This window comes from Rhinolophus sinicus, chromosome 18, assembly GCF_057876585.1.
Source record: "Rhinolophus sinicus isolate RSI-liver-muscle chromosome 18, RSI-T2T, whole genome shotgun sequence".
Taxonomy (NCBI): domain Eukaryota; kingdom Metazoa; phylum Chordata; class Mammalia; order Chiroptera; family Rhinolophidae; genus Rhinolophus; species Rhinolophus sinicus.
The window spans coordinates 16,456,244-16,528,332 of record NC_142518.1 but is presented as its reverse complement, the minus strand read 5'-3'; the positions used below and the strand labels follow the sequence as shown (position 1 = coordinate 16,528,332).

The window sequence follows — 72,089 nt, the reverse complement described above, 5'->3', positions numbered from 1 at the left end:
CTAGAAACTGATAATCAATGTCTCTCATGATAAGAAATACCAAGCTCACACAGTTTTACTAAAAAGTTTCATCAAACCTTCAAAGAAAAGATAATCTCTCTTTATTAAACAATACAGTTCAGAAAATAGAAGTGGAAAAGTTACTTAGCCCATTTTATGGGCCAATATAAACTTGATATCAAACACAAAACAATAAAAGAAAATGACATTTTAGATCAATCTCACTTATTAATATACACACAAATCTTTTAAATAAAATAATAACAAACCAAATTTAAGCAGTGCATTAAAAAAAGTAATGTGAAGACAAACAAACAAACAAAAACTCATAGACACAGTCAACAGTTTAGTGATTATCAGAGGGTAAGGGGGGAGGGAGGAGGTAGAAGAGGGAAAAAGGATCAAATATATGGTGATGGAAGGAGAACTGACGCTGGATGATGAATACACAATGTGATATATAGATGGTATATTATAGAATTGTACACTTGAAACCTATGTAATTTTACTAACCAATGTCACCCCAATAGATTTAATAAATTTTTTTTAAAAAGTAATGTGCTACAAGTAGAACTCTTTGAAGAATGCACTAAGAATTCAACATCAAAAAATCAAGTAATATAATATTTCATAGATTAAAGGAAAAATATAATCATCCCATGGGATACAGAAGAGACAATGAACATTTATTCATTATTTAAAACAAAACAAAATAAAAACCCCTAAGAGAATTAGAATTAAAAGAAAACTTCCTTAACCTGGAAAAAAAAAAAAAAAAAAAAAAACTATAGTAGAGGTGAGACTTTCAGGGAAGGTAGAAAGCAAATCCTTTCCCAGAAAAGTAACTGTAAAGTTGGATAAAATTGACAAAAACAACCATTTCAGTGTTGTAAAAATCAACTAAAGGGGGGAGAGGGAAAGAAGGAGAGAGACAACACAAACTACCAATATCAGGAATGAAACAGGGGATATCACTACAGACCCTGTAGCCATAGAAAGGATAATAATAGACTACTACAAAGAAATCTAAACATGAAAACTTGACAACTAAGATAAAACGCACCAATTCCTTGAAAAACACAAACTACCACAATGCACCCAATATTAAATATATAATTTGGATAGTCCTATAACTCTTAAGTAAACTGAATTTTTAATCTTAAAAATCCCCAAAAGAATCAAATATATGGTGATGGAAGAAGAACTGACTCTGGGTGGTGAACACACAATGGGATTTATAGATGATGTGATACAGAATTGTACACCTGAAATCTATGTAATTTTACTAACAATTGTCACCCCAATAAATTTAAAAAATAAATTTAAAAAAAATCCCCAAAAGAGAGATCTCCAGGTCCAAGTGGCTTCCACTGGAGAATTATAACAAACTTTTAAAGAATTAACATCACTTATATACAATCTCTTCTGGGAAATAGAAGAGAGAACACTTCCCAATTCATTTTATGATGCTAGTATTTCCCCGACTAAAACCAGAGAGACAATACAAAAAATGAAAACTACAGCCAATATTTCTCATGAGTATAGATGTAAAATCATTAACAATATTTGGCAAATAAAATTCAGAAACATATAAAAAGAATTATATGGGTTCTAGTATCCAGAATACATAAAAACTCAACAACAAAAAGACAAGCAACCTACTTTAAAAATGAGCAAAGGACTTGAATAGATATTTCTCCAAAGAAGATATACACATGGGTAACAAGCACATGAAAAGATGGCCAACATCATTAATCATTAGGGAAATGCAAATCTAAACGACAATGAGATACGACCTCACACCGACTATGATGGCCATAACAACAACAAAACATAAAATAAAAAGTATTGAGGGTGGCCAGATGGCTCAGTTGATTGGAGCGCGAGCTCTGAACAACAGGGTTGCCGGTTCGATTCCCACATAGGTCAGTGAGCTGCGCCCTCTGCAACTAGATTGAAGGACGGCAACTTGGAGCTTATGGCCCCTGGAGAAAAACACTGTTCCCCAATAAAAAAAAGGTTTTTAAAATAAATAAATAAAATAAAAAATAGATAAATAAATAAAAAGTATTGATGAGGATGTTAAGAAAATGGAACCCTCATACATTCCTGGTGGGAATGTAAAATGGTGTAGCCACTTTGGAAAAGAGTTTGGCTGTTCCTCAAAAAGCTAAAACATTGAATTACCGTATGACCCAGTAATATACCCAAAAGAATTGAAAACAGGTGTTCAAACAAAAACTTGTACATGAATGTTTATAGCACCACTATTCACAACAGCCAAAAGATGGAAACAACCCAAATGTTCATCAACAGATGAATGGATAAACAAAATATGGCATATTATTCAGTCATAAAAGGAATGAAGTACTGACACATGCTATGACATGGATGAACCTTGAGAACATCACGCTAAGTGAAAGAAACCAGACACAAAAGGCCACACACTGTGTAATTCCATTTATATGAAATATGCAGAGTTGGCAAATCCATAGAAACAAAAAGCAGATTAGTGGTTGCCAGGGACTCGGGGGAATGGGAATGAGGAATGATTGCTTAATGAGTATGAGGTTTCCTTTTAGGGTGATGAAAATGTTCTGGAAGTAGATGGTGGTGATGGTTGCACAACACCATGAATGTACATAGTGACAATTAATTGTACATCTTTCAAATGGTGAAAATGGTAAATTTAAGTTATGTGTATTTTATCACAATAAAAATATATTTTTTTAAACAGTTATATACCACGACCAAGTGAGGTTTATTCCCTGGATGCAAATCTAGTTCAATATTCAAAAATCCCATCGACAAGCTAAAGAAGAAAAATCACACAATCATATTAATTGATTCAGAAAAGGCATCTGACAAAATTCAACACTCATTCCTGATAAAAATTCTCAGAAAACTAGTGATAGAAGGTAACTTCAACTTGATAAAGAAAATCTATGAAAAAATTACAGCTAATGTTATATTTATTGTTGAAAGACTGACTGCTTTCCCCCTGAGAACTGGAACAAAGCAAGGATATCTGCTCTCATCACCTTATTCATCAACTGGAAGTCCTAGCCAGGGCAACAAGGCAAAAACTAATTATAATAATAAATAATAATAATAATAAAAGGTATCTTGATTGAAAAGAAAGAAATGACTGTTCCTATTTGCAGATGGCATGAATGTCTATGTAAAAAAATCTATGAAAGAACGCCTAGAACTAATAAGTAAGTTCAGGAAGGTCACAGGATACAAGATAAACATAGAAAATCAACTGTATTTCTATATATTAACAATGAACACACGGACACGAAAATTTTAAATATAATACCATTTATAATTGGTAAAAAAATAAAATATTTAGCTATAAATCTAAAAAAGAAACATATAGGATTTGAATGCTGAAAACTATAAAACACTGATGAATGAAATACAAGAAGATCTAAACAAACGGAGAGACTTTCTGTGTTCATGAATTGGAAGACTCAACATAAAAAAGATGTCAAATTTCTACACTCGCTTAATGTAAATTCTATCAAATTATCAGCAGTATTTTTATAGAGACAGATCAACCTGTCCTAAAATTTACATAGAAAGAAAAAGGAACTAGAATAGCTAAATTCATTTTGAAAAAAAGAGGAAAGTGGAAGAAATCAGTCTATTTAATTTCATGATTTATTGTATAGCTACAGTAATCCAGATTGTGTGATATTTGCAGAGGTACAGACAGATCAATGAACAGAATAGAGAGAGAATCCAGAAACAGGCCCACACAAACATGCCCAACTGATTTTTTTTTAAAGATTTTTATTGGGGAAGGGGAACAGGACTTTATTGGGGAACAGTGTGTACTTCCAGGACTTTTTTTTTTTTTTAAGTCAAGTTGTTGTCCTTTCAATCTTAGTTGTGGAGGGTGCTGTTCAGCTTCAAGTTGTTATCCGTTCAGTCTTAGTTGTGGAGGGCGCAGCTCAGCTCCAGGTCCAGTTGCCGTTGCTAGTTGCAGGGGGCACAGACCACCATCCCTTGCGGGAGTCCAACCGGCAACCTTGTGGTTGAGAGGACACGCTCCCAACAAACTGAGGGATCTGGGAGCTCAGTGGCAGCTCAGTTTGAGGTGCCGTGTTCAATCTTAGTTGCAGGGGGCGCTGCCCACCATCCCTTGCGGGACTCAAGGAATTGAACTGGCAACCTTGTGGTTGAGAGCCCACTGGGCCATGTGGGAATCGAACCGGCAGCCTTCGGAGTTAGGAGCACGGAGCTCTAACCGCCTGAGCCACCAGGCCGGCCCTGCCCCACTGATTTTTAACAAAGGTGCAAAAAGTAATTCAATGGAGGAAGGAAAGCCTTTTCATCAAATGGTGCTGTATCAATTGAACATCCATAAGGCAAAAAAAATGAACCTCAACCTAAACCTCATCATCTTATACAAAAATTAACCCCAAATGGATCATGAACTTAAATGTAAAACATGAAGCTACAAAACTTTTAGAAAGAAAACCTTCAGGACCTAGGGCCAGGCAAAGTGTTCTTGGACTTAGCACCAAAAGCACCATAAAAGGAAAAATGGATAAGTTGAACTTCATCAAAATGTAAAATTTTGCTCTGTGAAAGACCTTATTTAGAGGATGAAAAGTCAAGCTACAGACTGGGAGAAAATATTTGCAAACCATGTATCTGACAAAGGATTAGTATCTCAAAACTTAACTGTAAAAAAGCAAATAATCCAATGACAAATTGAGGAAAAGACATGAACAGACATTTCACCAAAGAAGATATACAGATGGCAAAAAGCCCATGAATATCATTAGCCATTAGAGATGCAAATTAAAACTACAATGAGATACCACTAGACATCTATCACAATGGCTAAAATAAAAAAAACAGTGACAACATCAAATGCTGCCGAGGATATAGAAAAACTGATAAATTGCTAGTGGTAATACAGCCATTCTGGAAAACAGTTTGGCAGTTTCTTGAAAAACTGAACATGCAACTACTACACAACTCAGCAACTGCACTCCTAGGCATTTATTTTGGTGAACTGAAAACAAGTTCACACAAAGACCTGTACATAAATGTTTATAACAGCTTTAATTATAATAGGCAATAAACTAGAAACAACCAAGATGTCCTTCAATGGGTAAACGGTTAAACTATGGTACATCCATATCAAGGAATACTATTCAGTAATAACAGGAATGAACTATTGAACTACTGCTACACACAACTTGGATGAATCCCCAGAGAATTATGTTGAGTGCAAAAGTCAATCCCAAAAGGTATGATCCAATAATATTCTTGAAATGACAAAATTATGGAAATGAGAGCATATTAGTGGTTGCCAAGGGTTAACGACTGAGGGGAGAGGGGAAACAGGAGGGCAACATGAGGGATCCTTGGTGATGGAAAAGTTCCGTATCTTGACTGTATCAATGTCAGTATCTTGGTTGTGATGTGGTATTACAGTTTTGTGAGATGTTACCATTGGGTGATACTTCATAAAGGGTACATGGGATTTCTTTGTAGGATTTCTTAGAACAGCATGTGAATTCACAATTATCGCATAATAAAAAGTTTACTTTAAAAAATAGGATGGATTGGGCCAGCCCGGTGGCTCAGGTGGTTGGAGCTCTGTGCTCCTAACGCTGAAGGCTGCCGGTTCGATTCCCACATGGGCCAGTGGGCTCTCAACCACAAGGGTGCCGTTTTGACTCCCACAAGGGATGGTGTGCTGTGCCCCCTGCAACTAACAATGGCAACTGGACCTGGAGCTGAACTGCGCCCTCCACAACTACAATTGAAAGGACAACAACTTGACTTGGAAAAAATCCTGGAAGTACACACTGTTCCCCAATAAAGTCCTGTTCCCCTTACCCAATAAAATCTTGAAAAATAAAAACAGGATGGATTCCTTTTTCTCCCCAGGAGAAAAAGGAACCCTCATACACTTCCGGTGGGAATGAAATTGGTATAGCCACTATGCAAAACAGTATGGAGGTTCCTCAAAAAATTAAGAATAGAATTACCATATGACCCAGCAATCCCTCTTCTGAGTATCTGCCAAAAAAAATCTGAAAACGTTTATCTGTAAAGATATATGTACTCCTATGTTCATTGCAGCTTTATTTATGGTGGCCAAGACAGGGAAACAACCAAAGTGTCCTTTGATAGGTGATTGGATAAAGAAGATGTGGTACATACACACAATGGAATATTATTTGGTCATAAGAAAAGATGAAATATTGCCATTTGCAACAATGGATTTTGAGATTATCATGCTAAGCAAAATAAGTCTGACAGAAAAAGTCAAGAACCATATGACTTCACTCATATGTGGGATATAAAACTGAAAGCAACAAAGGAACAAGATAAACAAATAAAGAAAAAATATCATAGACATAGACAACAGTTTAGTGGTTACCAGAGGGTAAGGGGGGAGGGGGGAGGTAGAAGAAGCAAAAGGGGGTCAAATATATGTGATGAAAAGAGAACTGACTCTGGGTGGTGAACACACAATGCAATATATAGATGATGCATTATAGAAATGTACACTTGAAACTTATGTAATTTTATTAACCAATGTCACCCCAATAAATTTAATAAATAAAAAATAGGATGAAATACAGAGAAATGGTGCTTAGAGGGGAATTTATAGCTTTAAATTCCTATATGAGAAAAGAAAATATCAAATCAATAACCTATGGTTCTACCTTAGGAAACTAGGGAAAGAAGAGCAAAGTACACTTAAAGCAAGCTTAAGAAATAGTAAAGATTAGAACTGAAATCAGTGAAGCGGAAAAACAACAGAGAAAAAAATTTTAAAACCCTAAAAGTTGGTTCTTTGAAAAGGTCAATAAAATTGACAAACCTTTAGCTAGACAGACCATGAATAAAAGAGAAAATACAAATTACCAAAATCAGGAATGAAAGAGGAGACATCACTACCCACATTACAGAAATTAAAAAGATTAAAAAGGGATTATATGAACAATTTAATGCCCATATATTAGACAACTTAGATGAAATGGACAAATTCCTAAAGAGACAAATTATCAAAATTAACCCAATAAGCAATAGAAAATCTGAATACACCTATAACCAGAAATCAAATTACTAATTTTAAATCTTCCCCAAAAGAACAACTAAAGTCCAGCCGGCTTTATTGGTAGACTGATAAATTCTATCAAATATTTAAAGAATAAATATCACCAATCCTTCACAAACTCTTTTAGAAAATAGAAAAGGACAGAACACTGCCCAATGAATTCTGTGAGGCTAGCATTACCTCATACCAATACCAGACAAAGCCATTATAAGAAAAGTAAACAAAATCAATATTCCCCATTAACGTAAATGCAAGAATCCTTAACAGAATTAAAAACCAAATGAATTAAGCAACATATAAAAAGGATCATGCACCATGACCACGTGGGATTTACCCTGGGAATACAAGGTTGATGTAACATCTAAAAATTAATTAATGTAGTACACTGTGTTTAAAAAGAATAAATGACAAAAATACATATTCATCTCAATAGATGCAGAAAAAAACATTTCACAAAATCCATCACCCATCCATGAGAAAAAACTCTTAACAAACAAGGAATTGAAGAAATCTTCCTCAACCTAAAAAACCCACAGCTAACACAATACTTAATTGGTGATAGACAAAATGCTTTCTTCCTCAAGATCAGGAACAAAACAAAGATGTCTGCTATTGCCACTTCTGTTCAACATTGTTCTGGAGGTTCTATCCAGTGTAATAAAAAAAAGGAAAAAGTTAAAGGCAGTCAAATTGGAAAGGAAGGTGTAAAACTGTCTTTATTTGCAGATGATATGATCCTATTTGTAGAAACTCCCAAGGAATTCACAAAAAAAGACTAGAACCAATAAACGAGTTTATCAAGGTCACAGGATATAAAATTTATATCTGAAAATCAACTATATTTTTACATACAAGCAACAAACAATCCAAAAATGAAATTAAGAGAACAATTCTATTCATAATAGCATCAAAAATAACTAAATAGGAATAAATTTAACAAAAGAAGTGCAAGACCCGTACAGTGAAAACTAACAAAACATTACTGAGAGAAATGAAAGAAAATCTAAATGAAGAGACATTCCATAGTTATGAATTGGAAGAATCAATATTGTCAAGGTAGTAATTCTCTCCAAACTGGATCCATAAATTTAATGCAATCCCTAACAAAATTCCAGCAGGCTTTTTTTGGAGAAACTGACAAGCTGAACCTAAAATTTATATGGAAATTCGAAGGACTTAGAAGAGTCAAAACAATTTTGAAAAAAAGAACATAGTTGGAGGATTTATACTACCCAACTTAAAATCTCACTTTAAAGTCACAGTAATCAAGACAATGTGGCTAACAGATCAATAGAAAAGAATTCAAGAAATCAACCTTTACACCTATGTAAACTGATGTTCGATAAAGGTGCCAAGACTATCCATTGGAGAAAGGATAGTCTTTTCAACAAATAGCTTGGGACAACTGGATATCCACACAGGAAAAAAATCCTTAGCTTAACCCGTAAGAAAATTAACTCAAAATAGATCATAGACCTAAATGTAGAAGCTAAAATTATAAAGCTTCTAGAAGGAAATATAGGAGAAAATCTTTATGACCTTTGGGTAGGCAAAGAGTTCTTAGATACAATACAAAAGCATAATACATAAAAGAAAAAAAGATAAATTGGACTTCATCAAAATTAAAAACGGTACTTTAAAATATACCATTGAGAAAATGAAAAGCCAAGCCACAGGAGAAAATATTTGCAAATCATGTATCTGATAAGGGACTTGTATTGAGAATACATAAAGAACTCTTACAACTCAATAAAACAAACAACCCAGTTTAAAAATGGGCAAAAGATCTGAATACATATTTCACCAAAGAAATATGAATGGTTAACAAGCACATGAAAAGATGCTCAACATCATTAGTCACTAGGAAAATGCAAATTAAAACCACAATGAGATACTACTACATATCCACTAAAATTGCTATAATAAAAATGACAGACAACAATAGTATCAAGTGTTGGAAAGGATGTGGAGAAACTAGAACCCTCGTATATTACTGATGGGCATATAAAATGGCACAGCCACTTTGGAAAATAGGTTATCAGTTTCTTAAAAAGTAGAACATAGACTTACCATACATCCTAACATTCCACTCCTACCATGTTTCCCTGAAAATAAGACCTAGCTGGATTATCAACTCTAATGCGTCTTTTGGAGCAAAAATTAATATAAGATCTGGTATTACATTATTTATATCATATCATATCATATCATATCATATCATATCATATCATATCATATCATATCATATTGAGACCCGGTCTTATATTATAGTAAAATAAGACCGGGTCTTATATAAATTTTTGCTCCAAAAATGCATTAGAGCGGATGGTCCGGCTAGCTCTTATTTTCAGGGAAACATGGTAGGAATCTACTTAAGATAAATGAAAACGTATGCCTACACAGACTTGAACACCAATGTTCATAACAGCACTATTCTTAATAGCCAAAAAGTGGAAACAATCTAAATGTCTATCAACTGGTGAATGGATTAACAGACTATGGTATGTCTTTACAGTGGAATACTATTCAGCAATGAAAACCAACAAACTATCGATACATGCTACAACATGGATGAATCTCAAAAACTTCTTATGTGGAAGAATTCAGATACCAGAAAACTACATATTATAGGAGCATAAGGGAATTTTCTGGGGTGATGGAAATGTTCTAGATCTTGTTTGAGATGACGGATACATGGGTATATAAAATAATCAAAACTTGTGAAACTGAACACTCGAGATTTGGGCATTTTATTAAATATAGATTATACCTAAATAAACAAACAAACAAACAAATAAATAAATAAAACCATGTTTGATTCTACTATAAAAATCCGAAGTGGGAAATGCTTGGCCTTCAATGTTTATATTAGAAAGAAGAAAGGCTAAAAGAAAATTAATGAGTTAAGTACTTAGTAAAAATTAACACAATAAACCCAAAGAAAGTAGAAGAAAGGGAATAGTAAAGGTAAGAAAAAAAATCAATGAAATAAACAATAGAGACACAACAAAGCCCAGAATTTGTCTTTTGAAAAGACTAATATTTTGGAAAAAATAGGCCATGAGTCATAACAGTAGTTGATGAGAAACTTTGAGACAAACCAAAGATTGATGAATTAGTGCTTTGGAGGATGCAAACCACTCTACTAACCAGTTTTGTTGCATTTTTACAACCCTTTTGAGAAGGTTGAGGATGATTTACAGATCATAAGGTCCCTAGGACTTAATTTGCAAAGGATAAAGTTCTTAGATTAACTCTTTTGAAGTATAATACCTAAAGTTGTGATTCATGCTAACTCTTTATGTTTCTTGTTCGAAATGTATTTCTCACTGTATGTTTGTGATAGGAAATTGTATTTGATAGAAAGTATTTATTGTAGAAATATAGATTGTAATGGATATACCAGCCCAATAGTGATACACTTTAATGTATAATTTCACTGCGTTGTAAATGGCATGAATTCACTTGTTGGTCTTGGCTTTCTCCCTATAAACATGTTTGAGAAAATAAACTTGTGATTCCAACAGATTCCATGCTAGTAACGCTGACATGGAGTTAGTTCCTTTGACACTCCTCTATTCTTTTTGAGGTGAGAAACAACCAATACTGTATTATTAATTCTCAAGGCACTTTAAATCAAATAAATTAGTTCCTCTCAGGGATTTTCATAAAATATTTTCAGGATCAATATTTTCACCTTTAATTTAACCAGGGCTGAATCAAAGATGGCTTATAGTTTTATTTCATGATAGAATGTACCACAAAATGTACTTAATCATTCTCTTTTGACTAACATTTAGGTATCTTACAATTGTTGCTATAATAAGCAATGCTGGAATAAACATCCTTCTACGTAGATTTTTGTGAACATGAACAAATATTTCTTTATGATACATTCCCAGATATGGAATTCTGGGTTAAAAGGTGATAGACATAATCAAACTGTCCTCTTTAAAGAATGACCAGTTTAGGCCGGCCTGGTGGCTCAAGTGGTTGGAGCTCCGAGCTCCTAACTCCGAAGGCGCCGGTTCGATTCCCACATGGGTCAGTGGGCTCTCAACCACAAGGTTGCCAGTTCAATTCATCGACTGATGGGCTACGCCCCCTGCAACTAGCAATGGGCAACTGGACCTGGAGCTGAGCTGCGCCCTCCACAACTAAGACTGAAAGGACAAAAACTTGAAGCTGAATGGCACCCTCCACAACTAAGATTGAAGGGACAACTTGACTTGGAAAAAAAAGTTCTGGAAGTACACACTGTTCCCCAATAAAGTCCTGTTCCCCCTCCCCAATAAAATCTTAAAAAAAAAAAAAAAAAAGAATGACCAGTTTAACTATTTGCAATAACATGGACGGATCTAGAGAGTATTGTTAAGTGAAATAAGTCTGATAAAGACAAATACCATATGATCTCACTTATATGTGGAATCTGAAAAACAAAATAAATGAACAAACAAAAGAGAAACAGACTCAGAGATACAGAGAACAAACTAATGGTTGCCAGATGGGAGGGTGATTGATGGATAGGTGAGTAAGGTGAAGGGATTAAGAAGTATAAATTGGTAGTTACAAAGTAGTCATGGGGGTGTAAAGTACAGCACAGGAGATACAGTAGATAATACTGTAATAGCTATGCATGGTGTCGGGGGGGGGGGTACTAGACTTATTGGAGGATCACTTCTTAAGATATGTCTAACCACTATGCTGTACACCTGAAACTAATATAATATTGAATGTCAACTTTAATGAAAAATAAAAAAAATTAAAGAATGTACCAGTTTATACTTCTCACCAACAATATATCCTCACCAACACTGACTGCTATAAATTATTTTAATTTTTGCCAATTTTAATGAGTGAAAATGAATCACATTGCTAGTTTTCACTTTCCTTATTACTAGATAGGCTGAGCACTTTACAAATATGTATTGGGTGTTTGTATTTCTTCTACAAATACACTATATATACTTGTGAGATGGATTTTCCCTGTTGCCCAGAAGCTGAAGTCAGACATTGTTCAATAATGGTGTCTTATCCTGCAGAATACAGAATGATTACTCTGATGTCAAATGTTTGTAAACATTCCCTTAAGTTCAACCATTAAAAGGAGTATTTGTGTAAATTCTTCCTGAACGGTGATATAATCCAAGTATAAAAGTACAATGGCCCAGCACAAAACCAGTTTCCTTGATCCAGTAAGACTCTACCTGTTGTAGAGTCTGAGACAAAGAAAACTCCACGGAGATGAGATGCCGCACCTACTCCTGGCTGTAGGACTTCATGGCCAGTAACTTGTCTTTGCCCAAATCAAATCACTGGCATTTGGTGTGCTCTTCCTGCCAGTCTTTAGCCACCTAAAGTGATGCAATATATACTTTGCCCCATTTCTATTTCTTTTCTCTTACTGATTTGTACTAGAAATATTAATTTTTCATGTCATGCAAGTTTTGTGTATTTTTTTCACAATCTATCATCTTTTAAATCTGTAATATCTTTGGATGTGTTGAACTTTTATGTGTTAGATGTGCCAACTTTTCCTTCATGGCTTTTGGGTTTGTTTTGCCTTCCTCATCTGAATTATTAAAATAATCCCCTATATATTTTTAGCTCATAATTTTGTCTCAATGAAATCTTAAGATTTTAAATAAGAGATCTTTTATCCCCAAATGGCTAGCCATTTGGACTAAAAATAGTCATTTTCTTCACTGACATAAAATACTACAGATAGCATGTATTATTAAAATTTTATATCTGGTTGTAGTTTCTTCCAATTATTGATCTATTTCTGCATTAATACCATACTTCTTATATTGTGGCTTTTTATGTTCTAAAACGTAGTATGTCAACTCTCCCATCATAATTTTTAAGTTTACTCTTGTGAATTTTCTTTTCCAAATCTTTAATATCAACTGGACAAATTCTTTAAAGTCTTATTGAAATTTTTATTCAGATTGCACTGACTATAGAAAAAAATGGCAGTCACATGTGTAATATTGAGTATTCCAAGAATATTGCTTAGTTTCTCATTCCCCTTTTTTCTTTCAGCAAATGTTAGTTTTATTCATATATACCTTGCAGTCTTGTTCAGTTTATACCTGGATACTTTACACGCATTTCATTTTTTGATTTGTGTATTTGTGTGTTGTAAACTGATTAGTAAATCAGTTAACTAGTAATTTTGCATGCTTATCTTGAACTCTGTCACTTCACTGAACTCTCCTAGCAGTTCAAGTTTTATAGTTTCTGGGTTTTCAGCAGACAATCTTATACCTTGTAAATAACGTTCTGTTGCTTCCATTCCCAATATTTCTCTCTCATGTGCTAAGCCCCAGAAAACCATGTTGTAGAACTGAAGTGGAAGCTGACATTCTTGACTCATTCCAGACCTTAATGAGAATACAGAAACCAAACAATATGAATTCTGGTGTAATGCAATTGATAACTGTTTTGCACCCTCTGAATTTCATCCTTTTTATTAACCTCACAACCACCCATTTTACCCAACTGAAACTTTTTACCCCACCTATGGCGGTGTGGACGTTACTGTGCTCCGATGTTTCATTAAAAACGATTCTGATAGTTTTCTAAGTACACTACTAATAGTTTCCTTCTCTACATTACCTGTTCTTAAAATTTTGAATTGCATCAAATACACCTTCAAGGTATGCTTTTTTCTCTCAATCTATAAAACATCCATGTGTACACAAGAATGCATTATTCCTTTAATGTATTGCTGAACTTAATTTACTTTTAGTATGGATTTTGTAACTTTGTGAGAATTGTCTCTAGCGGGTTTTTTTTGGTAGTCTTCTCTCCAGGTTTGGGCAATATATGCTTTTGAACAATTAGTATGTCTCTTTTTCCGTCCCTTTGCATTTCCTAATTTTCTGGAACAATTTAAGTAACAGAATCACCTATTTCTTGAAATTTAGAAGAATGTGTATTGTGAGTTTGTGAAAACGTACACAGAGTAATTGTTTAACCTGTTTTTAATTATCAGTAAAGGTATCTGCTTAGTTTTTGGTAAAATTTTTTAATGTATTTCCAGAAAAGCATCCATTTCACTGGAAGCTTCACCATATTGTTTTTTCTGGAAATGGGATTTCATAAGTTTTATGAATACAGCTATTTGCACTCTTATTAGAAAAGTTTCTTCCTCTGCAAAAACCACACACACACACATCATCTTTGGAGTTTACATACAGTGAGATAGTGAACTTTCTAGGTCAGCCCGGAAATCATTTGGATGATGTCACAGCTAAACTGTCCTTATGCTCCCCATTTCTGTGAGACTAACTTAACAATTTATTATCAGAGTTGTACACAGCATTGCCTTACAAAAAGGATAATTCTGGCTATGTTGACAACAGACTGCAGTGGTTCAAGTATGGAAGCAGGGAGTTACAGGGTTATTGCCACTGGTGGCTTTGACTAGGATGGTAGGAGTGGAGATTGTAAGAACTGGCCCGATTCTGAAAATATCTTAATAGGAGAGCCAATAGGATTTACATATGCACTGTACTTTCATCAGCAACATTACATTCTAGGCAGATTCTGAACCAGATACATCTCTGGCTGACAATCACTGCACTGACTTCAAGTTCTATGAAAATAAGGCCCATTGTTTTATTTGTGTATTCCCATTTACACTAAGCAGTGCTCTGCAAATTTGTTGAAATTCATGTGGATGTTTGAAATAGACAAGAGACTTGTGGTTTCAGTTTTGACATGAGATTAATTGCAATAAATTAATCAACTATTACAAAACTCTGGGTCTTATGTTATTCCAGAATTTCTGCTAGAAGGTGCTTATAAAACACATGGGGACATGTTAAATATAAAATTGTTTGGATTAGAACCTAGCTTTATTTAAATGTGTTCCGCATGCTGTAACACAACCCTTCAAAGTCAATCAAGTATGTAACATTAATGTTTCCTCAAAATTTACATACTTATAACTCATAGCTACAGCTTCTAAATTTTTACAAGGCAGCAGCTTTAATCCCCAAAAGAGCACACTATTATGACTATGGCATCAAGTTCCACATTAAATGCAAATTTAAGAAAAGCAAACTAGAGAGTGTTAGCCGACTACCAAAGCTCAGTAAGATTCTGTTATCTGATATACCTACTTTTCAACTCTAAACTTGTTTCTCAACCCTGGGGAGTTTTTAAAAATATCAAGGGCTGGGCTCCACCCCAAGCCAATTAAATCATAATCTCTGTGGGGCATCTACTTTTTTTTTTAAAGCTTCTCCAGCAATTCTAATGTCAGTGAGTTGAGAACCACTGCTCCCACAGAATCTTATGAAATAAGTAAAAATAAAAAAGCACAGGAAAAGTGTAGGAACACGGAGAATAAGTAAAAAATCAAAGGGCTCATCCTTTGCTTTCTCTTTTACCTCTTTAAAGGTCCAAAGATTACTAATATTAGAATTTACATATGCTTGTCAATTAAACAGTTAAGGAAAAAAAACATAAAGCCTGGACAGGTCTGTTACTTATCTAGGATCATCTGGTGTAACAGTATTTTCCAACAGGGGAAGGCTGTTGGATTTCAGGTGTAAACCAACGCAGAAACAACTGCAGGGCATCACAGGGAGAGGATGAGAACTTCTGGCTCTCGTTTCCCATGTTCCAGAACAGGAAAAGAGGGGCAGAAAAAGGTATGTTAATGGGAACAAGCACTCATGCTCTTAAGTAGGGGTGTCCAAACTTTTTTCAACGTTTTTTACCAAGGGCCATATGCGGTAAAATACACAAACAGCCAGGCGACTCACTCAGGTGAAGTACGTATTGCCTCTGGTTTATTTAAGTAAACTATTTTTGGAATTTGCTGCGAGCCAATTAAAAATGGATTGCGGGCCGCAGTTTGGACACCCCTGCTCTAAAGGATAATTTTATTTGAACCTATTCATTTCTTTTCACTCAAATTGCAAAGATAAAGCAACACAAGATAGGCAAAAAGAAGCTGGTCTTCAAGTATTTGTTTTCTGACCGATCACTGCACTGTACACCTGAAGCTGAACAATAATGAATGTCAACTATAATTTTATATATATATATATATATATATATATATATATATATATATATATATTTACAAGAAGTGGAGTACAGCATTAGGAATAGAGACAGTGGAAATGAAATGCTTGTATGTGATGTCAGAGGCATAGTGGATGGGGGAGGGGGGTTGTCACTGTGTGAGGGACATAAATGATAAATGTCTAGCTATTACATTGTTTTGTGCACCTGAAACTAATAAAAAGTTAAAAAAAAAGAATTTGTTTTCAAGTTTTTACTGGTATAACAATCCTTTCAAGCCTAGAGCTACTGAAAGATGAAGCATGAAAATAAGAAAAACTTTATTTCAAATAGGTTTGGTAGTATGTGTGCTATAGCAAAGGCTGGCTGTGGCGAAGAGTTTCATTTCAAACCTACATTAATACATAAATTAGACATTACTTGGGAATGGTTAATTTCTGGTAAAATGTAGACTCCATCCAACATTATGCCAATTTTTAATTTTATTGTAGACTCTATTTTAGTACCAGAGGTTAAATTTTCATCACCAAAAAATGAGAATAACAGCTACTACTAAGGTAATGAGCTGTGAAATTCATTCTCCAGTATTGCTTTGAAAATACACCCCTAGGTGGTTAAGAGAAAAATCTGACTTTATCCAAATGCATTATTTAACTGGAATTCTTCAGTCATCATCTACTGTTGGCTTGATTGTCACACCTCTTCTTATTTGACCCCAACCAATTAAACTGCAAAATGAAAACAAAAGAAACTGTGAATTTCATGTCCATTTTATTATCATTACTACATAATCATTTGACATAACTAGTTTTACTTACCTATCTGCTGTATCTGAATTTGTTTCCAAAACCTGCTCCTGCACAAAGAAAGCTCACACTATCTTCTTAGATTCTCAGGCCCAGAGAGATGGGCTCCAGCCAAAATGAATGACAGGAAAGCAAAACAATGTTGCTACTATAAAATGCTCATCTTCACTCTGTTAAAATATACCTACCCCTTCAGAACTGCCAAATAGCCTTCCCATCCACCTAAGGAACCATGCGATACAAAACCATCTCAGTCTGATTTGTTTCAAAAATCTCATTCTCTATCCTTTTCTCCTTGACAAAGTGCTTCTTTTTAAACCTTTTACAGCACCTACACACATCACAATGACCTCAGCTGGTAAAGGAAACTAAATACGAAAGGACTAGTCTACAGGCAGTTTACTCTCAACAGCAGAGGCACCTCTGCTCATACTTCCAATGTCTGCTCTAATCAGTGAACACCAGGCTGGAATGCTATCCCAACTGTAGCTTCTAGAACAAAACCTACCTAAACATGGATTAAAACCACAATTGTAAAGAATGTAAGGATCTTTCAGATGCTCTCATTTCTTTTAACAATTTTAACATACTTGCTAATTTTTAAGCAAAGTCCTCTCTTATTAGTGGAAAGACAAAACAAACCAACCAACTCTGTTTTAAAATCTGTTCTAATCTAGGAAATGTACCATTCTAAGTGAGAATAATATATTCCATGTTGAGTTTTTGAAAGTGTATTACTTAAGCCTATTTTAAAATACACTGCAAATCAGTATGTCTATAAATGGCAAATAGCATAATTATACAAAAGAGTAAAATCAAGTGGACATAAATCACCACAAAGCAGGATTACTTACTTAAAAGACAACAAAAAATTTAATTCTGTCTAAAGTAGAGTAATAATTCAGATCTTCTGAACAATAAGTGATGACAGACCATCATGGGGCAGAGTATCAGAGAAGGCTTAATAAGGGAGGTTAGGTAGTGAGGAAAAAAACAAAGAGCTAAGGGCGATTTGAATAATTATAGGGACAATCAGGACACGGAATCATTAGAGGGTTTATGTGAGACAAAGCAAGAGGAAACGTAAAATGTATTGAAGCAAGCTTCCAGAAAGGTCCTAAATATCAGAAAGTAGTGAGAAGCTACTAAAAATTATTGAGCAGGGCATAATAAAAATGGTTGACTCAGCTGTTACGTATCAAAGAGGCAAACTAGGAACCTTCTGCAATACCTTTTAAGTGTGGAGTGATGGTAGTACGGGCTATGAAGTCATCACACCGAATAGAAAAGAAAGGGTAGATCCAGTAACTAACCAGGGAAAGAGCAAAGTCAGGAGCCAAAAACTGTAGGTTTCCTAGCTCTAGCCACTAAAAGGGCCCAGAAGTAACAACATCTTAAATGATGAGCACACCTAGTGCCCAGATCTTCATTTCTAAATAACATTTCCCTCTAAAAGGAACCAGGGTTCCTCAGAGAAATGGCCAATTCTAAATTGGAGCAAGGGAGGTACAAGATGACTCTGGAACATCTTATGCCAGAAAGTAAGGAACTCTCCAAAAGAACTGATGGGGACATGTCAAAAGGACACACAGGAGCCAGCTTGAAGGGTGTCTGTTGGATAAATCCTGGACAATTTGGGCATTAAAATAATAAAAACAGTAAAGAATCATAACCTATTGAATAAAATAGGACTCCATGAGTCCATATAATAACTAGATAAGTAAATAATGGGGAAGAAAGAATGTCCACTGATAAATAAGGAGTGGTGGAGTTGGGGGTGGGGTGATCACCATTTTACAATCACTAGAGTCAGGCTCAATTTAGACAAGAATCATCCATGGATGCTAAATTCAGCGGGGTGGGATATATTGAGGAGCAAGTTATCTGCATAGTCTGAGTCTCCCCACAGAATGCTTAGTAGTTGCAAAGGTTAAAAGGAGTTAACTATAGAGTGGGGAAACTGGACAACACCTTGAATGCATGATCAAAATTAACCTCATGTGCCTCTGGCTGTGATTCCCTGAGGAGACATCCCCACCTATGTAAATATTCCAGCCAAGAATATAAAACCAGAATCTAAACTTGGGAAACATTAGATAAGCCCAAATTGAGGAACAATCTATAAAGAAACTAGCTTATGTTCTTCAAAGCTGTCAATCTCAAGACAAAGAAAGGCTGAGAAAGTTCCAGATTAGAGAGCAAAGAGACATGAAAACTAAATTCAATACATGACCCTAGACTGGAGGGATAAAGAGGACATTATGGGATGAGGGATAAAACTAGAATACAGACTGTAGATTTCAGTAGTTTTATCCATGTTAAACTTCTTTAAGTGGTTATGTAAGAGAACACCCTTGTTTTTAGGAAATATACACTGAAGTATTAAAAGATCAAAGGGCATGATATATATAACCTACACTTCAAATGGTTCAAAAAAATTTATTACATATAAAAAAGTATATATACACACACAAATAAATTGTGTATCTGGGAAAAGGGAATACAGGTGTGTGTGTAATTCTTGTAATTTTCCTGTTAAGCTTGAAATTATTTCCAAATAAAAAGTTTAATAAAGCCAAAAACAAGGGAAATACTGAACCAAATACATTGGTTTTTGCAGAGGTGTGTCTATCACAAATCAGGGCTAGAAACAGATTTCAAAGTCATCCAAGGAAAAGTGTGTATGTGTGTGTGTGTGTGTACACCACCAAGAACTTAAGGAAACTGACTGTGTCTTCTTTATCAGACCGTGACAAAGGCTAATAAACTTACCGCCAGTGTTTTTCAACTCTTCGGCTAAGGGCAATTTTTTCTCCTACTTCTGTGCACACAGGATTAGTCAAAACGATTTTGCCCAAATCGGCCTTGACTGCACTAACTCTTCCTCCTGTAGACAGGGATCCTATGTTCACCATGAGCACTTCATTCTTAGACAACTTTTGCACCTAGGGAAATAAATTGGGGAAAAAGAAACCTCCAAATTAAGAAAATGCTTTCCACAAAATGGCTGCTTATCTTCCTACATCCTTGCCAACAGATGTCAGCAATTTTCCATCTCTGCCAACCCGATCTTACTGAGACGTTTTTTAAAAAATCATATAAATAATAGGAATATCATGTCATTGTCACATGTGATATTTTTCCCTGTTTCGTTTCACTTTAAACTGATTGCCACATGGAAGTTCTCAATTTTCAGAAAGTCAAATGTATTCACCTTTTCTTTTTTCTTAATCCCATGTTCACTATAAAAGAATGAACCTCAAAATTAGTCTTAACATCACTGTCACTGTTTCTGAAACAGGAGTTACAGAAAGCACTTACCTTTGCTGCTTTCTTGTCTCCTTCAGTGCGTACACCTAGCAGCCGTCTAAGCAGGAAATAGGAGATTTCCAATTCTGTGAAGATCTCAGGTAAAGCTCCAACTGCACCGAGTACCTGCCCCACCATTCTGTCAGCCCGGCACAAAGTGGGGTCAATTTTGGTTCCAACTCCTAATGTAAAATAAGACATACATATATAGAGAGTCCAACTTTTTCCCCCCATAAAGCTGTTTACCCCAAAATTTAGTCAAACAAGGACAGCATATACCTATACATTTTAATACATACTTAAATTTTCAGAGTCATGCAACAGCTACATAGGTGTGACAAGATACCTGTTTTATCTGAAGAAAAAGAATCGTAAACTCATGGGTTAGTTGGGTATTTGACAACAGAAAGACTCTCTTGATTTAAATTCTAAACAAAGGGCAAACAGAGATAATATCCTAATTCAAAACTAAGTCTGAATATCCTTAATGAAGATTGAAGAGATACAAAATTCATGAGTAGTTTGCAGAATATTTGCCTGCCATTTCTCTCATGAAGGCTGATCAAAATGATAGCTTAAAGATTCCATATATGATTCCTGGGATCCACTTCAAAATATTTTAGCAGTGTGTCTTTTGAGGAGGACAGGGAAGAAGATATAAAGATGAAGACTGGGAAAGTATTGATAATTGTTGAAGCTGGGTGGTGGCTACACAAGAGTTATTACATCATTCTCTCTACTTTTATGTGTGAAAAGTTCCATAGGCTAAATTGTAAAAAACTTGTTTATATATAAAAAAATCACACACAGTAAATTCCTAATTACAGGAAAAAGTAAAAAAATGAATTACATAGCCAAACACCAGAGAAGGGAACGACAAAATCCTTCACCAAACATTTTCTTCTTTAATCCAAAGGCACAACACCTCTAATTCTGAATTTTGACTTCTTATGGATATCTGGTAATATACTAAATTGTAAGGGACCAGAAAATCCATAAATTATCTCAGTAATTACTACACAATTATCTTTTTTTATTTCCACCTCAGTAAATATGATCTGACATGATTCAACTGACATTTGTGGGTAACTTTCCATTTGTAAAACATACATAAAAATCAACTCTCTACCCCTCAAATCTGTGTAGAACAACAAAAAGTATAGCAAGGTATTTTAAACACTAGGTCATAAAATTTTTTTTGTTATTGCTAAAAAGGAGCTACTTTATATACTAAAGTGTATTTTTCTTTACGTTTAAAAATAATTTTTACAAACACATGAAACCATCTCATGACCTAAAATCAACAGCTTAACCACATGTATATTGCCCTACCCCATTCAATTATTAAAATATCCAATTAAAAATCTCTATCTTTTTAGATAATCCATCTCCCATGAAAAGCACTATAATATACACAAATGAAAAGACAGGGATAAGAGGAAAATCCTTACCAATAAGACCTCCTGGAGCAGCATACTGAAGATCATTATGTTCAGCAAACAGTGATACAATTTTGGAAAAGATTGGTTTACACATGAGTTTTCCTTCACTATCTTTGGAAACAATACCAGGTCTGACTTCTATCTCTTGGCCCACCTGTAAAAATATAAATTAGTAATTAGAATTACTACGGCACAACACAATTTCCATTTACATATAAAAATACTAACAGGAAAACCACAAAACTGAAAAGGCAATCCTTTCTCTAGTTCAAAGATCACTATTTTAAAAAAAAAGAGAGATGTGAAAGAAAGCTTCAACACCAGAACCATCCAACTGTTTCTAACCACCTACCACACAGGTCTATCCCCATATAAAATGTGCTCCAGACGCATGAGGAGTGTATAAAGTTAGAGGTCAGACACATAAAAGTATACAAAGACATCCATACTGAGTACTAGACACCATGAAAACAAATTTATTTTTCAATTTGGAGTATCCGTACTATTTTCCTGATTAAGACAATGGAAAAACAAAACAAAAACACAACCACTACTAGACTTTGGGTGGTGAGCACACAATGAGAATACAGATGTTGCATTATAAAGTTGTACATCTGAAATTTACATGTTATTAACCAATGTTAACCCCAATTAGGGTTTCCGGGTGGGAATTCCCACCTGTTCTCAGGAATTTTTTCCGCTTTCCCATTCCCGAATCCTGAGATATAAACTGTTTTCTGTTCTCTATGATGAGTTGTTTCCACAAAGTGACGGCCGATACTACCAACCACCTGGGTTCAAGGAGCCAATTTTCCTGATTTCCCGACCAACTTTTCTTGGGATTCAGGAATGGGAAAGCGAAAAATATTCACGAGAACAGGTGGGAATTCCCACCTGGAAACCCTAACCCCAATTAAAACAAGAAAACCACAATAACCAAAACCCAGTTTACCTTTAACACTCCTTTCAGAATACTACCACCAGCTACACCCCCCTTAAGGTCATCAACTTCACAGCCAGGTTTGTTGACATCAAAGGACCTAATAACTAAAAGAAAGCAAAACCAATTAAAGGCCATTCTGTTCATTTTTACTTTCAAAGAAATATTATTTTCTAAGTTAACTTTCCTAAAATAGTAGACACAAGATTTACACCATAGGGATGACTTTGTGCCAAAAACCTAATTTGCTTACGATAGAAAAGTGGAAATAAAAATAGTAGATACAAGATTTATACCACACAGGTGACTTTGTGACAAAAATCTAATTTACTTATGATAGAAAAGTAGAAAAAACTTAAAACTTCATTGATAGGAGGCATATTATGGTACATCAATACTACGGAATATTAGTCAGCTATTAAAAAAGAAATGTTAGAGCCATATGTAATGATCTGGAAGGATAACCCTCACATACTGTTAAGGAAAAAAAAGGTACCAAAATAACATGCATAGTATGATCCCACTTCCAGAAGAAAAACTAAAACAAAAACATGTATATGTTTATACATGATGATATGAAAAAAGAGAGGCATGAGGATAATACATAACAATTGCGAACTTTGGTTACTTCAGGGCTAAAGGGCTAAACGTGGGAGGTACCTCTTTATATACCTCTGTATTATGTGACTTCTGAAATAAAAATTTAGTTTTAAAACTACAAGACAACTCTAGGACTACGTGACCTGCACTTAGGTTCTGAGAACAGGGACCCTTAACAAGGGGTACCCATCACAATCACCCAAGAGAACACTTCCCACAACACACAGGGGGACGCCGGGTGAGGGCCCCGAGGGGCTCACATTTCTGTTCTGAAAAGGCACCTACATCTCTGTGTAGGAACCACAAGCTCAGATGATCAAATTATACCAATATTGGTACTCTGAACTTAAAGTGAAAAGGATATGAAAATCATCATTAATGGTACAAGGAAATCATTGGTATGGAAGTTCTAATATCCTGTTCCTGACTAAACCATTATCATTCCTTAGAGAATACTGTATTAACTCCATCTTGATCACATAACGTACCATATACTAAGCACAAAAAGGCTAAAAGTTCCTTCTGTATTCAGGACTCTGTCCCTTACCAAGTAATGCAATTTAGCATTGCCAATACAATCTCAGAATTCACTGATCTCAAAAAAAATTTTATGGAGCTTATAATTTATTCACACCTCTGCAGAAAGTGGAAATAGTAATAAACCCCCTTAAGGGGGAATCACCAATGTGGAAAAGATCTAATTAAGACTTAAAGAAAAATCCTATCACTTACCAATAAGTCGGGGTTCTGAAGTAAAGTCTCTTGGGGGTACTGGAATTTTCTTTACTATGTACTCACAGACAACCTCAATATTATATTTCAGCTGAGCAGAAATTGGAATAATAGGAGCTCCTTCTGCTACTGTACCTATGACAAAATTCAGAAAAATCAAAATTCTTCCGTTTTACAAACTTGTTCTACACATTACTAGTTAAGATTACTGAAACAGATGCCTAAACATTCCCACACAAATGTCAGCAACCGGTAGAAAGTGATGATTTTGTTTAGAAAGGTGGCAGTATTCTATGTTTGCTTTTACTCCTGAAAATGAACACTATTCCCTTTAAGGAAAAAATGTTAAAATATATTAATAGATATATTTAATACACTAAAATGATAAAACTGTTTAAAGGAATAAAATACTAATACTCCTGGGAAAGAGCGTTTTACTAGTTGAAAGATTTCTAATAACATGTAATTAACCTCCCAATAAATGTCAAGATAAAATTACAGACTCTGCTAATCAAAGACTGCTGCACATATAATATTTGCTTCTTATTAATTATATGTCAAACAGACTGGTCAAAGAAGTAAAACAAAATAATTAGATTTTAATCAATATAACTTATTCTTTTTCGTTATGATAGAACTGGGTTCATGAGAAGTCAGCCTAACGAGAAAAACAAGGCTGAGAGAGAATCAAATGCAACAATAAGATGCATCACGTTTTCCCTGAGAGTGAAAACACTACGCTGTTAGAGGAAAAGACTATAAAAATTAAATAAATGATTGTCAGTTCCAATTCTCAAAGTAGCTACTCAGTGAGAATAAATAGTATAAGACTTGTTTTTTTTTTTTTAAATTCTTTTGCTCATTTTACTATTACTGAGGTGTTTTGTTTTTTTTAAAATCTGATAGTTTCCAGAATACAACTTCAGTTCTAACTTTCAGTCAGCAAAAAAGTCTATACAATTCAGAAACACAGATTTCACTAGTTCTAGCAGGTAACTAACAAGTACATAGGTAGAGAAAAATAAGGCCTAAGATCTGTACGTTTACTCTGTTTTAATCTATAGTTATTCTAACATCTGGTATCTGGATTAAATGCCTCTCAAAGTGATTCATATATGTATCAGATATTACGGCTTCTTACCTTGTACAAATGCAAGGATCTGTTCATACTGTTCTTTAGCCTGGCTTTCTTTTACCAAATCAATTTTATTTTGTAGAATCAAAATATGCTTCAGTTTCATGATTTCTATAGCAGCCAGGTGTTCAGAAGTCTGAGGCTGAGGACAAGACTCATTACCAGCTAGATGATGAAGATGGAAAAAGATGCATGAGAATCAGCTAGAAATATCTGCCAAAGGAGGCAAATCCGTCATAGACAGAAAGCAGATTAAGGTTGCCAAGGGCATGGAAAGGGGGAATAGAGTGACTGCTTAATAGAGTGAAAGGATTTCCTTTTGGGGTAATAAAGATGGTCTGGAACTAGAATGGTGATGCTTGTCCAACACTGTCAATGTACTTAATGTCACTGAATGGTACACTTTAAATGGGTCAAGTGGCAAAATTTGTTATGTGTATTTTACTACCAAAAAAAAATTAGCTGGCATCCAATAAAAGAAATGTTTGAATGCCCTAGCCCTATTCAAGGCAAAAGTCCTGGACAGCACCGCCAAGTGTCCACCATTTGCCCCTGCTTTCCCTCTGTGCGTGCATTCCCTGAGGCCTCCCGATCATTTGGCTCCCATTGCCGATCCTGCTAAGCAAGAAGCTTGGAATCAACAAGTGTGGCATCTTGGGGTCTGCCCTCAGCTTTTGCTCAGGCATAAGGCTCTATCCAGTATTAGAGATTTGCAAGGCCATCAAGCTCCTGAGAGGCAGCTGAGCAAGAGGGGAAGACACTTAATACAGTTTATGAATTTCAACTACTATCCGAGCCTACACCCTAACAAAGGGAAGGAACACTAAACGTGAAGATAACCAACAGTGTATTATAAAGAAATAGGAAAGGTATGTTGGGTACTCCCCAAGCAGTGAGGTTCAGGTATCCTATACCTGGCATACTTAAAAAATTATATCCCATAGCAACGAAATCTCTTGACAGCTCACAGGAAGGCAGCACAACGCTAGCTTTGAAAACCGCAATTCAGGTCTAGATTTCAGCACTGATTATGAATGAGATTTGCATCTAAATAAAAACATTAGGTTGGTGCAAAAATTGCAGTTTTTGCAATTTTTAACTTTTTAAACCGCAATTACTTTTGCACCAACTTAATATATGTGTTGCAGTGGACAGGTCAGAGACCAAAAAAAACAACAACAAAAAAACGTATTTTTACAAATAAATTTAAAATTAAATCAAATCACTTCATGTCATCTAAGCAGGAAAAAGGCTATATTTACTTTTTAAAATATATACTACAATAAGAATTCTCACAAGACATCTCCTCAAGGTCTATCTTGTTTAGTATTTTCTGATAGCTGGTAGGCAGGGATGTCATCCTGGATGACATGTTAGTTTCCATTCATGTCACCCCTAGGTAATGGATATGGCCCTTAAAGGCCTTAGTTCCTCTTTAAATATTCCATCTTGGATTTGTTGCACGCTGATTTGTCCAAACCAATTCTAATGTATTTACCTATCAACAGAAGAGCTGCATCCATCACTGCTGCACCGTTCAGCATAGTAGCCATCAAAATATCGTGGCCAGGACAGTCAACAAAGGAAACATGTCTAACAATGGAGAAATAACAATCGGTCCTAAGATCAATCAATACTTTAAGATACAACTTACAGATTTCCTAAAATTAAATCACTTTAGATGTGGGATATGTTACATATGAATATGGAATAAAAATATGAAAATAATTCTTATTGCTAGAAAGTCAAGTGGTTACAGGACTTGGTGTTTCTAGACCTTGGAAATAAGATTACCTACTGGCTGAGAGTCCAAACACTGCATAGTATTATACAGCAAATGAAATTAGCTATGTATAGAAATAAATGAAGAGCCAGACACTCCCAGATTCAATGAAACTGAATAAGGTACAGAGTGTATATTGGGAACATCATCGATTTGAGAGCTAAAAGTGTTGACAAAATGGGCAACGCCATCTGAAAAAAATAATTCGCCAAAAATTTCTCTAGCACCTTGAAAAGCTGAAATTAGCTATCTGAAATGTAGAAGGCAGCACTATTTTAACAAAACCATGCTACTCATTGATAATCATTATGTTTAAAAGTGTATGCTCACACTGTCATGATCTAAAACGGGTCAGCAAACTATAGCCCTTAGGTCAAATGTGGCCCACTGCCATACCCACTCATGCACATACTGTCTATAGACATACAAGATGCCTTTCAGCATACAAGAGCAGAGTAGCTAGAAGAGGGAATCCGTGGCCTGCAAAGCCAAAAATATTTACTATCTGGCTCTTTATAGAAAGTTTGCTGATCTCTGATCAGGGCCACAACTAAGGTGAGGCAAATGAAGCACTTGCTTTGGGTGCAAAATATAAGGAGGCACCAAGAAACTCAGTAATAAAGATAAATAATATTTAGATTTAATATTTTAAAAAGCCAAAATTAATGCAAAAAAAATCAAGGATAAACATCAACATTTTAAATGAAAAAAGGATCACGAACATTGTCATGCTGAGCCAAAAACAGCCAGAAAAAAAAGTGATATTGAAGCAAGAGGAAAAAAAACCCACCAGTAATTTCGAGCCTGTCTTTATTATAAAAATGATATTCTGTGTATTACAATTTCTTTGCCTTAATTTCCAAAAACGTTGCCTAAAATGCTACTTACCTTAACTACTGAGGGTTTTTTTGGCACCCATCCCCACCCCCTTAAATTTTGGGCTGAAGGCAGAGGGCTCATTCATCTCTCCCTAGTCCTACCCCTGCTCCTGATTTAAAATTTCCTTGTGAAGTATTCCCAACCCCTCTACACATCACTAGGTGGGTATCCGTTCTCTCTGATAAAGAACCAGGATATGCAATTCTATTTGGAAAATAGATGGATAACAAGTCCATTTACTTAAGAGAAGTAATTAAGAATGGCTTTGTTCCTCCCCTATCTAAGAAACAGAAAAAATACTGTTCAAAAGCAATTAGGAAGCCTGCCAAAAAGAATCCTTTAAACCCAATGAGCTGTGTTTCCCTCCATTCCATTATGCTTATGTGATACTTTTCCTTTGGAGAACTTGCATGTTAGTATCCTAACTTAGGTTTAAACACTTAACTCTTCAAATTACTGTCACTATAGACAATAAATACAAAATAATGGAAAAACAACAAAACCGTTCAGCAATTAGGTTCATTGTTTAATATTTCAGTTAAGCATTTCAAAAAGCACGAATCACAACACAATAAATATGAAGTATGAAGTGTTTGTCAGCACAAAAGAGATCACCTGACTAATTTGAAGTTCCCTTTGGTCCCTGGAATGTCTGTAGGAAACTCATCAGGTGTACTACTTCCACAGGATCTGTAACATTCTGGCCGAGGACAACTTGGGTCATCAAGTTTATAAATCTAAAGGTTTTAAAGAAAAAAAGATTTGGATTTGTTATCTGCATATTCCAATTAAAGTTAGTTTCTAGGTCCACAGTACACAGCTCACCTTAGCATTAGCATATCCAAGCTTGATTGTAATATTTCTTTCTAGTTCGTTTTTGAACCTGACAGTGTGAACTCCAGAAATAGCTTTTACAACTGTGGATTTCCCATGAGCTACATGACCAATTGTACCTACAGACAAAGAACAAAAATTGAATTCACGTGCACTCCAATTACACCAAATATTTTTTCAAATAATGTTAGAGTAGAAAACCCAAAGCCATAACTCACTATAAATATCAACATAAAACCAACAGTGACTTCAATTTTTGCTCCTATTCTTTTCTACCAAAAACTTATTCTGATAGGGAACCGAAGAGTACTTTCCATGTAACTGACAACCTTGTTCAAAAACCATACTTAGTATACTAAAAGCTATTCATCTTATGATTTTCATCACAGAAAAGACTGCCTTCACTTAAAATAAACACTCAATAAAAAATAAATATCTTGTATATTAAGAAATTTTCCAGCATAAAAGATATGATGAGCCCTGACCCAACCAAAAGGAATACATGAAAATAAGAAAACCCAGGTTTAATTACAGTAATGCTGTCAAGAGTAACATATCTTATAACTTTTTAATAGGTCTGATGGTAGAGCCTTACTTTTAACTAGGTTTTACTGTGCTGTTTATACAGACTCTCTCAAATACCGAAAATTTACACTCAGTCAACATAACTTCTCCTCTCAAGTTCTAGGTGTCAATTAAGAAAAAAATAGTCTACTTAATAATAGCTTATATATCAAATAAAACTTTCAAAAAGTCTGCCCTTGCAATAACCCTGTTTGGCAAATACAGCCGCATTTTTACCTCTTCCTTAAAGTGCTACATGACTACATATCACCTTATGCTATTAAACTTCTCATATGTCTGTATCTCTTCTCACCTATTCTGTAAGCCAGGGCTCAACGTCTATTTTTTTTTTTTAACTTTTATTTATTTAAACGTCTTTTTCCAGGACCCATCATCTCCAAGTCAAGTAGTTAGTTGTTTCAATCTAGTTGTGGAGGGTGCAGCTCACAGTGGCCCAGGTGGGGATAAAACGGGGAACTGGCAACCTTGTTAAGAGCACCGGCTCTAACCAACTGAGCTAACCGGCCGCCCCCTCAACGTGTACTTCTTGAATATTTGCAACCTCATATAGTTCAGGTAATCACACAAAGGTGATTAAAACTACTTGCTAGAGCTCAAGAAGTCAGGTCTCCAAGAAGTTATTCTTATCTTACCTATATTAATTGTGGCTTGTCTGCTGATAACTTCGTGTGAAAGTGGCGTCAATTTGGTAACATCCTGAAATTAAACATTTTATTTTTATTTTAAATCGCTGCACATAAGGCAAATCACAACTTTTCTTTGACTTTACATTTGACCTACAGCTCGCCGCCATGTGAAAAGCTCTCTCATACTTCTAAAGCGCTTTTCCTGTATAAGCAATCTTGTACTTTAATGACTGGGAAGCCCTAGAGTCCTTCATCATTACACAAGACTACACTTCCGATCTCTATGGGAGACGTGGAGGCCCGAGGCCACCCAACCTTGACAGCATTAGCACTGAGGAGAGTGTAGACACTCCCTTCCCAGATCTTCAAAAGTGAAAATCTTAATGACATTTAACATAATTTCGAGGTCCCACGATCTCACACCCCGCTGCCCAGCTCGCGGAGTTGCCGAGGTACAGACGGCGGCGGCGCGGCTTAAGGCGCTCGGCTCCGGAGCTAACCATGCTCTCGACAACCCAGCACTGCCTCGTCTCAACTCCTCCCGGGAGGCCCTGTCATTCCCACTCCTGAGCTCACTCCGCATCTTCTCAGAGCGAAACCTTACCAAGGTGGCGAGATCCTGACGAGAAAGATGCGGTTGTCCCAGAGTCACACCAGCCTCACCCCCCGCCATCTTGCTTGGAGAGGAAGGAAGACGCCCCAGCAACTGCCTGACAGTACGCAGGCTCCCAGTGCGTGGGAGGGGGGAGGGACGAAGGCGGGAAGGCCGACTAGAGCCCAGGCCTGGGAAAGAAGGATGACCGGTACAACAGGGCCTCACTGCTTGCACTTCTTTCCGCTTGGGTTTATATCGTACCTGCCAGCAAGCTGACTAGAAAACACGAGGCAAAGTTTCGGGATCTCTTCGTCGCACACCTGTTGGTTATTTGTGCAGGCAACGCTGAGGGCAGCCCCAGAAAAGACCCCCTGCTTTCTAGGCGCGTGAAACTCACATCGCGCGCGCTGGCGCGGGAGAAGTCATTTCCGGTTCCCGCGGTGATGGCCGGAAGGGTTTCCCAGAATCTGGGAATTTTACCTAGGGTGTGAGGGACAGACAGTGGGAATGTCCTTTTTCACTGAGTTCCCAAATTTAATAAGGCGAAGTCGGCTCGGTGTCCGGCCCACCTGTGACGGGGCTCGTGGCCGGGAGGGGGCCATGCGCTGAGCTGGCCACGTTCTCGGCGCCCCGCGTCACCTGGCGGCGGACGGCGGGGAGGGCGCCCTCGCGCGGAGGCTCGGCGGCCCAAGCATGGCAAAAGCGAAGTCTAATTTGTTCTGGGCGAGGACAGATTTCTAAAGCCCAGGAGGTGGTAGCGCTAGACTGTACTCAGGGTGGAGTTAACAGAATTGAAGCTAGGTGTCGGTATGAACGGCCAAAGAGGTTTTTTTAGACATTTATCATTTATATCCCTCACACAGCGACAACCCCCCCATCCACTGTCCCTCTGACATCGCACTATTACATTTTTTTGTGCAAAAAAAAAACACAAGTTTTTTTAAAAAAATATGATCCAAGAAAACCCACTTCTTTAATGGAAAGGTTTCCAATAAATCGGTATTTTAAAACTTAAAGGGTGTTGAAACTTTAACTTTTTTCATGGCGTGTTAAAAAGAACTCGAGTAAATTTTGTTTCTCCTCATGCATTTCTATGCTTTACAAATTTTCTGTAATGAATAGGTATTCATTTCTAGTCAAAAAATGTAAGGATTTAGGTTACCTGTGTTCATTGAATAATTAAGATTAAAATGAATGTTTTCTATCACGTTTTAAGTACAACAGTTTACCTCAAGTAGGATGTTTCAATAAATGCATTCACGGGTTCAGTGATGGTAGAAACTGTACAATATATTGTATTTGGGTGGAAGCATTTAGTTCTAAATTTAGGAACTTACAAGGTGATATAAATTTAGAATTTATCTTACATTGTAAGTAGTTGTACCAGCCAATTCAGAATACCCATTGAGCTGATAAAAGTGTTGTGGAATTGGTGGTGATGGTTGCATAACTTTGTGACTATAATAAAAAACAGTGAATTGTACATTTAAAAGGGTGGATCTTCTGGTATGTGAATTACCTCAAAAATATAAAATTAAAATTCATTGATAATAAGTAGACTGTAATAATGCATCACTGTCAGAAACTTTTGGAAGTAGAAATGTCACAGGAAATAATAAGAAGAATAGTTAAACATTGGCACCGACTTAAGTATTAACTTTATTTAATCCTTACAACAATCTGATGAGGTATATACTATTACCGTTTTACAGCTGAGAAACTGAGTCCTAAAAAGATTAGATAACATGCCCATGATTCCACAGCTAGTGATTAGTACAGCTGGAATTCATAGGCAATTACAAGTATGCTTTTTTTTAAATGGCTTTATTGAGGTAAAATTGCATACCATAAAATTCACCCATTTTAAATATACAATTAAATGATTTTTAGTAAATTTACAGAATTGTGCAACCTTCATAGCAATCCAGATTTTGAACATTTCTATCACCCTCAAAGAGATCCTGCATGTCCATTTGCAGTCAATCCCCATTTCTATCTCTGGCCTCAGGCAACCACTGAATGATCTTTCTGTGTCTATAGATTTGTCTTTTCTGGATATTTTATATAAATGGGATCATACGTATGTGGTATTCTGGCTTCCCTCACTTAGCATAATGGTTTTGAGGTTCATCCATTTTGTAGTATTTATCAGTAGTAGTTAATTCCTTTTTTATTGCTGAATATAATTCCATTTTATGGACACCACATTTTGTTGATTCATTCACCAGTTGATAGATATTTGGATTGTTTCCACTTTTTGGCTATTGTGAATTAATAGTGTTATAAACATCTATGTACATGTTTTATTATTTGTAAATAATGCTGCTATGAATATTTGTGTACAAGTTTGTATGGAAACATGTTTTCATTTCTCTTGGTAAATATCTAGTTGTTCAGTTCCTGAGTCCCATGGTAAATCTGTTTAATAGTTTGAGGAACAGCGAAACTTTTCCAAAGTGGCTGTACCATTTTACATTACCACCAGCAATGTATGAAGGCTGCAGTTTCTCCACATCCTCACCAACTTGATATCACACTATCACAATATCACAGCTTGATATTCTCTTCTCTTATAGACATTCTGGTAGATGAGGTTTTAATTTGTATTTCTCTAATGACTAATGATGTTAAGCAGCATTTCATGTACTTATTAGCCATTCATACCTCTTCTTTGGTAAAATATTCAAACCCATTTTAAATAGGGTTGTTTATCTTATTGAGTTGCAAGAGTTTTTAAATATTTTGGACAGTCTTTATCAGAAACATGATTTGCAAATGTTTTCCTCCAGTTTGTAGTTTGACTTTTCATTTTCTTAATGGTGTCTTTGAAAAGCAAAAGTTTCTAACTTTGATGAAGTCCAATTTATTTGTTTTATGAATCATACTTTTGGTATCATATTTAAGAACACTTGCCTAACCCAAGGTCACAAAGATTTACTCCTATGTTTTCTTATTAAAGGTTTACAATTTTAGCTCTTAACATTTAGGTCTGTGATCTATTTTGAGTTAATTTTTGTGTATAGTGTGAGGTAAGGGTTTAACTCCATCTTTTTGCATGTGCATATCCAATTGTCCCAGTACTACGCTGAAAAGAATCCTTACCCTATTGAATTGCCTTGGCACCTTTCTAATAAATTGACTATAAAAGGGTTTATTTCTGGACTCTGTTCCATTGATCTATATCTCTGTCTTTATGCCAGTACCAAACTATCTTGATTTCTGTAGTTTTATAGTACATTTTGAAATGGGAAAGTTAAGTTCTTTATATTCTTTTTCAAAATTATTTTGGCTCTTCTATAGCCTTTGCATTTCTATATAAATTTTAGGATCAGCTTGTCAATTTCTGCATAAAAGCCTGCTTGGTTTTTGCTAGGGGTTGTTTTGAATCTGTAGATCAATTTGAGGAGAATCACCGTCTTGACAATATTGAGATTTCCAATCCCAGAGGGCCATTCTGCCTCACCTGTGCTTAGCATTCCAGTGCCCCTCCCCAGGGCAGTGCTGCTCTTCTCTCAGGTCTCTGGAAAGTGTGAAGCTAAGCTGTCCTTGCAGCCAAGCCTGGGCCCTTGCTGTTCACGTGTGCTTCCCCTGCTTCCACTTCAGCTACTCAGCCCCAAGCTGAGGTGGCCAGAACTAACTTACCTAAAGTCCCTCTCTGCCCTGTATCAGGACAAAGACATTTTGTCCTGAGAGCGATGCGATCACTGTTTTTTTAAGAACTTAGTTTTAGAACTAATAAATATCTTTAGAGCCTAGATTCAATCCCGTCTCTATCCTTAACCACAGTCCCCAAACCCTAAAGCTGTGCTTCTGGCAGTGGGAATTACTGGAGGCTTTTTCTTCACTTCCTTCATCATGCGAATACCATATAGTAGCTCTTCATTGCTCCCACTCACCTCAACTCTGGCTCTCACACTTAGGATGTGTGTTTGCGTGCACATCTACTGAAATGCAGTTCTTATGAATGTGTGGCTTGTATCTTCAGGCTTCTAAAGTATAGTGTTGCTTTTCATTGGTTCATAAAGAACATAAAAATGATTAACTTTGGGGTGAATCTGTTCTTTTTAACACTTTTAATTACAAGGGGGCATTGTCTACATTGTGTTTCAAAGTAAATATGTTCCATTGAAATGGTGATATTAATTTCATCTTTGATTGATAGTGGAAAGAGCGTGAGGTGAGAGGCAACACGGGAGGAGAAGCCCTGACCGCCACGGGCTATACTCGGCAGCCTTCCTGATTTTTGCTTCTTTTCCCTCTCCTCTTTTTCTGTCCTACACTGTATTCCCTCCTAAATTATCAGTTCTCTAAATTAAGGTGCCTTGCTGCCACTCCCAGGCCTGGAACGCACTGCCCTACAGGTATCCTTTACTCTTTTTTACTTTTTCCTTTCGTTATTCCGTTTGGACGGAACTTAGAGATCGCTGCCTCTGAGAAGCCATGCTTGACCCTCCCAAGCCCAGATTACACCCCCCACTTTGTGCTAGCTCACATAGCACCCCATGTTGTCTAAACCTGTCACAATGTATTGGGGACTCTGAGATCAAACCTGAATGTTTCTGAACCCTTGTTGTCTGGCCCCAGGCAGAAAGCAGTTATTCTAAGAACTGCCAGCAGGGCTTTAAGGATGGAAGTGGAATAGGAAGAAGCATTTGGTTCCAGGAAAAATCACATTGTTGAGTCCTCTTGACCATGTTACATTATCAATTCATTTTCCTTGAGATAGCGCCCCATGTTAGTGAAATAACACAAATGTAAATACATTCATTAGACACACTCTGTGTCACAGGGGGATGCCCTTTGAGGGGTTTTTGTTTTTGCATCCACATCACTTTCAGATGTTTTGGGATTTGGTATTCTAGTTGAGCCCAAAGGGTAAATTTGGGGGTTCATGAGATTGAGGAAGACAGGAGATGGGAGAAACAAGTGATATGCTCAGGAAAGGGTTCCCACCAAATGACTACAGATCTGACTCAGAGATGATCAGAGAGGATATCCCTGTGTAGGGATCTCTGGAAGCCATGACCTGTTTAAAGAGATTGAAGTTTCCTTGTGATAGCTTTAGGTTTTTGCTTTTCTAGGAGGGAGGTGGAGGGAGGCTTAAGTTTGTGAGTTGGAAGTGTAGAGAGAAAGAGCTGGAGAAATGTGGAGAGGGGGTGACAGACCATAAGGCCAGCAGTCATAGGAGAGAAGCTAAGGGGAGCCATTCCAAGTGACAGGTGACCAGCGATGCCCAACATGTGTGAGCATTAGCCAGGAATCCGCCAACATTCATGAGGACACCAATTTCCTATTAGTCATGCAACGTAAAGGCTCAACTTATTCTATTTGGCTGTTAAAACAAACTTGAAAGCCTGGAAAATTAGGGGACCCTCAGACTATATTTTGAAGGTGCCATCTGGGCCAGGGGCCAGGAAATAATGCTTAGGACAACAGCCACCGTCCTATTGGAATGTGTCAGTGTACAGGTCTTGGTGTGAATCTGCAGAAGTTAGTACTGATTTGGGGGATACCGGTGGACCCTGAGGGACTGAGATGGATTGGACCCCATAAGATGCCTTAAAAACCCTAACGAGCTATAGAGCATTTAGCAAAATAGTTTTCAAAAGAAAAGAGAATGCATATGCAGCTTTATTAGAGTTTGCTGAAGATATAACTCTTCAATTCCCAGAGACTGGGGTGGGGGCTAATTACATGAAAAGTGATTACCAAGATAATTACCACAGACTCTGGATTTCTGAAAAGCCTTCTTTTAAAAAGAGGAGGGAGGGTATACAGTATCCTAAATCATAAGACTGCTGGATAGGAATTTCCTTCCAACTCCACTACCACTCCCAGTCCCAAGCCTCTAGCCTGCCTCCGGACATCTGGGACTGCTAGATATCGGATTTGAGGACTGTATTCTGAAATACTTAAGCTAGTGGGCTAAGAAAAGACAGCTTCCATCTGCCCCATGGGGCTCTACCAGTGTGAAAGCATGTCCTCAAGGTATTTAGGAACTCCCATTATTCCAGTAATTGGTGGGAAAAAATAATTGAGGACAGGAATTATCTGGAGGAGTTCGTTTATTTAAATGATGTGGTTTTACTTTGCCTGGTCTTGAGGAAGCAGAATGTTTCTTACTGTACCAAACCCTTCTATAAAACACTTTTTTTTAATGAAAGAGGCATCACTGATTAAAGATAACTTTTCCCCCCCCAAGGGTAGGCTGTACATAGTAGTAAATATATAACTGGTGGAAAGACACAGCCCAGTTTCAGAAACAGTCAAGTAAAAAAAAGTATATTTTGGATGGTAATGAAATGTCACATATGTGACTATGTAAGGTCATCAGGGGGTACTGATCACAACATCACTGTAGATATATTTATGATACCCAGAACACAGACATTTCAGTTCCTGCTGATTCAAGATCTGACTTGACGTCTCTCTCTAGACAGGTTAGTTCCACACTATGTAATAAATGTATAGCTCAAAATGTTACGTGTTAGCCAATGCACAAAAATATAAAATCAGCACTTTTAGATGTTCGGGGATAATGTATGAAAACTCAAATATTCAAAGTTGAATGCATGCCATTTTAAAGTTTATTTTATGGCTAATAGTTTTTTTAAAGCTTGTTTTATAGTTTAAACGGGAAAAGGGGCGCTTATTTTCCTATTTCCAGAAGATTACGGTGTTTCTCTATTTTTTTCCCACGAAGCAGCCTACTTCAGCAAAACAGTACACCATGTGCTGTTTTGGCCTCTTGGGAAACATGACATGTTCAAGTTTGCTAGAAAGAGATAATGATCGCTTTTAGCCACACATCTCACTGCAACTACATCGGGATATTGGTCTAGAAAGAAAATGGCGGCGGGGGTGAGGGTGGGGGTAGGGGTGGGTAGGAAAAATTCCTCAATTTAGGATCAGAAATGGGCAATAGACTCAATTTAAGATCAGTTGTAGAACCACTGGTCTCCAACTGTGTATTTCTGTCATCTACACTTTTCCCACAAAGAGATTTCACAACAATAAATTTACAAAACAGTCCTATAATGTAGGTTTATATTCTAAATCAAGAAGGTATTTAAAAAGCATTAGCTAGAATTCCACAGCAGGTTTGTTAGAAACGAACAACCCCCCCAAAATCACTGCCCTCTAAATGTCAGTTCTTGCCATCTTATTTTGACGCAAATAGAAACAGAACGGCGTTTTTAGATCCGGTATTTCTATATGCAGTGCATACGTGCCGTTTTTTATGAATTTTCCCGGCTCTGGGAAACGTATTTCTGAAACGTGTAATTGTTGTGCAATAAGCCAAGTGGAACTATGACGCAATAATACCCTGCAAGTTGCCTGACAAAAATGATGTCATTTGGCGCAGATGTGGCCACTTTTATAACACAGGTAGATATAGCAAAGCTCCCTCCGTGTCGTCCCCGATCCCCCTACCCCCAACGAGTGCAAAACGCCAAAAGACGTTTTCCGGGCTTCCTAACCCTAAACTTGTTGAGGGGTGGGAGCACCGCAGTAGCTAGAGCCCACTGCTCGTGCAGAGTAAGAGGGACGTCTGCGCGTGGACTAGCACAGCCAAGCATTCCTAGCCCCGACGGCGATGTAAGCCGCGTCAGGCCGGGCCTGGGGCCGCCTGAGCCCTCCGTGGGGCCCGCTGGCGTGGCCAGCCGGAACGTGGGGCCTCGCGGGCGTGGGACAGCCCTGCCCCCACCCCGCTCCCACACCCGCTCCCGCTCCCGCAGCGCCGGAAATGACGCGCGCTGGCTGAAAGATGGCGGCATTGGCGTTCGACCAGGGGGAAGGTAAACACCCTCTGGGCCGCCGCCCGCACGCGGGCCCCCTTGAGGCACCCGCGGGGGCCGAGGGCGCCTCCAGAGCCTGATCTGCAGCTTATGGCTTCCTACCCTTCGACCTCCCTACCCGCGTGGCAAGCTTCCGCGTTGAGACGACGGCGCACAGAGCCCCCTGCCGGCGGGCCCCGCCTCCCTGGGCGGGCCCCGGGCGGCTCCCGTGGCCCACAGGGGGCGCGCGGCCCGGAGCGGCCCCTGGCTCGTGGCCCCACACGCCCCGCCCCTTTCCCGCCCCTTTCCCGCCTTCCTCCACCCCCGGCGTGGGTGATCCCGAGGCTCGGCGCGCTTCGGGGCAGAAGCCCGGAGACGCAGTCGTCGACGCCTCCACTGCCGGCTTTTCTGCTGCTACCCGCGGCCCCCCAGCCCCTTTCCCCGCCCGCGGCCCCGAGTCGGCCCTCCAGCCGAACCCCGCCAGTCGCTGCGAGGCCCCTGGCATTGGCAAGGTTGGGCCCGGCCCCGACGCCGCGCCGAGCCCGACTGTCTTGACTCGCGACTCAGCGCTGTCTTCTTTCCCAGGACTGGTTTCGAGGGGACCGCAGGCGCGCAGACTCGCCCCCCGCCGGAGCGCCCGAGCCCGGCCTCGGAGCGGCCCCTTGTAGACGTTCGAGAAGCCTGCCGAGTGCCGTCCCGGCGCCCGACCGCCCACCGCCCGGCCGCCGGCCCGCTTCTTCCTGATGCAGACTGCCGTCCACTAGAGGTTGGACAGACCCCCGAGGTGCGTAGCCGCCCCTGGCCCTCCGGCCTGCGGGAGCCCGGGCTTCGGCCGCGGGCCCGCGGTCGGAACCGATTCGGTTGCCCTTTCTGCACAGATCCGAGTCAAACATTGGGTAGGCGCTGGGACCTAATTTGTCTTTGAGTTTACTTAAATTGTTTGAAATTTAATTTTTTTCAAGGAGGGGAAAAAAAAGGAAGAAGCATAATTCAGCCATTTTTTGCAGCACACAGCTGCAGGTACCATGATTATTTTCTCCCTAACCCGTTCCTTCCCTTTAAAAATTCTATTTATGCCTGAAATAAAACTATGCGAAATACGAGGCATAAAACGTGGAATCAGAATGTCTGGGTTCGACCGGGTGACTCTGAGAAAATCCCTTACCGAGCCATGGTTTCTTATCTATGAAATCTAGTTAGTAATAGCCACATCACAGGATAGTGAGGACTATATGAAGCCATATATATGAAAATAATCTATAGCTGTAAAGTGTTAAAATGGAAGGCAATTTTTAAAGTAACCGTTGCCAGAGTGGTTAATGTTGTAGTGGCTAACTGTTGCTGCCTCTTTATTTCTATATTATGAGTATAAGCAATAAGTCCGGAATATCGAAGCAGTGCTGTGAATCGACTTGATAGATATATAATAGTCACATTCCTTGGCCTTCTTCCTACGAAATGCTAACTGCTTATTTAAATAACGGTATTCTTTAATTCAAATTTAACGTTACTGTAGTGCTTTGCTTTTCATTTTTCTAGGCCGCTTATGTCCCTTTTCTTACTCGCAATATTTATTTGGCACCTTACCTTTGTTTAGCCTTTTATATTTACCGAATTTATATTTTCTTTTGTTAATCTGATTAAATTGTAATTCAGAAAATGCTTTTAAGTTATATATCCTAATTTTAATGCCCATTTTTCATATCTTGGGAACAGGATGCCTTAATATCTCTACTAATATGAAAATTGTTTTGAAGAGATTATAAATGCATTCAGATTTCTATAATTCTTAATAGATCTAGAAATGTTTGCAAAATTTCAACTATTTGACAATATTAATATCTATGTAATTTAATTCTCTTAATCATCAAAACATTTAGGTGCTTAGAACCAGTTTTTCAGTGGTAAAGGATGTTAATTTGCACTCTTTATTGCTGATTAACTTGGAGGGATAGTAGGATAGTAAATATTTGTGGTTTGAAAATTGGACGTCAGAATTTATAATATGTGTAACATCAGTATAGGATCATTCTTACTCAACACATCAAAAATGTATGGTTTGACTTTAAAAATGGTCCACAAAAAGTGAAAAAGAAGCATTTTTTACTATATTATTTTTAGCTAACAAATGGTTTTTTGAAATGTTTTGTTAAATTATTAAATTTATAATCCGATACCAGTTATCTTTCAGAGTATGCTTTTGTGTTTTCTAGAAAGGCAGAATATAAGGCGGGCAGGATTAAATTAGCAAAAGGAAGAGCCTACTTTAACAGGCTAGCTAGCTTTTATGCATTGGATTTATCGCTTGTCTTGAAGGCAGAATTTTGCTAAATCATTACTTTATTGGAAATTTTAAGGTTTGACCTCTCTGCCTTGGTTATATGGGGCTAAAATCTTGGAACCAGGGATAGCTTGGCTTCGTGGGTGTTCAGATGGGCTTCAAACTTGGTTTAATAATCTGCGTATAAAACTGGCATTGTACAATATAAAGGTGAATGGTAAAATTCATGCTAATAATTTAAATTTTTAATTTTTCTTTGCTTAGAATGAATAAAACAGCAAATAAAAAAACACCACGACAAGTCAAGAGAGACCTCAGAAGAAAGGACAAAGCTTTATGTTTTAGTACCTTTAATGATACTTTTTTCTGCTTTTGAACAGGGACCCCACATTTTCATTTTAAGGGGCCCTGCATTTTCATTTTGCCTTGGGCCCTGAAAATTATGTAGTTGTCCCATTGTCAAGGTTGCCCTTTCCCATTGTAAATGTTTTGAGAGTGAATAACATTAACTGAGGAGAATGAATCTTTAGCTTATGAGGGGTTGGATTAATTTATTAGCATGTATTTCCTCTGAATTGGAATGTTGTACCTTGTGTGGGGTTTATTTTTCTTCAAAAAATGAAAGACAGTCATTGGTAGGATAGATGGTTAAATGCGAAGGCTCTGAAGTCAGGCAGACCCCAACTCTACCACTTATTAAGAATCATAGCTTTGGGCAATTTATTTAACCTCTGAGCTTTGATTTTTCTCATCTTTAAATCAGGGATGGTTACAGAACATGGAGGGTTGTGAGTATTAAATTTATTCATCCAACAAATATTTATTAAGCACTTATATGCCAAGCGCTATTCTTTCTAGGTTTTGGGGATACAATAGCCAATGAAACAAAACACACAAAAAAGAAAAACCAAACAACAAAGAGTAAACTGAATAAGGAAAATAAGCCTATATCTCCATTTAATATATACTACGGAGAAAAATTAAGCGGATAAAGAAAGTGGGGATTTTCTGGTTGATGGGGCGTATGGGTGGGGGTTTCAATTTTGAAGAGAGGATTTGGGGAAGGCTTCATTGAGATGACACGAGTAAAGATCTGAAGGGAACCATATATGTCTGGGGATAGAGTGATCCAGGCAGAGGGAGTGAACTCCAAGTGCAGAGGCCTTAAGGTGGGTGTGTGGCTGGTTTTCAAGAAACAGCAAAGAGGCAAGTGTATCTGGGGCAGGGTGAACAAGGGGGAGAGTAATAGGAGATAATTACGGACATTTTAGGACTCATTGGAGGGGCTCTCATAATTCGTCTTTGCCCGTGGTATATGTTGTACTGCTGCTGGTCCAAAAGTGGAAGGCCTTTTCAGAATTAGAAATTTTAACTTTGGAATAAACTGGAAAAGACATTTCCTCAATTTTTTTCTTTTTAATATAAGACCTTTAAAGCTCATCTAGCTGAATCACTGAAGCAAATAAGAATGGATAGAAAATTTATTCGTTGTCTTGGATAAGATCATTGAATTTAGTTAATGATTCTGCATCATTTAAAGATTTGCAGGGAATCTGTATCATAACATTGAGACCTTCCAAAAGGTCTAATTCTTGGGGGAAGACTAAAATGTTAACATTACAATATCGGTGATTTTAAGTTAGGATATATAACTTACAAGATTTGGGGTTATTCCCCAATAGAGGTTTTTCCTAGAATTCTCACTGGATCGAATCTCTAAAGGCTAGGGAAGCTGTTTTCCATGACATCACCCTTGGATTACTTCTACTTGTAGTGAGGAATGAGCAGAGGAGCATTAAATTAAAATCTTCTGATGAAAAAATAGCATTGAAGCAGGAGTGGTTTTTTTCTTACAAGGTTTTGTGTATTATAGGGCTCCTAAATGCTAAACATACCTGAAAAGTGAAGTAATTTGGATAATAGGTGCCAGCCTGGAGGCTGGAGGACCCAGAACCTTCCCAAAAGCTTAGTTAAACGGTCATTTGCAATTTGGTACTGACTTATAAAACCATTTTGATGGACAAGGAAGAACTTCCAGTATTAAACAAATTAAAGTTAACTTACACAACCGTTTCTCCCATATTAAACAGATGTTTCTCAATTTGAGTAGTGTATCTGAGGGTAAAATGAGTGCTAATCATTAGCCTGGTTTCAAATTTTTCTTTCCTTTTAGATTGAGAAGTTGGCCGCTTTGAGATTGTTGAATTTAAAATTTTTACTTTATAAGTTACAGAAATTGTGAGAAATTTTATGACTCAGAAATTAATTCTATTTTTGTCTGTAGTAAGCCTTGCATTCTCTTTTTAGTATGCAAGTGTGGCATTTTCTGCATAGGCATCAACTTGGGTAGGCTAACAGTTTGAGGATGAAGGCAGTATGAAATAATTTAAAATTTTCATTGAAGATAAGTATATCAACCTCTGAGAATGTAGCTTTTGTACTGAATAACTTAGGGTTTTGTATGAATTTTCAAGCAGCTGAGGGGGACTGTGAAAGCATTAAATTATTGCTTATGGTGTAAACATGGAAGTTAATTTTGAAACAACTTCTATTTAATTGCCTAGAATTTTGTCTTCAAATCAGAATGGCGGCCTTCTAACTGAAAAGGAAGCATTTAATTTCTTTGCCTTTTATTTCCTGTCCAATTTTACCCCCACCAGACTTCTTTCTTTACTAGTCACTAGAGAGTTTGAACTGTTAAAAATTTTTGTGATATAAATAGCAGTAATAGTCTTCCAAGGCAGAGGTAGGAAGAGGTAGTTTGGGGTGTGTGTGTGTGTGTGTGTGTGTGTGTGTGTGTGTGTGTGTTTTATCTGTTATCATTGTATTGTCAGTGGTACTCAAACTTTTTGGTCTCAGGACCTCGTTATAGTCTTAAAAATTATTGGGATCCCAAGGAGCTTTTGTATATGTAGGTTGTATCTATTTATATTTATCATAATAGAAATTTAAAGTGGGAATTTAAAGAAATACTTATTTGTAATTCATTTTAAAAAACCCATTACACGTTAATCTAAATAACATTTTTTATTAAAAATAATTTTTCTAAAAGAATGAAAAACTTGGTGAGAAGAGTGGCATTGTTTTACATTTTTGCAAATTTCTTTAATGTCAGGCTTATTTAATAAAAGACAGTGGGCTTCTTACGGCTTTTAGATTCAGTCTGTTAAGGTATCACACATGTAGCCTCTGGAAAACACTGAGAGAATAAGTGAAAAAGACAAATTACTTTTAAAATTATTATTATGAAAAGAGTTTTGACTTTGCAAAGTCCTTTTAGGGAACTAGGACCCCAATTGTCCCTGGACCACACTTTGAGAATCACTATCTTAATCGTTCTTATGTATAGAAAATGTGAGACTTTTTTTCTTTAGTCAGTGCCAAGTTTATGAAACAAGACAAACTCTTCAGTATTTCTTTCCTAGTAGCATAAGTATGCTTTGTCATTTAGTTTAATTTGAGTTGGTTCCCCTTTTGAAAAAACCTACCACTTCAAATTCTGAAGGCCAAGTGTAGAATATATACATGTACAGGTTTATAAACCATGATTTCCCTTAATATGATCTGTTTTGAAAAGTGAGAATATAGGAGTTCTGTACATTGAACATTTTTATGTCATTAAGTATCTTTTCTCAAAGTCCCTTAACGGACTTCCCCCTCCCCCGCCAAGTCTTCATTGGTTTATAGAATTTTTATTTGAGGTTTGTTTCGTTTTACAGTTTTTGTAATTATTTATTCCTTAAATTCTAAAATATAATTCTTTAGAGAATTCTTATGTGTAAGATTTTGCATATTTTTCTTTTTGTATTCTTCTTACACTTTGCTTTTTCTAGCTATTTTTTATTTGATTATATGTGTGTTTTTGTGTTGTTTTTGTTTTATTTTAACTTAAGCCTCACTTTTTTTCCTTTCCTTTGTAGCTTCCAGGGTATGGATTATGAACAAGTTGGTTTTGTTTCACGTGTCCATTTGTAAGTTTGGTTGTTTGATATCTTACACATTGATGTTGTAGATCCATGCTATCCAACAGAATATGCAAGCCACGTATGTAATTTTAACTTTTCTCATGGCCACAGTTTAAAAGTAAAAAACAGGTGAGGTTAATTTTAATATGTTTAAACCAGTATATCCAAAATATTTTTCCAGCGTGTATTCAATATAAATATTTGTATAATGAGATATTTTACATTTTTTTTGTACTAAGTCTTCAGAATCTGGTGTCCATTTTACACTCACAGCACATTTCAATTGGGACTAACCACATTTGCAGTGCTCAGTAGCCTCATGGCTGGTGGCTTCCATATTGAACAGCACAGATAGAGAGAATAGCTATTCTGGTTAGGGTAGAAAAGCATAAGGAGCCCAGAAAAGTTAGAAAATTATACTTGTGTGATGAGATGAAATGGAAAACAATGTCACTGCAAAATGAGGTCATGTTTTGACTACCAGTACATCTCCTGATCTCTTATAGACTTGCATTGTAATCAACCCTAGGGAGCTGTGGGGTCTGCATAGGGGCGCTGGAGGAGTGTCAAGTTCCTATGGTCCTGTGGGTGATTGGGAGCACGAGGCAAGAGTTGGAGGAGGGAAGCCAGCGTTGATTGACCTCTGGTGGGGTGCCTTGCTCTGGGCTAGACATTTAACTTATGTTAATTTATTTAATGACCACCCTAACTCAGTAAGATGATGATTATTCCTAATATATGGATGGAAGCTGAGGTCATGAAGTTTACTAAATTTCTCCAGGTCAGATGGGTGGTAAGTACTAGTAAGTTCTCTGATTGCAAAGGTTTTGCTCTTTCTAAAAACACACTTGTATTTTTGTTTTTGCAAATCAGATTCTAGTCTTAACTTTCTAACTAGTTGTAGGACCTTGAAGAAAAATTTCACCTGTGGACCTGTCTTCATCTATCTAGTTATAGTTGAACTGGGTCCTGAGAGGCTTTACTGAGAAGGTGGGCTGGGGTTCTAAGTGCTGTTGCTAGGGAGAAGGGTTTCTCCAGAATTAACTGTTAGAGGGTCTGGTTTCTAGTAGCACCAAGTGAAGGGGTATAATAATAAGCCTTAACATTGTGGTATACTTAAGGACTGTATGCTTTTGTAAGTCTTAACACGTATTAACTCATTTCATTCTCACAGCAATCTATGAGGTAGGTTTTATTAATACTAGTATTCCTTTTTTTTTTAACAAATGAGGACAGTAGAGCTCAGAGAGACTAAGTAGCTTGACCCACGATCACAGAGCTAATAAGAGGTAGAATCAGGATTCAAATGTATGTATCTGACTCCAGACCTGTACTCTTAGCTCACTACTTCCATTTAGAGAGTTGTATCATTGTTGGTCAGTTAACCGCTGAGTGTTTTATCACTTTTTACTTATATATACATGCTTCCCATAAAAGTATAAAATACTGCTGCTGCTCAAAAGCTGTTAGTCTTATTGATAGATGCACCAAGCTTTTTCATGTAGAAAAGAAGTAACTGTGTACGTCCCAGCTATCACAAATTAGTTTTAGAAGTCAATTTAGATTAGATAAACTTCACAAATGCATTAAGACTTGAAAAATAGCAGTAGTTTATTCTGCATATCTACATAAGTGCATTAAACATCTTTAAAATCATATAAAAATAGAATAAATGAGAATTTTAAAAAATTTTCAGAGATCATCATGTTGAATGCTTTCACTTTACACGCAGCGATAAGACCAAGAAAGTTTGAGTAACTTAGAAGTATAGCTATTTCTGTTCTAAAACTATTAGGGATCTTGGTTATACATAGGGAAAACCCACCTCAGGTAGTAAAAAAGGAGAATTTATTCTAAGAATGTAAAGATTTCTCTCAGAACCCAAGGGTAGAGATAGAGCTGGACATAGGAACTTGAAAAATGAAGGTGTTCTGGAGCGCTCCCTGTCCCCTCGGCTTGGCTTTCTTCTTCTTTCTCAGTTGACTGGCTTTCTCTGCTACTCAGCCCACAGAGCAGGCAGAAGTTGGTGCGCACAGCTGCTCTTTGATATGTTCCAGTTCCAGTCATACACAGTCGGTGCACGTCTTTCTCCCTTTCTTCTCTTTTCTAAATTCTTGACAAAAGAGTGTTCGTCGTGGCTCATGTTTCCCACCTGGGTCTGACCACATGTGATTGGGGACAGGATCACAGAGTGGAAGCCTACCTGCTGGGAATCTCCCTTGGTGGGCTGTGGGTGCCCAGCGGAGAGTCTTTACATACTTATGTCTGTTGCCTCACAGCTTATCAGTCCTCCTCCTCTTCTTTTTTCTTCTTTGCCCTGTGATGTTTTCCACCATAGTGAGTATCTAGGAAGTATCTAGAACCTTGATTGCTTTTTTTTGAGAAAGCATAGTATCTCGTTTTTTAAATTTAATTTAAAAATTTTTTAATTTAATTAGAAATATATTTTTTAATTTAGTTAAAAAATTTTTTTTAATTGGGGAACAGCATGTTTTTACAGGACCTATCAGCTCCAAGTCAAGTCGTTTTCAATCTAATTTTGGAGGGCGCAGCTCAGTTCCAGATCAAGCCGTTGTTTTTTCACTCTAGTTGTGGAGGGCGCAGTTCACTGGCCCATGTGGGAATTGAACCGGTGACCTGGGTGTATGAGCACTGCACTCTAACCAGCTGAGCCAACCGGCCGCCCCTAGTATCTCTTTTTTTAAAAATTTCCTTTAGATGGAATCTTTTTTAGAAAAGTGAGTATTAGCTGTTTGAAACCTTATTCAGACAATGATAACCATTGAATAGAGAGGGTTACTTTGACAGGAAGTGAAATATTTGGTGTTTTAGGCCCTGTCAAAATAACAGATTAATGAAACACAAAGCAGTCTGCTTTCAAGTATATGAATGCTGATGTGTAGCCTTCTATTAAATCTTCATTGAATGTGACCGATATGCCTTGAGTCAGTGATAATCGGTGTCCATAATGATCCTGAGAAAGATAATGAAATATATTTTTCATCCAGTTTTAATTCATTACTTTTTTCTAATTATTTTGAAAATTGGTAATTAGTGTGATGTTGATAGTCCTCAACTAACCAGAATGTTTAATTATTCAGACACCATACTGTATGCTGTTCCTTTTGTTCCCAGTACGCATTTGTGTACATATGCCTCATGTCACTTGGAAAATTCTAAGCTCATTAATTTTACCTTTAAAAATAATTCAGGAAAAAAGCCTGATCGCTTACTTTAATCTGGAGTGTGTTAGTAAAGTAGTTCTGGCAAGCATTGATTACAGTGTCTAAAATATGCTATATCGATTTTCCAAATTACAGCTAGCTTTCTTGTGCTCTTGTGCTCCACCTTTACAAAATGAAAGTATATAGCTTTTGGATTAATGGAGTACTAAAAAAATTTGATATTAATTTCATCTTGTGCATACTTTGTTGTCTTGGGTAAGTGAACATATGGTGTACAATCAATAAGACTTAAAGGTAAGTTAGGGACAAATGGGGAGAAAGGCTCCTAGAATGCCTCTTGATAAGATAGGGACTACAAAAGAAGGAACTGATGGGGGGAGGGTAGAATTAGGATTCTGTTTAGAGTATGAGATGATTTTGAGATCCCTCTGGGGTGCCCAGAAGTGTGTAACAGGTGATTCACTATATAGAGTACTGGTGGAAGGATAGAGATTTGGACAGAGATTGTCAAGATAATGGTAAAGGTAGGTATTAAGGAAAACCATGGGTTTAGATGAGATCATTTGGGAGACACAGTGCTTAGATGAGATGAGAAAAGGTGCAAGAACAGAATCCTACAGAACACCAATGTTTAAGGGATAGCTCGAGAAAAATGAGCCCAGGAAATAGAGAAATAGATTGAGAAATAAGCCACCCAAGAATAGGAAGAGAATCAGGAAAACAGTGTCATGAAGCTGAGAAAGTGATGAGCCGAGGGAGGACGTCATGCTGTGCTGCAGAAGGATCCTGAGAAATGGGGACTAGGATGTAATCATGGGATTTGGCAATTAGGGATTTTTTGTTGTTATTTTTTTAAAATGAACTTTTAAAAAACAATAACATACTGTCATTCCAGATAGATTAGAAAACACAGATTAGTGAAAAGGGAAAAATAGTAGAAGTGCCTGATACTCTATCATCTAAGTTAACCATTTTTAACGTTTTGTTATATTATCCTTTCGGACTTTTCATTTGTTAATAAAGGGGTTTTTTTGAGTTGACCTCAGACGGGGGTAACTACTCAATACATGGATTAATATGTCAATTTAAATACAGGGTATCATAGACAATATATTGATGAAACAAAACAGTAAAATCTAGTGGTAGCCTTCTCACAAGAGTGGAGAAGTAGTGCCTTTAGCGTGTCCCTGGAAGCAGCCTTTTCACTCAGCACCTGGAGGCTCTGCCAAATCCAGGGTGCAGAGGAGATTCCTGAAAGGCACACACCTCTACCTACATAGCGCCTGGCACGCACAGATGCTCTTTCAGTAAATCAAGGGAGAGGCGTTGATAATAGAATGGTGAGATTGGCAGTGCCAGCTTCCCTGAAGAAGGCGGTCGAGCAAGGGACTGGTGCCGGTTGCTTCGCTGGAGGGCTCATGGGCCATCCAAACACCCAGCTGGGGGAAAGAAAGAGCTTAGGAAAAGAAAGAGCTTAGGAATTGAGCCATACCATAAGGTCTAAGCTGGAGAAGGACACAGGTGAAGTTCAGAGATGGCTGACAAAGTGAAAGAGCCAGAGAGTGGTAAGTGGACAGTTAGGATTTCAGATGTGGACCAGTTCTGGATTGTGGCAAAGTCCAACGGGTTTGGAAATAAGGTTTTAAAATGGAGGAAGAGGGGAGGTTATAGGAGTTGAGGTTGTTAGAGAACTTCGATTCTTGATTTTTGGATGAGTGATCTTATGTGAGCACTGAGAGGTGGAGAAGAAGACGCTTAGCCAGGTGCCAAAGTCGCAGGGAATGCGGGACAGATTGATCAGGATGTGTGTATATAGTGAGAAGGAGTAGATGATGGGTTTTTAACTTAGTGAAAGGCCATGTTTTAGAAAAAGGACAGTAGAAAGAAGGTTTAGAAGGTAGGTTTGTACGCTATAGGAGAGCATTTTGTTCTATGAAGAGCATAGAAGAGTGTTTTCCTAATTTAAATCAGACTGGAGAAAACTTTCTGTGACCAGCGGGAGCCTGTAGGGGAGTTTGTTTACACTGAAGTGCAAGGTTCAACTGGGCACAGTGCAAAGGGTTGGGAGGGAATTTAGGGATGGGAGGATGTGTTACTAGGGAGGAAGCGCCGAGCTGTGTGAGGATGACAGTCGAGGAGAGGATAGATGGCCTGGGATGGGGTTGAGTGAAAAGGAGAAAATTACTTCATAAACAGTCCAATAAACTGAATTACTGTATTCTACTTTACTTTTTCACTGCATTCATCGATTTCAAGTTTTTTTTTTTCCAAAATGTGTCAAAAATCCAAAAAAAGTTGATATTTTGACTATTTTATGCATTTAATAACATTTTGAGCTGCTTTGTACATAAATGACATTATTTTTATTTTAAACCTTTGTTGTATGGTAATTTACCATTATGTTGAATTTTAGCAAAAAATACTCAAAACATATTAAGTGGCATCAATTAGATAGTGCAGGCCACAGGAAAACATATCCGAACGTCGCAGCAAGAGTTAAGAGATCTAATTATAGTTGCATTATCTTGGCTTCATTTTTCTGATATGTAAAAATAGGGTTTAATTTCCTTTAAAGTGCATATTTATATTTTAAATATATAAGCAGTACATGGTCATTTTTAAAAATAAGGTAAGTAGGTAAAAAGGAAAAGATAAACCTCAAAATGTCTTGGAATCTGACTACCCAGGGACATCATTTTTTTTTTTTTTTTGGTATATATTTCTCTAGACTTTTTCTCATCTAAACTATGCATGTGTATTTAATTTTTGAAAATATAATGAGTATACTATAGTTGCCTGCTTTTTTTACATAACAATACCTAATATCCTTTGTCAGAATAGGTAGATTGCTGCCATCATTTTTCGTTGTTACAGTAATCCATTATAGGTCTGTACCATATTTATTTAATCTATTATTGGGCTTTTGAATACGTGCCAATTTTTTATTATAAATAAGGATAGAAAGAAAAACCTTGTGTGTACAACTTGGCATATTCTTTGGATACGTTTCTAGGAGTTTTCAAGGTCAATGGTGCTTTTGGTTTAATTTTTGTTTTGTTTTTTTCTCATAATTTAGTATTTGGCTGAGAAATCCTTTTTGTTTGATAATTTGGGGACATGTTTAAATATATTTGGTGAACAGTGTAAAATCAAAGGGATGGGCATATGTTGTTTGTAAGTTAACAATTTGCCATTTTTTGATAGGTATTTAATAGATTTTTCTCCCCCGGGTAGGGAAGCCAAAAACATTGGTCTTCAAATCTTTAGGTTGTCTTCTCCCAAAGGGCTTGTACATTTAGGATTTAGACAGTGGAATTGAGATAATTGTAAAAATTGTTTAAGCTCTAAGTTAATAATGTCTTCAGAATGCATGGAAATGATTAACACAGTTTTCTTTGATTACTTTTTTTCCAGGTGATTCATGGCAGGGGACATGGAAGGATTCTGTTCCTCCATCCATGACACCAGTGTCTCTGCTGGGTTCAGAGCACTGTATGAGGAGGGATTGCTTCTTGATGTCACTCTGGTTATTGAAGATCATCAGTTCCAGGCCCATAAAGCACTCTTGGCCACCCAGAGTGATTACTTCAGAATTATGTTTACTGCAGACATGAGGGAGCGAGATCAGGACAAAATTCATTTAAAAGGTCTAACTGCTACTGGTTTCAGCCACGTTCTTCAGTTTATGTACTATGGAACTATAGAACTGAGTATGAATACTGTTCATGAGATTCTTCAGGCTGCCATGTATGTTCAACTTATAGAAGTGGTGAAGTTCTGCTGCTCCTTTCTGTTAGCGAAAATCTGCTTAGGGAACTGTGCCGAAATTATGAGACTCTTAGATGATTTCGGTGTAAACATCGAGGGAGTCAGGGAGAAGCTGGACGCCTTTCTGCTAGACAACTTTGTTCCACTCATGTCCAGGCCTGACTTCCTGTCTTATCTGAGCTTTGAGAAGCTCATGTCTTATTTGGATAATGATCATCTGAACAGGTTCCCAGAGATAGAGCTGTACGAGGCTGTGCAGTCTTGGCTGCGGCATGATAGAAGACGCTGGAGACATACCGATACCATCATTCAGAACATCAGGTTTTGTTTGATGACCCCATCCAGTGTTTTTGAGAAGGTTAGTGCATTTGAAAACAATGGACAGGACTCCTCATTTAGTTAAGGCAGTGTGTCTTTATAAATAAGATTCCTAGGTTGGTCAGGAGTCAAAAAGTGAATAGTTTATAAGAATATGTTTAAGAAGTCTAATTTGGCGTAGCTTGTGCATTTAGATTTTTTAAAACACATTTTGTGGGTGAAAGATAAACCAGGTAGGTAGTGGAGTAGTCTCATCTTAAAAGTACGTTTAATGTTGAAGCGTAATTACTTAACCCAAAATAATACAGGTTTGCTTTAGCATTTCTTTCTTTTCACAAAGTAATTAAATCTGAACTGGGTCAGGCTGGTTCTCTTTTTTAAAAAATTAAGTAATACATGCTGAAATTAGAGTTGAGGAGTTTTACAGTTCTGAATGATACGCATTAATACAGTTTCATATTCCTCTAAAATGTAGTAAGGAAACATAAAATAGCTCTTGAAAACCAATAGGCCCTCGTGGTGATTTTCTTCCCTGCTGTTACCTACTTCTGTTTTTTCCCCGTTTCACTGTGCACACTAGCTAACCATGAAAACTATGTTTATGTCTAAAACTGTTTGGGCATTTCTAAACAAATAGACTGTAAATCCTCTGTCTGTGTTGATCAAATATCCCTGTGCACGTTTTACCATGTAACAGTTCTGCCATCTTAAAAATGGTCTTTCTCCAAAACAGCCTTGGCCTTTTTACATGTAAGCATTTTTCATTTTTATATCAAGAGTCTCACTTGTGATCCTTTCTTGCCCAAAGGAGGGAAAGCAGTTTCAGTAATTGCTTAACTTAATTGGTTTCTAATCACATGGTTACCTTTGGGGCTCTGTTTACCCCTTGCATCTTTTCTTCTTTCTAGAAAGCACACTTAAAGCTTTGGTCGACACCCTTCATGTTAAATAGTTGTTCAGTTTTAGTTACCAGACCTGGTGATAAACATAAAATATTTGCAAAGGAGGGCTATTTACATCATTTGAAAAATAAACAAATTTGCGCCGTCGAATAACACTCAGCAACCTGGCATGTTTTTTTCCCCCTTCTGAAATGCTTTGAAATATTAATTTACACATTTAATAGAACTCTGTTTTATGGGATTTTATTTTTATTCCCAGAATGTACTGATAAGGCAGAAATAATTGAAACTAAGGAATACATTTCTTAATTCTTTTTGTTCAGTGATAATCAGCCCCGCACTAACTATGTAAATCATTTGTCTTGATTTTTTTCCTTCTGTTTTTATTGCTCTCTTTCCTTGGGGAATCCTGTTTTGTCTTTATACATTAAATGCAAATGTTTTTCCACTACTAAAACAAAAACCCTCCAACTAGAAGGAAGTACTTGTGAAATAGAAAATAAAATTTCCCCTCTAGTGGCACAATGGGATGGATAATTGATAGCAGTAAATGAGTTTTAAGTGCTGAGCTGCAGAGCCTTTGTATTCCAATTATCAGTTCAGGGTAGTTAATAGTGATAGTGGCTGAAAGTTAATATCATCGGGTAGTTTTGTAAATCGTATAAAAACATCAATTGTACCTTCTGATGGATTGTTTGCTTGCACAGCATAGGGGCTGGTTATTACCCATTGGCCAGGTATTGTGAATCTCATCTGAATGAAAATGTTAAGGCTTCATCCTTGAGTTAATTTCTTAGGAAAACTTAAATAAGGCCCTGAAGATAAATGGAAGGTAGTCAGTGATTCTTGTCTTGGTGTGTGAGAGTTAATATTTATCAAAGGAATCTATGGCTTTCTAAATGTTGAGAAACACTAAGGTAGCCAGATCTGAGAGCTTATCTCTAGAAATAAAACTTCAGAAACCAAACTAAATGGAAAATTTGGTTGGGAAACAAGAATTTGGACTATTTTGCACCATGAGGCCCATCTATTTTTCCTGTGCTCGGTACACTGCAGGTCTCAAACAAGGCCGTTTTAATGTCCATTATATATGCTTGGTTCTAGAAAGGCCCAGAATTAAAGACATTTACATCGGTGCTGATCCTTTTCTGGTACGAGAATCTGGGGGGAAAAACGTGGGTGGTCTTGATTTGTGGTTTTATCCTATTTGCTGAAAATTAGAAAAATGGAATATTGATACGCGCTTTTTATTTTTAGCTTTAATTTTTTTAAAGCTTTGTATTATGAGACTTTCTAGACGTAACAAAAAGCTGAAAGAATAATAGAATGATCACCCGTAAACATACCTTGTAGGTTAATAGTTGTTATCGTTCTGCCAAATTAGCTTTAGCTAGATAGATAGGTAGAGGGTGTGTGTGCCTTGATGTAACATTTTTTTAATTAAACTATTTCAATGAAAGTTGTAGACATTATGATGCTTCATTCCTAACTACTTTAGCAAGCATCTCATCTCCCAAGAATGAGGATATTCTCTACATAACCATAATACCATTGTTGAAATTAAGTCATTCCTTAATGTCATATAACATCCACTCCATTTTCTGATTTTCTCAGTTGTCTCCAAATGTCTTTTAAAGCTATTTTTAAGGATTTAATCAAGGTTCATGTACAGCATATTTGGTTATGTCTCTTAATCTAGAATTCTTTCTCCTTTTTCTCATTTATGATGAAAATGTTCAAACATGCAAAAAGATGAAAGAGTAGTATAATAAATGCCTGAATAGCTTATCACCTAGATCCAAAAACTGTTAACGTTTTGCCATATTTGCTATATGTAGGTTTTTTTCTTTGCCGAACCTTTGAAAATAGGTTGCAACATCATGATATCTCATCCCTAAATACTTAACATGCCTTTCCTCAGAATAAGGACTTTTCTACCCAAGTTCAATACCATTTCACTAGGAAAATTAACAGTAAGACCCTAATATCATCTAATAGCTAGTCCATTTTCAGATTTTCCCAGTTGTCCCCAAATTGGCCTAGAATCCAGTTATGGTTTATGCATTGCTTTTGGTTATCATGTCTGTCTAATCTTTCCTAATCTGAAACAGTCCCCCACCTTTTTTTTTTTTGGAGCCAGATCAGATCCCCTTGTCTTAGTGTGTGCCACATTCTGAATTTATCAGGTTATTTCTTTGTGTTGGTGTTAACTTAGTTCCTCTAGTCCTTATATTTCCTGTTAACAGATCCACTTTTTAGCATCATGTTTTTTCAGGAACAATCACAGGAAAATACTGTTGCAGAGCCAGAGAAAGTCTTAGAGAACCATTTAGTAACCCTGATGAAACTTAGAATTTACCATTGTTTTTTGTACTAGGAGGCTAGATAGCCCAATCCAAGAATTTTATTCACACTATTCTGTTGTTTCTTTTAGACTCATAAAATTTCCCTCCCTTAAAAAACATTCAGATCCATTCAATTACTGGGATTAAAACTAGCTAAAGTGTCAAAATTAAAAGATTCATTCTTATACAAAAATTAGTATATATCTCTGACTCGAGAACTACACTGTTCAATATGGTCGCCACTGTGGCTATTGAATACTTGAAATGTGACAAGTCTGAATTGAGATTTCAAAGATTACCATGACAAGATAGATGTAAATTACCTTATTACTAATTTTTATATCGATTACATGTTCAAATGATATTTTGGATATATTGGGTTAAATAAAATATTAAAATCAGTTTCACCCTTTTACTTTTTAAAATGTGGTTAGTAGATTGTGAGCCATCTTTGGCTCGCATTTGTGGCTCAGATTATATTCTGTTGCACAGCGCTGCTCTAGACATTCAAGGAGTGAGTTGTTCATTAGGAACTGTCTGAGTATACAATAAACAGCTTTTCTCACATGTTTAACCCCTCTCCTGGAGTCCCAGCCTCCGTAGAAATCTTCCGGACAGCTTAGTGTTAGATGAACTTCACCTGTTCCTGTGCAGTAGCTGATGAAGAGAACTTGAGCATAGCATCTCTTTGTCAGGATCCTTTCCCTGGCCTCAGGAAAATGGCAAGTGATTGAACAGAGCTTGGTGAAGGAACCCGTGGAGATTTTAATTCTTCCTTTGATAGTAACCGTCAGACCTGAGTAGTGGCTTCCTCGTGAGGGGAGGGGACGTCCTGCCTTTCCCCAAGGAATAGACCCCCTGATTCCAGGGACCTGAATCATGCCCTCTACCTGTGCTTAAATATTTGGGTTTATTCTTCCGCGGTATCTTTTCCCCTAGTCCTCTTCTGGATTTTCTCCCCAGCTGAAAATAGACTGTCTTAACTTTTGTACTGAATACTCTGTGGAACCATCACAAAAGCGACCAAGACTTCCACGTTTCCTCACCGAGTTCCTTAGAAGCAGTGATGCTGCTTATGTGAACACTATATGTGCCAGGCCGTATACCGAGTGCTCTACACGGAGGTAGACTCTACAGGCCTCCTCCATTTTATAGATAAGAAAACAGGCTTGGAAAAGTTCGGAATCTTAGCCCAGAACTGCTCAGACTGGAACCTGGGTCTATTTGCCTCTCAGTCCCAGAGCTTCCAATTACAGCTGCCAGAGGAGAGAGGATCCTGAGACGCAGGAAGTATACAGTTAACCCTGTGGCTCAGGTGGGTTGTTTCAGAAGTTGTTATAGAGTTGTGAAAATTCTGAAGTGTTTGCATGAACGAAATACAGCCTAAGAAATTCAGTGGCAGGGAAAAAAGTACAAGATGTGGGGAAAAGATGTGAAAGCACAATTCCAGGGTTTTCACTGTATAATCAAAGCTGAAAATAAATGTAAGAATCTTGTCCTTTTAGCATAGTTGTTTAAGAGATTTTTACGATTCATTTTATCTGTAGTGGATTCCTAGTTTTAAAACTAGACTTCAATTTCAGTTTTTACTTATGCAGATGTCTGTGGCATGTATTTTTATTAGCTCTGATGGTCTTTGCCAACAGAGATAAGGCCTGACATTTGTTATTCTGCATTTCAGTGATGTGAAGATTTAAATCATTTAAACTTTGCTCTCTTTGGTCTTCTGGTTTTGTAAAAAACAATTGCTATATTAAAAGCATTTTATGAAGTAAATGTACATTTGACAAAATGCATTACATACTTGAGTTTTTGGACAGAAAAGGTTTTTTAAAGCAAAATTTAGTTAAGTTATTCATTAAAATAGCTATATGTTGATTCTTTAGTGCAGTGACATTTTAATATTTTTGAACCTAGGGCATTTTCAGTATCATAAATATGCATAAGGTAAGAGTCATGGTACCCGTGATCCCTTTAAAAATTATATTAATCAGAATCATAAAATCTTTCAATTTTTCAAAAGGAAAGAAAATCTCTTTTAAATCTTATAGGGGTAAAACAGTGCATTTACTTAGCTTGTATTTAGGATTTTACAGTTGATTTTTCATTGGCTGTTTATTAAGGAAGCAGATTATACAGATGTATTCTCCTTTATTCCAAATATTTTGTATTACAAACCAGCTCATGGTATTTGGACTTACTAGTGTGATTTTTTTACCCCTAATCTGTTAACTGTAATTCACCATATCCCCCCAAATTGGATTTACATAACTTTTAAAGAGCAAAGCTAATGTTTTAATGAGAAAAGAATGTTAATTCTCTTTCACTGAGGATATATTTGGATTTAACAAATCATATATGCCTTTTATAAAAGTTATTGTTATAAGAATATTTAAAACTTTGAGACAATTTTGATAGTCTGCTGAAAAAAGATGACTCCATTACTAGTGAAAATCAATCCTAGGATCAGAGTAAAATGCTTCAGAAAAGCTTTCTAACATTTAAAAAAAAATAAGGAGCAGAATTTGTGGCCTTAAAAGCTGCCTTTTAAAATGGGAATGAGGTGTTCTGGACTCACCTTGAAACTGATGGAATTCAAGGATTACAAAGTAAGCACCCAAATATACCTTGGATACCTTACTAAGAATGTAGTAGCTGTCAGAATGGTCTTCACAAATCACTGATAATCTTCCAAATATTTTCTGTATCAACATTGTTGATTTGTATAGCATTAACAATGGACTATAACCCATAAGAAAATTTATTCTTAATATAATGTCATGCTTGGGTGGTGTGATAGTTGGTTAATTGAGGTACAACCCACTTGGTAATGAAATTTGCCTGCGCTAGGACACATCTATGGAAAGTGTAGGTGCAGTATACTCTCCAGAATTTCTCCACTTACGCACTGTAACATGTTTTAAATAATCTAGCACTTGATTGATCCACAAATGTCTAACAACGGAACTATTACCTGTACTGTTACCACAGTTTAGCCAAAAACTCGAAAACAGTTTATTTCTAATGACTTCAGCAACAGCCAGACAAATCTAGGGGAAAAAACCAGAAATTTCCCTCTAACCTTCACAGTTTTAGAAGTACATGAGAAATGTAAGCAGTGCTGTATTTGACAAAAATGTTTTTTAAAAGGCAAGTAACCTGGAGTTCAAATGTGAAAGTTGATTAGAATTTCTAATAAGCTTGAGTTGTTTTTGAAAAGGTTTAAAACCCCTTCATATATTAAATAGCACTGGTATAGCTATAAACTTGAAATTGCTTAAATTAACAATCAGCTCACTTGCCCCTTGGCATGAAGGCACAGATTAGCAGGTTTTCTGTTGGAAACTAGGTCAGTGGGTTAAGCATACTTTCTCAGTTAACTTAATGTCTTTTTCTGCATCAGTCTCCCTTTTGCCAACCTCTCCCCAGCCCCATGGACTTGGATGATTATAATTAACACGTGTGCAATTCTTTAAAAATCATCAAGCTGTTTTTCTCCTCTCCAGTCTTCTGCCTTTTATGTATAGATGTAGAGGGCTTTTATTTTCTACTTTGAACTTGCATTCACTCCAGGTACACAGGTTCCTGAAGAGCGCAGGTAATCTAGGGTGTGGACTGCTGTTAGATCCCCTGGGAAAGATTATCTCAGAGGGTGTATTAAGCAGGTAGGAACCTATTGAAAATGGGAGTAGAGAAATTCAATCTTACTTGCTGATTTTTCCTTTTAAAGAAAAATGAAAACAAAAGCGTAGAATTAGAAATTAACTATGTAGTAAAACAAAGACTTGGAATGGAGACAGCTATATTAACTTGTAAAAGGAGAAAACCTTTTTAATAATTTGGAAAAAGAGGGAAACCAAATGATAGGCAGAAATTGGAAAGGAGCAGAGAAGTCAGAAAATGACTGGAGAAAGGTTAGGAGCAGGGAAGGAACAAGGGAAAAATATTAAGATTTTAGGCTTTAGAGTTTTAATGCTCAAGTTAAAAACTTACCCAGAAAATATTACATGTGTCATAGGTAAGCCTTGGTCATTCAGAAGTTAGTTTTAGGATTACGTCTTTGATTTGGCTTTCTTTCTGCCCTACTGTATTTATAGATAAAATATTTACATGGTTGAGAGTATTTCCATAAATAGAAAAAATTCCTCCTAAGTTATGAATTCTAAAAGTTAGTTGTACTAGCTAAATATTAGTATAATCAGGTAATAAGATGGTCTTAAAATTTTTGAAAATTACATCATTTTCTACCTTTTAGGCTTGTGTACTCTTATTTAATTTCCAGTGGTACTTTATTACTGTTGCACCAAGATTGGAAGGACATTAGACTTTCTAAGCACATTTATTTTGAATTAAGTATTTTTCACTCTATAGAAAAGTTGAAGGGATAGAGGACTAACCCAATTGTGCTGAAACTCTTATTAGAATATTGTTCTGAAGGGGCTTCTCCCTCGCCCCCATTTACTCTGGTCATTTTACTTGTGAAGCTTTTAGACACTGGCCTGCTAGGAGAAGAGAGGATGGGTAAATCCTTATTAAAATTTGTGTCTACCATTTGGTATTTGACTGCAATTAGAGTGTCACTGAGAGGATTTGTGCTTAACGGGAACCGATTTTTTTATTTATAGCCATATCCCTGGTCATTAACTCAGTTTTTGAGGACAAAGGGAGTAATTAAAGGCATTTTGCACCTAGCTTTTTTTGTGATTTTGTTTCACACAAATCAATATAAGCTTCAGTTCTGAGCATGGTTTTATAAATAGACTTCTCATACCAGGGTAGATGCTTTTGCAATACAACATATAAAGACTGCTCTATGTTTTACTGAATATCAGAATTTTAGCAAGTGTAGCTGTAGTTCCCAAAGAATTTGTTTTTGCACTAAAGCCCCATGATAATAATTGCTTTGTTTCTGCATATTTCTTTTGAGGAGATTGGATCATGGGGAAGGGATGATAAAACTGACAGCCAGGACTCAGTCTTCCTTTCACACGACACCTTATACTCATCATTCCGAAAAGGAGGTTAGCATTTTGGATGTAGCAAGGGCCAGAGAGCTGTCTGTTCATGCAGCTAACTCCTTTCATGAAGGGAAACCTCTAAACTGGAGGCTTGTCTGGGGCCTGACACCTGGGATCTTGAGTGCAGGGATTATTCTCGCCCCATGTCCCCCTCTACCTCCCACTGATAGATAAACTAATGAAAGGCATTTTGGTTTTTTTTTGTTTAATATAAGTATATTGGGCATTTATAAATCATTTTGAAAGGTGAAACAGCTAATAATATCTTGAATTGACTGACTGAAAGCCTAAAATAATTTTAGACTAGGTGGTTTTAGTAGATATTTAAAATTGCAGATTTTTAATCAAACAAAGGTAGTAAGCTCTGTGGAAATGCCTATTTTAATTAACTGCCAGTTCCACTTTCAGAATTCTCTCCAAATTAAGAGTGTATTTACAAATTACCTTTAAAGGTTAAAAATTTACTAAATGGGTTATGTAACATTTTGACAATGAAGGGGGAAACATGGAATTTTTGCTCAGTGGTAATGCCTAGCTGTTATTTCTTTGACTTAATATGTATTTACAGGAACCACATTCAAGATTAATTTCTCACATTTTCTCCTTTAACTACATGCATATGTGCATGCACACAATTACATTAAAAGAAGATTAAAGGAGGAAATGGGCAATTTAAAATGTTCAGATCACTGTTTTTAAGAGGCAATCCATGCTTTCATTTTGTATTCAGGATAAGACCAAATGTCTTTCATAATACAATTTTTTTAAGTATCAAAGCAAGAAAAGTGATAAAGAATGAATATATTCTTTCCAAGTTTTAAAACAAGACAGCTTTTTTAATCCTATGAAAGGATAAGGAAAGTAGTTGAGAACATGAAAGAAATGTTATTCTTTCCATATCTGTCTTTTGAGAGCAACTGATATACACAGATAGTTAAACTGTTACATGAGGAGCGAATGATGGGAGAAATGGTTTCTCTATGAAAAGATGAGCCACGTTTCTTTCTGGACAGCTCCCTTCATTAATGCACTTTAAATGATTCCATTCACATAGAAGGTTTTCAGTCCTCCACCTTTTGTTTTAAAGCGGAGTATATCTGTATTACTTTGTCCAGGATTATCAGAGAGGCATTCATTCCTCGTTTCTATAATGAAAGGAGAAACTAGTTATGCTTATTGATAATTGTGTGGTTTTAGAGGAAAATTGCAGTGGTGAATAGCTCTGGGAAAAGGGCAAGGTAGATCTAGAACTTTGGTCTTGGCAGAGAAGTAGGAGCTAAATTTCTTTGGTTAGATATTTTCTGGTATGACCAGCTATCTCAAGAGGCACAACTTCCACTGTCGGGGGCTCAGAGGTAGAACAGACTGGATACAGATATGTAGCTTTGTTTGGACTTTAACAGAGAGTTGAGATGGGTCTTGGAAACTCTTTGGAACCCAGGTTTCAAGAGAGCACAATAGAATGGAGAAGAGGACAAAGGGACCCGAAGATGGGGTATGAAATGAAAGACAGGAAAATGACTGAAAAACAGGCTGGCCCAGTTTGATGGGATCTGCAAGAACCTGTGGTTGGAAGGTGAAAGGTCATTACAGGCCGTTCTTGTGGTTCACGTGTGACACTGGAGTCCCTCTCCCGTGCTCGTGATAGGTGGTTACACCTGGACTACCTCCAGTGGCAGGCTGTTCAGTGACTCGAGGTAGACAGTCCCTGACTTGGGAAAATAGTACCTTTACCTTTTTTACTGTGGTCCCTGTAGATACAGACCTATATGGAACCTAACAAGGGCAAGTCCCCCAGGAGCTCACTGATAACCGTTTTCCCCTGCATCTCCTGCCGACTGTGAAGCGGTTCAGTTTGAGTTTTTGAGAATACTACATAGACTGCTCTGCAGATTTTGTCATTTGACATTTTGAATGTCTGCTAGTGCATATGGATTACCCTCATTCTTTTTAATGACTATTGCATATGATACATACCAGCGTTTATTCAAGCCATGTCCTATTGATAGGTACTTGAGTTGTTCCCAGTTTTTGTGGTCTTACGCATAATGAATGAACATCCAGTATCTTGACAGTTCTAATTACAAAGCTTTGTTTGTTTTATATTGGCCTAAAATCTTCCAATTTCCCCTTACTGGTCCTGAAAACAGTTGCCACGTTTCTGCAGACCTGGTTCACTGTGTCCATGTCTGAAGGACAGCGATAGAACTGAACATGAGCATGGTCTTAGTTGTAGTCTCACTCAGCTGGAGAGTGGAGGGTTGTCTATTCTTTTAATTCAGCCCGTGATTTCATTACCCCTTCGGGCTGTCATACCACAGAGTTTATAGTGAGGACAGTCACTTAAAGCCTTTGGAGTTCGTGGCTCCCTGGAGCATCTGGTCAAAGCTGTGGACTTCCCACCACCTCACCCTACCCCCCAAACGCATTAACACGATTATTGCTGCAATTTCAGGTGGTTCATGGGTCCCCAGTGTTTCTCATTTATGATTAGACTTTGTTGATTACTTTGCTGACATCATAGTTCTCTCGTTCTCTACCCGTGCTGTGACATTGTCAAAAATTAAACCGAAAATGGGCAGTCTTGGCATTACTTGGTGAATCTGTGCTGCCTCCTAGTGTGTGGCGCTTTTTTATTTGCGAGAGCTATTTTTTAGCAATCTGGGATCATCCTCGAGCTAACCAGTCTGTAGTTGGGAAATCGGTCTGGCTTCTAGTCCTCTCCCATTCTTCACGATTCCACACAGATTACAGAAAGCAATTAAGCAGCCTTATCTGTGAAGCCTCTCAGGATCCTAGGATGTGATTTGTGAGATCAAATGACTTGAACCCGGTGAGAATATCTAGCTGGGTTTTCTTGTTTTTCTTAGCCATCTTGGATTTAAGTTTCTTCTTAGTCATTGTATTTGATCTTCAGATTGGAAAGAATAAAACATTCTTAGCTGAGAATGGAAATAAAATAGGAGTAAGGTTGTTTCTCTTTGTCTTCGTCATTATTAACATTAAACCCCATGGGGGGGGAGGGGCTTCACTTTTCCCTCTACTTCTTTTTACTTTAACCTCTAAAATGCCATTTATTCAATATCTGGCACTTTGTAAAGTCACAGTTCATCCTGGGGCTTTAGCCTTGTTCACAATATTCTTACAGCTCCATTCCACTAATACTTGTTTTATGTGCCTGTTTTTTTTGTTGTTGTTTTTGGGGTTTTTTTTTTACCATCTGTTATAAGTGTTTTTTTTAACATCTGAATTCCAGAAAGCTCTCTGCAGCACATCAGATTTTTAAGATGCTTTCCCTTTTTCTTCCCCTCATCAGTGTGTGTTGCAATTATGCAGTCAGCATTATGCTTTTGAGAGCCTCCAAGCTTTCTCAAGCTTCTTTACACAGTTTATGGTCTTGGAATTGATCCTAATTTTCCTTTGGAAAACTTGAAATCTGCCCATCCAATATGTGCAGCATTTCCTTTCTTTTCTGTCTTGATCTCCAAACAACACGGGTGCTTTCTCTAAAGCTTCCTCCTGCTTGCATGTTACCAATCATGTTTTACTGGTGAGTCTTAGGTCCAAAGTAACAGTTTCTCTCATTTCTCCTGTACTTTCTGAAAGACTGAATTTTTACACAGACTGAAAGCACATCATCAGATGCGTTGACTTAAGTTGAGTGGCACTTCCACAGATGTCCCCTGGTCAGTAATAATAGTAACTGCTGTGGTTTTTGTACACTGCCGCATGACAGGCACCATACTGAGTCCTTGCACATAGACTGTCTTGCTCGTCTCCTGCCTTAGGGTTGTGAGGTATAGGTGCTGCTGTTACCCGGTAACCCAGACGAGGAAACAGGCTTGAGGATGTTGAGTTACTTGCCCAAGATCGCAGGGCTTGTGAGTGCCAAAGTCGGCTATTTCCTAAATCAGATTCTTAATCACCAGACTGGGCTGCGTGACGTGGTGCTTAATTACTATGCTGGACAAGATTCTATTACTTCAAAACCTGTGTAGCTCTCAGACCACTGGCTGTGCACAGTAGGCACTTAAATATTTAATTTGAGGTCTGTTTCTTGTGGATTTCGAGGATATTGCCTTTTAGCTCTTATAAATCAATAAGGAAAAGATGAGAAAACGGGTGAGTCACACTAGTAGGCAATTCGTACAAGAAATGAATGGAAAATGGAAAAAAAGGCTCATTTTTACTAATCAGATCTATTTTTGATGGTTTTAGGAGACCCATTTTTAAAATGGCAAGCCTCTTTATAAGTATACATGAAAAACAAAAAATGCAAAAATGTGTGAAATTTTCCATTGTTTCTCATAAGAGATTGAAGCTCAGTTTGTTTCCTTTGTTCTTTAACTTTTTATATGTGAAGTAAAAGTAGTAAAGGATAAGACCTCAGATCTTATGTTTTTTCTTTATTATATTACCTTTATTGAAATTAATTGTTTACCATTATTATCTGCTGTGATTTCTTCCACTTACTGTTTTGCTAGGAACAATTGGGTTGGATGCCCATTCATCGTGATCTGTATGATTGATTCTTTGTACTGAGAACAATTATCCTATCTTTTCTTTGAAAGGGGTCATTAGGCTAATTCATTGAACATGTTAAGTGTTTTCATAAATGAGTATATCATTTAAAGAGTTTTCTAAACAGTAATGGAAGCTGTGTTCTAACATACTGGAAATTGATTCAGCTTTGGAGCGAGACTATCCTGGTTCAGGCAATCGCAGGTCTACTAGTTTCAGTCATGTAAACAATTTGGGCAAGTTACTTAACATTCTAAGCCTCGGTTTTCTCATCAGGAAAACAGGGATGGTTATTGCTCTCATGGAATAGTTTAACGTGAGATATTACACTTAAAGCACCCAATGCGGTAATGTCAGTTTTCACTCTTTTATGTGGTTAGACAAGGAATTCTCAACCTTTTTTGTGCTGTTTACCCCTTTGCTAGTCTGATGAAACCCACAGAAGGACTCCTTCTCAGAACAATGATTTCAAATGCATAAAAAAATACTGGGGATTATGAAGGGAACCAATTATATTGAAATACAGTTAGCAAAATATTTTTAAAATGTGGTGCTTTCTTTATCAAATACTTTTTTGGCCTTAAGGTGGGGAGTGAATGAGAAAGATAGGAAGGAGGGAAGAAGAAGGAGGAGAGGAAGGTAAGACAGTTCATAAGTACATACTCCTGGTTGGGCTCCCTCCCAAGCTGTCATCCCAGATTTCCAACGGGCTCCTAGACGCTTCCGCCTTAGCATCCTACCAGCATCTCCGATTGACCACCCGTGAACGAGCATGCCTCTCCCAAACCAGCTTCTTTCCTGTTCCCTCATTAATGCCCTCTCCCTTATCACCTTGTCTGCAACCTCACATCACATTGGAGTCCCCACTTTTTTTCGCCCTATCCCTACTTCAAATCAGTCATGTACTTCTGTCAATTTTATCTCTACAAGACCTAATTCCTACCATTAAGACTCTTATCCTCATCATTACGATACAGGCTTTTCCCGCTTGGTCTTCAACTTCCTACCTCTTTCACAAAGTGTCCTTTGAGTGGTTCGGGCCAGTTTGCTATGCTCTCTGTCTAAAGTTCTACAGCACTCACAGATGCGCTGTACAGCTTCATAGCTAACCGTCAAGTGCCTCATTTACTTATTGGTAAATGTGTATTTGTTCTCATTTCCCCAAATATATTCTAAGTTCTTTGAGGAAACAGACAGCTTACTTTTTTTTTTTTATCTCCCCATCGCATTAGCACAATACTTAAAAGTGCTTCATAAGACCTTAGTATGTAATCATCTTGATTAGGTAGGTCCAGCTTCAAAAACCCAAAGGAAAAAAAATTGACTTTTTCTTGTCACTTGAATTATTACGATAGGAGTTTATGATAACAGACCAAGTCCTTACGTCAAAAACCTACTGAGAATTTTGTGTATATTTAAATTTTTACTAACTCACTAACTGAATTCCCTAAGTTATTCAGTCACTGTTGTTCTTACAGTGTTCCTTGTGGTTAAGAAAACCATGGTCATGGTTTTCTCCACTGTGACACGTCTGTTTGTCCTCATAGCCACCACTTACTTACAGCCCAGGGCCTGACATACAATAGGTGATTAATATATTTTGTTAGAGGAATGTAGCTTTGTGCCTGGAAAGCAGCTCGTTTACTTTAAAAAGCTTGGGAATGTGCATAGGTTATTACAAATACAGATTACAAAAACAAATATAAAAGCTTTGTAAAAAAATAAAAGCAGTTTTAGTAAAGTAAGCTGAAAATCTTTCACTGATCATGTTAGTGAGCTCTGACGTTTTGTTTGCCAGTGCTGTGCTTTTGGTTAAATTCTTTTACTTGTCTTCTTAGGTTAAGACGTCAGAATTCTACAGATACTCCCGCCAGCTTCGCTATGAAGTTGACCAAGCACTGCATTACTTTCAGAACGTTCACCAGCAGCCTTTGTTGGATATGAAATCAAGCCGCATCCGCTCTGCCAAGCCGCAAACTACAGTATTCCGAGGCATGATTGGACACAGCATGGTCAACAGTAAAATACTTCTCTTAAAGAAACCGAGAGTCTGGTGGGAACTGGAGGGCCCCCAGGTACCTCTGCGCCCGGACTGCCTTGCTATTGTCAATAACTTCGTGTTCTTGTTGGGCGGGGAAGAACTGGGCCCAGATGGTGAGTTCCATGCTTCTTCCAAAGTGTTCAGGTATGACCCAAGACAAAACTCTTGGCTGCGGATGGCAGACATGTCTGTGCCACGTTCAGAATTTGCAGTTGGTGTTATTGGGAAGTTTATTTATGCCGTAGCAGGCAGAACCAGAGATGAGACTTTCTATTCAACAGAGAGATACGATATCACCAATGATAAGTGGGAATTTGTGGATCCTTATCCAGTTAACAAATATGGACATGAGGGGACAGTGCTCAATAACAAGTTGTTTATCACCGGTGGAATCACCTCATCTTCCACCTCCAAACAAGTGTGCGTGTTTGACCCCAGTAAAGAAGGAACCATCGAACAACGGACCAGGAGAACCCAAGTAGTTACCAACTGCTGGGAGAATAAAAGCAAAATGAATTACGCAAGATGCTTTCACAAGATGATTTCTTACAACGGCAAGCTTTATGTCTTTGGTGGTGTCTGTGTGATCTTGAGGGCCTCTTTCGAATCTCAGGGCTGCCCTTCCACAGAAGTGTACAACCCAGAGACTGATCAGTGGACCATCTTGGCGTCCATGCCAATTGGTAGAAGTGGCCATGGTGTGACCGTGCTGGACAAACAAATAATGGTTCTTGGAGGCCTTTGCTACAACGGTCACTACAGCGATTCCATTCTCACTTTTGATCCGGAAGAAAACAAATGGAAGGAAGATGAGTACCCGCGGATGCCCTGCAAGCTGGATGGTTTACAAGTATGCAACCTGCATTTTCCAGAATATATACTGGATGAAGTCAGACGTTGCAACCAGTGACATCTTTCTCCTTTAAAAAAAGCCAAACAAAATGTTTGTTTGTGACAAAGTAGTTAACTAAAATACATAAAGAAAAACCTCACCAGTTTTACTATCAAAGCCATTGGTCTAATAGCATACAAATGTTTCATTCTGTGCTAGCATCCTTTTTTTTCTTTTTAGTGGCCTCAAACTCATGCAATAAGTTAATTCTAAGCGCTAGCTCTTGAAACTACTTCCAGAAGCAGTTTAATAGAATGATCCACTTATCTGGGAAGTTGATTTTATGCTTTAAACATTTCTTTCAGATGTCAGCGTAGGAGTCGTGCATCTTCTAAGAGCAGACCTGATAAGTGTCACTTGATGTAATTTCAGAATAACCAGGGAATGGCTCGTTCAAATTGATGCCATTTTTTCCTGAAGTAGAGTCTATATCTGAAATCTTTTTGAACATTTATTTCAGTGTATTTCAGTCCGTTAGACCTTTTGGTTTTATTGTTTAAAACTCTTGACCTTTTTTGCATGGCTTTTTGCTGAAAATGCAAAAATATAAATTTTCTACAAAATTAACTTTTTATATTCAAAACACTATTTCTAAGCTGCCTTCTCTTATCTGCATTGTGTTAGTGAAAGCATATCCATACTTGCATACATCTTATGACTATATAAGGCACATCCCCTTTTGTGCGTGGTTAGGATTCTATATTTTTAAGCTAGTGCACTTGCACACACGGTTTGCCATACTTGTTGAATTTTAGATGTAATGTCTTTTCATGTATTAACGTTTTTAGAAAGTTATAATAACTGGAGTCCTCATTTGGTATCAGAGTAGCCTATCTTTAGTCCATACTGATTCAGTAATATTTGAACTCCTTATATTCCTGAAACATGTATGGATTTATGAAAACTAACATTTTATATTTTCTTTTCAAAAGTTAACGTTAGTGTTCCTTATCGATGTATGTCTTGTTGAAAATGTTTTTCTTTGCAGTTTGTTTAACGTTGCCCTGTTTTTAGTGAGAATCGGAGTGGTATATGACAAGCCCTGGCCCCTGCAGCGTGCAAGCACTTTTAAAGAGAATTTAGGTAATACCAGACTCCTAAGTAAAGGCCCCTAAAAGTAAGTGCAACTCCCGTTCTTTACATTCAATAAAGCTGCTGCATCTATTATTGAATGGAAAGTAGCAACTTGTGGAAAATTGAAGCTCAGTTTTGACTTAGAGGTAAGGAGTAGGATTATAATCTTACTGGTCATATCTACTTGTTTGTTTAGTACAAAATACTTAGCGGCACTGGGCATGTAAGCCCTCAGCTTTTGTTTTATTTACTGAAAGCTACTAGCATGAAGGACAGTAACCTCAAAGTTCAGAATGGATCAAGAGTAATTGTTTAAAAGCATTTATACTAAGTGTTTTAGGATTAGCCGCACCTTTCAACTATTTTTGAACTTGAAGGAAAAACATAGTTCACAAAATTAAGAATAACCAGGGAATGGCTCATTCAAATTGATGCCATTTTCTCCTGAGTAGAGTCTATATCTGATACAGACTAGATCTACACTGGCAGAACCTGCCAGACCTTAGGATATCGGTGCAATATTGCAATGCCTTCTGTATGGCTGTTGTAGAAGTTTTCTAGTTTCACTTTTTTTTTTTTTTTTTTTTTTTTTTTTTTGCTGCTGCACCACTGAACATAAAATGGAAAAGTGAAGTCATGGAAATGTGAAGACTTTTGTTGTTTTGCAGTTACATTAGACAACTATGAAAAAAAAAACCCTGATTTTTAAAACTCCAAAACTGGAGGTGTTTGAGTTTAAGAAACAGGTACACAGTAGTTTTTGAAAAAGAAAAACATTGTCATTGGTTTTAGAAATCAAGTTAATAATGTTCTTTTGTATATGAGACTTAAATTTTTATTAAATGGTTCTATCATTTACTTTGTTTTTAAAAGTGGAATTCGATACCATGTCCCATGGTAATATGGGTAAAAGTCTTTTTTTGCATTTTAAAAATCATTTCTAATTTTATTTTTGAAACCTAGGACTAGGTTAGTCATTTAATTCTTTTCCTAATATATTAGTTGGTTTAGTGTTTTGTATGTGTGCTGTCTTACTTTAAAGAAAATAACAGTAATGTCTTCATTATTTTCCTTGTGGTTGTCTTTTGCTGGAAAAGACCGAGACAGGGTACCTCTAAGCAAGCTTTTACACTCCAGTGGTGGTTCTCTTTAATTGCTTAGATATGACTTCATAGCCCTAGTTAAGGTAAGATCTGGGCAAACTATTGCAATTCTTGGTCTTCTATTCTAAAGACAAGGCCAAGCTCAAAGTTCATGTTTTGAGAAATTTGTGAAATCTTAACTTGAACTAACTGAGTTCAGCTTCACACATAAGTCATGTCTGAACTGATGTTAGCAGTAATCAGTTTGGAGCTTTAAGAATAGTTGCTGTTGTTTGGGTTCTTCACGAATATATGAGAAAGTTCTGTTTATATGTAGCGACAATTTAAGGTTCCTTTAAATCCATGAATAACTTACATTCCCTTTTCAAACCATGGTTTAATTGCTGAAAGAGATTTATTTTTGTTATACTAAACTGTGGAAAATTTTTTCATAGTTTTTTTTTTTTTTTCAAGTTTATTTTTTGTGTGCTTCATTTGGAACCATTTTTGTTTATATACATTGTTATGTGTTCAGGATAGTAGGTTTTTAAAATTCAGTAAGAGATTTGAAACTAAAGTGCAACTGTTGTGACCTTTGTGTTAATTTTCACTTTACATTTTAAATGCCAGACTTTACAAAAATAGCTGATCTTCGTTAATTGCATCTTAATTAGAAATGTTTGTTCTCTTCCATGTCTCTGACCTAAGTTTTGATTTTAATCTGCTTAAAGAAAATCCTTGCACTACAACCTTTACATAAAATTCAAAATTCTCCCATTGAAGGTTTTGTATTGGAAGAAATACTACTGGTTTTTGAAAAGCAAAGCTTAATAGAATTATTAGCTTTTCTTGAGACAGCTTTCTCTGTGTCCTCATTACTCTGCTCTGTGTGAGTGTTACTATAATTTGTGAAATACTGACTGAGCCCTTCACTTACCTTTTCTAAAGCAGCACCTTTGGACACCTCATTCTGGGAAGCCCGCTCGAGTCACAGTAAAGGACACACACATTTGTGTGGGGAGAAGTGGTAAAAATGGAGAGTTTTGTCTTAATTACATGAAACTAAGCTTTAAAATATTTTATAACAAATTATTTGAGCTGCATAATCTAAACATGTCAAACGTTCAGTGGGACTATTTTTATATATGTATATGTGGTGATAGGTCATAACATTTCAGTTCATAATATAAATTGTTATTTCAGTTTATAAGCTATCTCTCAAAAAAGACTAGCTCTTTTGAGAATACATAATTTAAAGTTTTAGACTAAAGTAAAATACAACATAGACAATAGTGTAAATTAGATATAATTGAGGGCTATATGGCAGTAAAACTGCTAGTGCCATTTTTCTTGTTTGCCTATTACACATTTTTGATTTTTTTTGTACTCTGAACATTTTTAGGGATCATACATATGTTTGTTTAATCGGATTAGAGTTGGTTTGGGAATAAATATCTTCTAAAAAGAGATTTATCTTAAAAAATGGAAGTCCTGAAAAATTTATCGAGAGTTTATAAAGTCAAATATTCAATAGACATAGCCCGGAATAGGTAAACTCATGGGAGTCATATCCTTTCAGGATACCCGTATAACTTCAATATTACAAGAGTAACATTGAGAGAATGCCATCAGCTTTGTTTGTTCCCCCTTAATATTCTTGGATTTTCTTTTTACATCTTTGGGAACAACGTTACATTGAAAACCCTATTAATCAGTATATCAATACGGATTAGGAATTTGCTTTCTGAAGGAATGTTCCAGTGAGGTGATCGGAGAGGTTATTTTCTACCTAACTTGTATATGCTCTATACCTCTTGGGCATACTTTGTCTATAGAAAAATATTTTGACCTTTAGGTACATTTTGGGCCAGTAGTCAAATAATCCTAGGGCCGATTAAAAAAATCTTAGAATAATTTAAGGTTTGCCTTTTATACCTGTTTTGAAAGCCTTTACATTTTTGTCAGGTAATTTTTCCCAAGCCGTGAATATAATCTATTCAAACATGTTTATGCTATCCATTCTGTTTTTAAATTGAAAAAAAATGTTAAAAGTGTTTATGAAGAAAAGTTTAAATAAAATATTTTTAATCTTTAAAATATACTTCTTTATCTCTCATTATTTACTATCTTTATATAATCCCTCACTTTCAAAGTCACTCATGACTTGATTAGCCGTCTTCATTTTGTTTTCCTTCAACGTGCCAAGGAAGTGCCACAAAAATGTGATTTCTACTGATGCTTTCAGCCACAGATTCAAATGAGAGCATTAGAGTGAAATTGTTTACACTTACATGCAATGGAAATTTTATAATGAAGCCAAGTAATTAAAGTTCCACTAACAGAGTTTTGCAGGATGGAAATACAGAATTGAGAGAAAGCATTTATAAGCCTCAAGCCTTAGTTTGGTGATTTTTAGATTTCCTTTAGCATTTTTGACTCATTGTTCTTAAAGGCATTTCTGAAATTAGGGAGTAGGCAGGAATGAATCTGCTAGTCGCAGGCACTTGGATAG

The 72,089-nt window shown here is 36.9% G+C and overlaps 3 protein-coding genes across 3 annotated transcripts; 2 read left to right on the top strand and 1 right to left on the bottom strand.

Annotated features, from left to right (window-relative positions):
* Window positions 1-16,605: 16,605 nt before the first annotated feature.
* EIF2S3 (eukaryotic translation initiation factor 2 subunit gamma) lies at window positions 16,606-30,771 on the bottom strand. The gene is made up of 12 exons (XM_019713802.3): window positions 30,417-30,771; window positions 29,819-29,882; window positions 28,593-28,720; window positions 28,383-28,504; window positions 26,604-26,698; window positions 25,112-25,270; window positions 23,971-24,105; window positions 22,651-22,745; window positions 21,708-21,852; window positions 20,269-20,438; window positions 19,720-19,892; window positions 16,606-16,869 (listed from the first exon to the last, which is right to left on the bottom strand). Exons 1-12 carry the CDS (start codon window positions 30,483-30,485, stop codon window positions 16,806-16,808), a joined length of 1,419 nt encoding a protein of 472 aa, XP_019569361.1. The 5' UTR covers window positions 30,486-30,771; the 3' UTR covers window positions 16,606-16,805.
* A 5,320-nt stretch (window positions 30,772-36,091) lies between these two features.
* On the top strand, window positions 36,092-44,380 carry LOC148754558 (uncharacterized). Its single transcript, XM_088795039.1, has 3 exons — window positions 36,092-38,206; window positions 38,771-38,969; window positions 40,731-44,380. Exons 1-3 carry the CDS (start codon window positions 37,755-37,757, stop codon window positions 40,737-40,739), a joined length of 660 nt encoding a protein of 219 aa, XP_088651165.1. The 5' UTR covers window positions 36,092-37,754; the 3' UTR covers window positions 40,740-44,380.
* A 6-nt stretch (window positions 44,381-44,386) lies between these two features.
* Window positions 44,387-71,678, top strand: KLHL15 (kelch like family member 15). Its single transcript, XM_074324120.2, has 3 exons — window positions 44,387-44,437; window positions 51,031-51,742; window positions 66,327-71,678. Exons 2-3 carry the CDS (start codon window positions 51,038-51,040, stop codon window positions 67,437-67,439), a joined length of 1,818 nt encoding a protein of 605 aa, XP_074180221.1. The 5' UTR covers window positions 44,387-44,437; window positions 51,031-51,037; the 3' UTR covers window positions 67,440-71,678.
* Window positions 71,679-72,089: the final 411 nt, after the last annotated feature.

Excerpts from the sequence above, each read along its gene's own strand:
- KLHL15 (XM_074324120.2), top strand. The coding sequence starts at position 51,038 with ATGGCAGGGGACATGGAAGGATTCTGTTCCTCCATCCATGACACCAGT. Across the intron at positions 51,743-66,326 it reads CATCCAGTGTTTTTGAGAAG|GTTAAGACGTCAGAATTCTA; the intron begins GTTAGTGCATTT and ends TTGTCTTCTTAG.
- LOC148754558 (XM_088795039.1), top strand. The coding sequence starts at position 37,755 with ATGATGTCATTTGGCGCAGATGTGGCCACTTTTATAACACAGGTAGAT. Across the intron at positions 38,207-38,770 it reads GGCGTTCGACCAGGGGGAAG|GACTGGTTTCGAGGGGACCG; the intron begins GTAAACACCCTC and ends CTTCTTTCCCAG.
- EIF2S3 (XM_019713802.3), bottom strand. The coding sequence starts at position 30,485 with ATGGCGGGGGGTGAGGCTGGTGTGACTCTGGGACAACCGCATCTTTCT. Across the intron at positions 21,853-22,650 it reads TTCTGAAAGGAGTGTTAAAG|GTGGGCCAAGAGATAGAAGT; the intron begins GTAAACTGGGTT and ends ATATTTTTACAG. Across the intron at positions 20,439-21,707 it reads TGCTCCAGGAGGTCTTATTG|GAGTTGGAACCAAAATTGAC; the intron begins GTAAGGATTTTC and ends ATTTTACATTAG.